The sequence below is a fragment of the Tamandua tetradactyla genome, chromosome X (genome assembly GCF_023851605.1).
Source record: "Tamandua tetradactyla isolate mTamTet1 chromosome X, mTamTet1.pri, whole genome shotgun sequence".
NCBI classification, from domain to species: domain Eukaryota; kingdom Metazoa; phylum Chordata; class Mammalia; order Pilosa; family Myrmecophagidae; genus Tamandua; species Tamandua tetradactyla.
In genome coordinates, this window is record NC_135353.1 from 9,286,533 (window position 1) to 9,358,621 (window position 72,089).

The 72,089-nt window shown below is 39.2% G+C and overlaps 1 protein-coding gene across 4 annotated transcripts; it reads right to left on the reverse strand.

The window, feature by feature from the left end:
* Positions 1-4,875: 4,875 nt before the first annotated feature.
* FMR1NB (FMR1 neighbor) lies at positions 4,876-60,347 on the reverse strand. Of its 4 annotated transcripts, none has more exons than XM_077145400.1 (6): positions 59,962-60,347; positions 36,929-37,048; positions 33,936-34,076; positions 32,534-32,630; positions 17,088-17,240; positions 4,876-5,023 (listed from the first exon to the last, which is right to left on the reverse strand). In XM_077145400.1, exons 1-6 carry the CDS (start codon positions 60,278-60,280, stop codon positions 5,002-5,004), a joined length of 852 nt encoding a protein of 283 aa, XP_077001515.1. In that variant the 5' UTR covers positions 60,281-60,347; the 3' UTR covers positions 4,876-5,001. The 4 variants fall into 4 exon arrangements, with proteins under 4 accessions (XP_077001515.1, XP_077001514.1, XP_077001516.1 ...); XM_077145399.1 differs by having other exon boundaries at positions 17,088-17,243; positions 59,962-60,345; XM_077145401.1 differs by having other exon boundaries at positions 17,116-17,243; positions 59,962-60,343.
* Between the last annotated feature and the right edge of the window lie 11,742 nt (positions 60,348-72,089).

Sequence of the window (72,089 nt, forward strand, 5' to 3'; positions counted from 1 at the left end):
CCCAAGAGAGGAGAAATGGAGAGTGTGAGGGAGTCTCACAGAACTGAGGGGAGAGAGAGAGACAGAGAAATGGGAGGGACTTGATTTGGCTCACATTGGAATCCTGCACAACATGGGGAGAAGCCACCAGTCAGGATCTCAAGGGAAGTATCGCCTACCACTATGAGTCTCCTTGGATCTACATAATGTGGAGATGAGCTCCTGCCACGTCTGAGAAGGGAGCCAGAGAACTCAGAGTAGACTGAGATTATGTACTAGGGTAGCCAGGTCATAGAGAGTCCACTGATTTCTAGAGACAGAGTTGCATGAGGACATAGGAGAGGATAACAGTGAGCCAAGTGAGAAGAAAGGCAAAAGCATGTGGTCAAGCCTCCTGGTCAACAGCCTTGACTCACCAGTCCAGACAGTTGGAGAGAACTGTCTCCTGGCTGGCTCATGAAAAGATGTTGCCAGCATTGAATTCCTAGGTTGTTGGTCATGCCATGAGAAAGAATTCAAGAACACTACAGATTGAGTAAGCAGGTAGAAAATTTATTAAGTACACATGCAAGAAGGCATGCAGGCACTCTTGCAAGGAAAGAGGTGAGAGGTGATAGGCCTTGTTTCTTAAACTGCTTTAGCTATCTGAAAGCTGCTTCTGCCTACGGAGAAATTTCTGGGACAGCAAGCCAGAAATGATTGTCTTGGTTCAGTCTTTCAGGCTACCACCTGATAGACTGGCACTGGCATACAGGTACCCCAATATACACATAGGTGTTACTCAGCTCCCCTCAGAACAGGGCTAGGGACCCACAATGGAAATGTAGACTTGCTCTACACCATGCTGAGGTGGGAGTTAGGGTAGGGACCAGCAAGAGTGTTGTGAGCTTCTCCTACCATTTTTAAAGCTTTTTCTTGATTCAGCATTTTCCCATCTACTGCAACCCTGTTTTCCAGAGTTTTGAGGAAGATGGCTCTCCAAGTTTTGCCTAATTGTTCAAAACTTCAGTGGATAAATGGCACCCTGGAGCATCTTATACCACCATTTTGGTTGACTGGCTCCACGGGTACTGTTTTAAATAAGGACTTCACCAACAGGACTTTCCTGAAGTTCAGATCTTTCATAAATTCTTTCCTAAACAACTGATTCCTGATTCTTCTTTTACTTTTTAGCCATTTGGGTTATTTTCATTAATTGCAAGCTTTGATTATTACTTTACCCTTGGATCCACACATGTACCATCATAGAAACTATGATTTTCCTAGCAAGTGTTGTTGAGAAGATGGGTTCACTTTAAGGCAAGATATGGGCCCATTTTGTTTGTTTCAGCTATTCAATCCTCCCATAGGACTTCCACTTTTCTTAGAGGCATTCATGCCTGCTTGATGTTATTATAGGCTTCATGTAGTCCTTCTGGTTTTGTACTATTAGTACTTTTGCCTACAGCAAATTCCTCAGGTCAAAACCCCGATTTCCTTCTTTCTTATGTCCCATATACTATGCTTCAGCAAATCCTGTCTGCTTTTTCTTCAAAATGTACTAAGAATCAGACCACTTCACCATCTTTGTTGCTACCACCTTGAACCCAGCCACCATCAATAACCCCATCTAGTCTCCCTGCTTCTGCACTTATCCCCTCATCTTTTCTAATACTGCAGCCCTCGTGACCATGTTAAAATTAAAGTAAGATCATATCACTCTTCTACTTAAACTCCTCCTCAGAGTCTTCCCAAATCACTCAGAGTGATCTTCCTTCCTCCCCTCCACCATTACCACTCTGACCTTTACTTCCACTTTATCCCCCTTGCTCACTCTGCTTCAGCAATACTGGCCTCCTTGATATTCCTTCTCAAAATTCTTCCTTGAACATGCCCAGGCAGGCTCTGCCTCAGTGCCTTTGCACTTATTCCTTTGACCTAGAATGCTCTTTCCCCAGATATCTGCATGGCTTGCTCCCTCATTTCCTGAGGTCTTTACCCAAATATCATCTTTTCAGCAAGGTCTTCTCTGGCCACTCTAAAATTATAGCCATCCCTCAATATCCCCAATCCTCATTTCTGCTTTATTTTTCCTGAGCACAATTCCTTATCTAACATACTGATTGATCTGGTTTATTTTTTACCTACCTCACTAGAATGTAGTCTCTATAAGGGCACAGATTTTTGTCTCTTTCATTCATTTGTCTCCCCAGTGCAAGAATACCTGGTCTGTTGTTGTTGAATTAATATACACAATGTTTCCATTTGTATCTGAGGGAGCCATGGGAAAATCTGGACTCAAATCAAAAGGGTTTTAGCAACAGGCTGTTGTCTGGTGGCTTTTTCGGGTCACTCTGCTGCCTTGGTAAATGTTTCAGTGCACCTGACTGTATCTTACCTTCACCCAGTCTCTGCAACTGAGGGCTTTGGGCTTCAGTGAATCAAATAGTGCTTACTCAGAGCACATACACACAATAAGTGCACATTTCCCATGCACATAGTCCTCATGGATTGTTTTACAAGAACTCTTTTTAAAGTCACTGTATCTGTAAGTTCTGGATCTACCTGGATCCATGTGAAGTTTTTGGAATTACGAAAGCATTTTTTTTTCCGATGACCAAAGATAGAAATGCAATCTATTCAGCTCATAACTCGACATCTGGGCACCTTGAGTGTCCTTCCTTTAGTCCTTTTCAATCTCCAAATGACTTCTTGGACTCATTTTCTAGGCAACCATTAAACTCTGTTTTACTTCCCTTTATCACTGCTCAAGATGTATCATCCCTTGCATATCTATTATCATATATACCCTCATTCTCATCATGCTCTGTCTTCTTGCCCTTGTCCCCAATCTTCCTCTTTCCATTCCCTTCCACCTTTATCGGTGATCTCCAGAATCTACTTCCATAATTAAGAAACTCCCCTACACCCTCACTCTCTATATTGTGTTCCCTCTATTCTATCTGAGAAAAAACCTATCCTGAATCATACTACCAATCAATTACTTCATTATTATTTTCTGCTTTCCTTCACAGCCAAATTTTTTCAACATTTTTCTACACTTTACCTTCACTCTTACCTCCCAGTCACTGTGCAATTCAAGGTAATCCAGTTTTTGCTCCTACCTCTTCAATGAAACTATTGCCAAAGTCACAAATGATATCCATGTTACCAGATCCAGAGGAAATAAATCTAGTTTAACTCCACAGAATTTTGATACTATTGATTATTTCCTTCTCCTTGGATTTTATTATACTGCCCTCTCCTGGTTATTCTCCTATTCCTCTGCTCTATTTCTTCATCTACAGTAACACCTGAACTACTTCTAACCATCCTTTAAATGCTGGTATTCCTCCAGATTCTATTCTAGTCCCTTATTGTTTTCGTATTCTTCCTGAGTGAAATCAACCACTCATTGCGACTTCACTTACCTTCTATACATTGATGACTCCTTTTAGCTCCAGTCAGACCTCTCCCCTTAACTGCAGACCAATATACCTAAGTACCTACTAGTCATATCCACCTGGATGGCCCACAGGCACTTCAAACTCAGCATGTCTAAAGGTGACCTATCTTCCCCTACCCACTCCAAACAGACCAGCCTTCTTCTCAGTTTCCCATCTTAGTGTATAGTACCACTAACTTTCCAGTTGGCCCATCATCTAGAAACCTAAAATTCATCTTTCCCTTCATTTCTCCCTAATCACCAAGTACTATTGGTGCTACATGCCAAACAGCTTTCAAATCTGTGTACATCTAATACCAACTATGCTATTCCAGGGCACCATCTTTTCCCACCCATAATAATGCAACAGCCTCATAACCAGTTCTCCAGACCCTAAGTGTTGCCTCCTTGTAATTTTACACATAATGGGCATCTTTAAAGTGCCATCACTTTAAAGTGATCTTTAAAAGTACAAATCTGATTAAAAAAAAAAAAAAACTGCTTTGTTTAAATCCCTTCAATGGCTCCCTTCTGTCTACTGGATAAAACCTGACCACCTAATACGGATTATAAAGTTTTTCTGATCTACCCTCTAAATCACTGCCATCCTAAACTATTTATAGTGTTCCTAATACACCACACACATGGGCCTTAATATTTGAAACACTACCTCTACCACACAGCAATTGCATGGCAAACACCTGTTGAGCCTTCATATCTTACATTACATGTCACTTCCCCAAGCCTGGCTAGGTGCCCCGGCTATGTGGTCCCACAGAACATCTTTACCTGTCTGCTTTGCTTGCTAGACAGTGAGTTTCATGAAGGCAGGGTCAAGTCTGTCTTGCTAATAACTATATTCTCAGCATATAAAATGTACACGGCACATAGCAGGGGCTGAATAAATATACACTGACTGAATGAGCCCAAGTAAACTTGAGCCTAACACATTTCAAAAGAGTAAATAACTGCGACAATGAGAACGTCACTCATGGATCATGTTCATAATCACAAAAAATATGTCCTTTTTAAAGAATCAGCATTATCAATTTTATATGTCACAAAATACAATTGTTTTCTTTAAAAAGTAAAGAAAACACAACGAGATTACAGCATTTAGCTGTGGATAGTGAGATTGTGATTGAGTTTTTTCTTTGTTCTACAATTTCTTATTTGCCAAATTTTCTATAACAAGTACTTTTATGCTGTGAAAAATCAATGGTATAAACTGTAAAATAAAAAGAACAAACCTACTACAAAATATTTTCACCTATTTTCATAAAATAGAGTGAAATACAATCACCGGACTATTTTTTCCATTTGCTGGAAGGTGAATAACATGAAATCTCTGCCTTATTTAGCACCAATAGAAGTATATATTTTGACCGAGATACCATCAGTGTTTTACAGATGGTTTAAAAGTTCTCTAAAAACTACTTTTAATAATACAAATGTGGATTCTGATTTGATGCACAAAACAGTACTATTAATTTTATTTCATATTTGGAAATAAGCATGACAAAAATGAGAAGTAATTTGTAATCTTTCAAAACGCTCCATCAGGTTTAGATGATTCCTCTGCTCTGGATGGTTCGCGTTCATCTCAGTGGAAATACAGGGCTAGTGGGGAAAAAGTAGAGTAGGGTTAAACAAGTTAAAAGGACTAGCATATATACCAGTTCTTTTTTATACTTTGCTTTAAAAAGAAACGACTGCAACAATGTTTTCAAACTCTGTACGTGAATATTGTGATTAATTTATATAACTTTCAGTTTGCAATGTATCATCTTATTTTAATGTGAGGCCCACAAACAAAATATACTATAGAAAATAGTATTATTATAAAGGTAATATCTGAATAAGAAAGTTCATTTTCATGCTCCAGTGAATGGTCCACAGAAATCAAGTTTTGTTAGTCCAGTTACAATGTCATATTGTGTGTATGTTGTTTATTACAATGTTAGTTTGCTAGCTGCCAGAATGCAACATACTGTAACTTTGGAGCGGTTTTTACAAAAGGGGAGTTTAATAAGTTACAAGTTTACAATTCTAAGCCTGTGGAAATGTCCAAACTAAGGCAGCCAGGGACAGACATCTTAATTCAAGGAAGGCTGATGTATCTGCAACGCCTCAGTCAGCTGGGCAGTCACGTAGCTGGCATCTGCTGGTCCCTTGCTCCTGGGCTTTGTTACTTTTAGCCTCTGTTCCTGTGGAGGTTCCTCACTTTACTTCTCCAGGGCTGGCTTGCTTAACATCTCACGGCAATGTCTGCTGGGCTCCAAGCATCTCCAAACATCGGTGTCTGTTCTCCACGTGTCCGCATCTGTGTCAGCTCTGCTGTGAAGTTTCTGTCAGCTCTGAGGCTTCTGTTGTTTCTCTAGGCTCTGTAGTTTCGGTCAGTGCTGACTCTCTCCAAAATATTTCTTCTTTTAAAGGATTCCAATGAGCTAATCAAAAGCTACCTGGAATGGGTGGAATTACATTTCCATCTAATCAAAAGTTAATACCCACAATTGGATGTGTCACATCTCCATGGAGACAACCCAATCAAAAGAGTTCAACCTACATTACTGAATCAGGATTAAAAGGAATGGCTGCCTCCACAAGCAGAATCAGGATTAAAACATGGCTTTTCTGGGGTACACAATATCTTCACACTGGCACAATTACATTACACTTATATAAGGTAATATATAAGTATGTAAAATAATTATGTATATACTTATACAAATAACATGTGCATACATATATAATACCTTGTACACGTATTTTATTTTGTTTAGCCTGAGATAAGTCATTTTTACTGTTTATCTAGTCCAAAACTCTCATTTTGCAGATTGGTAAACCAAGGCCTAGGAAAGTTAAGAGACTTGTCCAAGCTCACACTGTCATTTATTAATAGCAGAACTGGGACTAAAGCCAGAGTTTCCTGACATTAAGTTCAATATCGGCTTATTCCATTCTTTGGCCACTCTGTAACTGAGGATAAAAATCAATGCCTTAAATTTGAGTAGCACATTGCAATTTCAAAGCATTCTCACATACAATGTACTTTTTAAACCATAAAAAAAATCTCACATAATGGTTGTGATGGTTAGGTGCTAGTGTCAACTTGGCCAAGTGATTATGCCAAGTTGTCTGGTTAGGCAAGCACTGGCCTAACTGTTGCTGCAAGGGTATTTTGTGACTGGTTGATAAACCAGAAGGCTGAAAATCAGACTCAGAGTCTCACTGTTAGAGTAGCAACTTTACAATGTAAACTGCAGTCTCAACCTTGCATGGTGTCTGCCGTTAAAGTGAGGGCATTGATTGGAAAGGAGTGGGACCCTGAAAAATGGGATGGCAACATACGAACTGATAATGACGGCTATGGAGACACTGAAACCCTAGATCACGTTGAGTCTTTTCTAGATAACCCTGTAATAGGTTCTAGATAACCCTGTGCCCTGAGGACACAGCTGCCCCCATCTCCAGCCTGCCCTGAAGAGCTGGCCACCCAACCTCCACCTAAAGGGATCAATCCTTCAGTGTCTGTGAAGCATGAAATTACCCACCCTGGGGAAACAGCCCTTACTCCTCTGCCTGGAATGATTAATCCTGTTTCACCAGATCAAACTGCAAACAAATGCCCTGAAGCAACTGGTTTTAAAGATAATTTGAATTCTTTTCATGACCTACCCACATCACCCCTCTTTTTTTCCAGACCTAAAACTAGACTAAAGTCCCAACAGCCCCCAAAAGGTGAGGTACAAAGTGTCACCTGAGGAGGTATGCTATACTCCAAAAGAACTGCATGACTTTTCCCATTCATATAGACAGAAATCAGGGGAATATGTGTGGGGATGGTTTTTAAGTGTGTGGGATAATGGTAGGAGGAATATAAAGCTGGATCAGGCTGAATTTATTGATATGGGCCCACTATGCTAAGATTCTGCATTCAAAGTTATAGCTCAAAGGGTTAGAAAAGGCATTCACGTGGATGGTTGTCTGAAACATGGATCAAAAGGTGGCTGGCATTACATGAGGTTGAAATTTCACAATTGCCCTGTATAATGTAGATGAAGGGATCCACTGACTTAGAAAAACTGGAATGTTAGAGTGGATTTATCATGGAAAGCCTGCTCATACACCCCAGGAATGTTCAGAGGATGCACCTTTTACCAGAACAGTGAGAACTAAATTTGTGAGACTAGCTCCATCATCTCTGAAGAGCTCTATAGTCACCCTTCACTGTAGGTCAGATATTACTGTGGGAACTGCTGTCACTGAGCTGGAATCCTTAAATACAATGGGGATGATCAGATCCAGTGTTGGCAGAAGCCAAGCACGAGCACTTAATAGCCAAAAATAAGGTGGGCCTGGCTATCATAAGGGACAGGAGATTCAAAGCAGGAGTCAAAATAATCTGACTCACAGAGATTCATGGTGTTGGCTAGTAGATTATTGAGTATCTAGAAGTACAATAGATGGGCAGTCTACTAAATTCTTGTTTGAGCTGTATAAGCAGAAGAGTTCTAGGTAAAGTGAACAGAAGTCTGACTTGAACTACAAAAATAGAGATTCATGGCCCCTTAATCAATTTCCAGACTTCAGACAGTTTACAGACCCAGAGCCCCCTGAATGAAGGGGAGGCCAGGTCCCTTTGGGGGAGGATCCTGTTATACTGCCACAAATTTATACTTTCACTCTTTCTCCAAGCCTTCCACAAGGAGACATACGGTCTTCTATTAGGGTAACTGTGCATTGGGGAAAAGGAAATGATCATATATTTCGGGGATTACTAGACACTGTTTAAGAAGTGGCATTAATTCCAGGAGACCCAAAAAGTCACTCTGGTCCACCAAAGTGGGCGCTTATGGAGGTCAGGTGAAGAATGGAGTTTTAGCTCAGGTCTGTCTCATAGTGGGTCCAGTGGGTTCTGTAGTTACTTCCCAGTTCCAGAATGCATAATTGGAATAGACATACTAAGCAACTGGAAGAATCACCACATTGGTACTCTAACTCATGGAATGAGGGCTATTATGGTAAATGTGGTAGTTAGGTTCAGGTGTCAACTTGGCTAGATGAAGGCACCTAGTGCTGTTGAACTCATTGACATGAGTCAATGGCATGTGAAGCTCATCTGTCACTTATTACATCTACAGTAGACTAGGGGGAGTGCCTGCTGCAATGAATGATGTTTGATTTAATTGGCTGGGTGCTTAAATGAGAGAGCTCAATGCAGCACTGCCCAAGCAGCTCAGCATACCTCATCTCAGCACTTACAGCTCAGGCCAGGCCTTTGGAGATACAGAAAGGAATTATGTCGGGGAAGGCTGTTGGAACCCAGAAGCCTGGAGAGAAAGCCAGCAGAGATCACCCTGTGCCTTCCAGTGTTAAGAGAGAACCTCAGATGAAAGTTAGGTAACTTTCCATTGAAGAATTACATATTTTAAACTAAATAAATCCCCTTTTATTAAAAGCCAATCCATCTCTGGTGTGTTGCATTCTGGCAACCTTAGCAAACTATAACAGTAAGAAAGGCCAAGTGGAGGCCACTAGAACTGCCCCTACCTAGCAAAATATTAAATCAGATGCAATGCCATATATCTGGAGGGACTTCAGAGATTAGTACCACTCTTAAGGACTTGAAGGATGCAGGGGTGGTGATTCCCATCACATCCCCATTCAATTCTCCTATATGGCCAGTGCAGAAAACAGATGGGTCTTGGATGATGACAATGGGTTATCATAAACTTAACCAGGTGGTGACTCCAACTGCAACTGCTGTTCCAGATGTGGTATCATTTCTTGAGCAAACCAATACATCCCCTGGTATCTGGTATGCAGCTATTTTTCTGGAAAATGCTTTTTTCTCAATAGCTGTTAGTAAGGACCACCAGAAACAAGTTTGCATTCAGCTGGCAAGGTCAGCAATATACTTTCACTGTCCTACCTCAGGAGTACATCAGCTCTACAACTCTGTCATAATCTTGTCCGCAGGGACCTTGATTGTTTCTCCCACCCACAAGACATCACACCGGCCCAATACATTGATGATATCATGTTTATTGGACCTAGAGAGCAAGAAGTAGCAACTACTCTAGACTTACTGGTAAGGCATTCATGTGTCAGAGGATGGGAGATAAATCCAACAAAAATACAGGGGCCTTCCACTTCAGTGAAATTTCTAGTTGTCCAGTGATGTGGGGCATGTCGAGATATCCCTCCTAATGGAAAGGATGAGCTCCCTTCTAAGGTAAAGGATGAGTAGCTGCATCTGGCCCCTCCTATGACCAAAAAAGAGGCACAATGCCTAGTTGGTCTCTTTGGATTTTGGCAACAAGGTATTCCTCATTCAGGTGTGCTACTCTGGCCCATTTATTGAGTGACCAGAAATGCAGCTAATTTTGTGGGGGGCTTGAACAAGAGAAGCTCAGCGACAGTTCCATGCTGCTGTATAAGCTGCTCTGCCACTTGGACCATATGATCCAGCAGATCCAATGGTGCTGGAAGTGTCAGTGGGAAACAGAGATGCGGTCCCTACAGGGGAATCACAATGCACACCCTTATGATTTTGGAGCAAAGCCCTGCCATCTGCTGCAGATAACTACTCTTCTTTTGATAAACAGCTTTTGGTCTGCTACTGGGCCTTAATAGAGACTGAATGCTTGACCATGGGCCACCATGTTACCATGAGACCTGAGTTGCCAATCATGAGCTGATCATTGTCTGACCCATCAAGCCATAAAGTTGGGCATGCACAGCAGCACTCCATTATAAAATGGAAATGGTATATACAAGATAGGGCCAGATCAGGTCCTGCAGGAACAAATAAGTTACATGAGGAAGTGGCCCAAAGGCCCATGGTCTGCACTCCTGCCACATTACCTTCTCTATCCCAGACCATAGCTATGACTTCTTGGGGAGTTCCTTACAGTGAACTGACTGAGCAAGAAGAAACTCAGGCTTGGTTTACAAATGGTTCTGCACAATATGAAGGTACCACATGAAAGTGGACAGCTGAAGTACTAACAACCCCTTTCTGGGAAGTCGTTGAAGGAAAGTGGTGAGGGGAAATCCTCCCAGTGGGCAGAACATTGAGCATTTTGCTTGGAAGGAGAACTGTCAGAAGTGCGTTTGTATACTGACCCAATGGTTGTTAATTTTGCTTGGAAGGAGAACTGGTCAGAAGTGCATTTGTATACTGACCCAGTGGGCTGCCACTAATGGTTTGGCTGGATGGTCAGGGAACTGGAATGACCATGACTGGAAAACTGATGATAAAGAAGTCTGGGGAAGAGGTATATGGATAGACATTTCTGAGTGGGCTAAAAACATGAAGATATTTGCGTCCCATGTGAATGTGCACCAGAGAGTGACTTCAGCAGAGGAAGGTTTTAATAATCAAGTGGATAGGACAATGCATTCTGTGGATACCAGTCAGCCTCTTTCCCCAGCAACTCCTGTCATTGCCCAGTGGGCTCATGAAGAAAGGGGGCATGGTTGTAGGGGATGGAGGTTATGCATGGACTCAGCAACATGGACTTCCACTCACCAAGGCTGATCAGCTACAGCCACTGCTGCGTGCCCAATCTACCAGAAGCAGAGATCCATACTCAGCCCCCAATATGGCACTATTCCCTGAATTGATCAGCCTGCTACCTAGTGGCAGATTGATTACATTGGACCACTCCCTTCATGGAAGGGACAGTGATATTTTCTAACTGGAACAGACATATACTCTGGATATGGGTTTGCATTCCCTACATGCAATGCTTCCACCAAAACTACCAACCATGGATTTACAGAATGCCTTATCCATCATCATGGTATTCCACACAGCATTGCTTCTGATCAAGGAACCCACCTCACAGCGAATGAAGTGCGGGAATGGGCACATGCTCATGGAGTTCTCTGATTTTATCATGTTTCCCATCATCCAGAGACAGCTAGATTGATAGAACCACGGAATGGCCTTTTGAAAACTCAATTATGGTGCCAACTAGGTAGCACTACCTTGCAGGGCTGGGGTGATTTTCTCCGGGAGGCTTTGTATGCTCTGAATCAGCAGCCACTGTATGGTGCTGTTTTTACCATAACCAGGATCCATGGGCCCAAGAATCAAGGGGTGGAAATGGGAATGGCACCACTCACTATTACCTCTAGTGACTCACTAGGAAAATTTTTACTTCCTGTCCCTGTGACCTTGAGCTCTGCTGGTCCACAGGTTTTAATTCCAGAAGGCGGAGTGCTTCTACCAGTGGAAACAACAATGATCCCATTGAACTGGAATCTAAGACTGCCACCTGGTCACTTTGGGCTACTCATGCCCCTATTCAACAAGCCAAGAAGGGGTTACTTTACTGGCTGGGGTGATTGACCCGATCAGGGGAAATGGGACTGCAACTACACAATGGAGGTAAAGAAGAGTTTTCCTGGAATATAAGAAATCCCCTAGGGTGTCTTGTAGTACTACCATGCCCTACAATTAAAATTAATGGAAAATTGCAACAACCCAATCTGTGCTGTACTACCAATCACTCTGAAACTTTAGGAATGAAGGTTTGGGAACATGGAATGGGCAGTAGAAGAAGGCAGTGATAAATATGAACTACTACCACATGATCAGTTACAGAAAGTAGGACTGTAATGGTATGAATATTTCTTCCTTGCTTTGTAATTAGTACCTATATATTTATACATAAATCAAATATCGTTGTTTTCCTCTTTATTTTATTCCCTTTATGATACAACATAAGTTGTTTTGTTCATGTTATAGTATTTAAGTTGGAAATATCAAGTTTAAGAATGAATATTACCCAAGGATTTGCACCCTATTCTGAAGAAATTTAATGCATTTCTGGTTGTACACAAGACAGTTGAGTACTGTTAGGTGATAAAAAAAATATGTCTGTTACTGTTTTCTATTTAGAGATTAAGTATGGTTTAAGGTGCTGTGTATAGCTGCCAAGTTGACAAGGGGTGGACTGTCATGGTCGAGTTTATGTGTTCACTTGGCCAGGTAGTGGTGCCCGGCTGTCTGGTTGGGCAAGCACTGGACTCTCTGGTGCTATGAGGACATTTCATAGACTTAAATCATGATCACACTGGCTGCAATTGGGGAGTGTCCTCTACAATGGGTGATGCTTAAGCTAATGACTGGAAAGCTTTTAAGGAGGACTCAGAAGGGACAATCACTCTTCCTGCTTCAGCCAGCCAGCCTCTCCTGAGAGTTCATTGAGGACCTGCATTGGAGCTGCCGGCTCATAGCCTGTCCTACAGATCTTGGATTCTTACATCCCTATGGTTACCCAGCCAGCCTCTTCTGAGAGTTCACTGAGGACCTTCATTGGGGCTGCCAGCTTGTAGCCTGCTCTACAGTCCTTGGACTCGACATCCCCATGATTAAGTGAGACAATTTTATAAATTTATGCTTACAGATATCTCCTGCTGATTCTGCTTCTCTAGAGAATCAGTTAGTACAGTACCCTACAAAAACCATGTTTTAATCCCAATCCATATTGTAGAAGTAACTGTTTCTTTTAATCCCCTTTCAGGACTGTAGGTCAGACACTTGATTAGATTCTCTCCCCGAGGATATGGAGTGCTCAATTGTGTGTATTAACCTTTGATTAGAGGGAGACGTGATTCTGCCCATTCCAGGTGGGTCTTGATTAGTTTACTGGAATCCTTTAAAAGAGGAAACATTTTGGAAAAAGCTTGAGAGCAACAGAACCACATGAACCACAAGAGCCCACACAGCCAAAGACATTTGGTGATGAAGAAGGAATATGTCCCTGGGGGAGCTTCATGAAACAAGAAGCCTGGAGAGAAAGCTAGCGGACATCACCATGGTCGCCATGTGCCTTTCCAGTTGAGAGAGAAACCTTGAACTTCATTGGCCTTTCCTGAGTGAAGGTAGCCTCTTATTGGTGCCTTAATTTGGACATTTTTATAGACTTGCTTTAATTGGGACATTTTTATGGCCTTAGAACTGTAAACTTACAACTTAATAAACTCCCCCTTATAAAAACCATTATGTTTCCAGTATATTACATTCTGGCAGTTATCAAACCAGAGCACCCACCCAAGCCATAAAGTTGGGGGTGCACAGCAGCACTCCATCATAAAATGGAAATGGTATATTAGAGATAGGGCTTGAGCAGGTCCTGAAGGCACAAGTAACTTACATGAGGAAGTAGCCCAAATGCCCATGGTCCACACTCCTGCCACATTACCTTCTCTTTAACAAACCAGAACTATGGCCTCTTGGGGAGTTCCTTACAGTCAGTTGACTGACAAAAACCTTGGGTCTGGTTTACAGATGGTTCTGCACAATATGCAGGGACCACCTGAAAGTTGACAGCTACAGCACTACAACCCCATTCTGGGATGTCCTTAAAGGATAGTGGTGGGGGAAATTCTCCCAGTAGGCAGAACTTCACGCAGTGCACCTAGTTGTTCATTCTGCTTGGAAGGAGAACTGACCAGAGGTGCATTTGTATACTGACTCACAGGCTGTTGCTAAAGGTTTGGCTGGATGGTCAGGGACTTGGAAAGAATATGACTGGAAAACTGGTGACAAAGAGGTCTGGGAAGAGCTATGTGGATAGACCTTTCTGAGTGGGCAAAGAACATGAACATATTTGTGTCCCATGTGAATGCTCACCAGAGGGTGACTTCAGCAGAGGAAAGTTTTAATAATCAAGTAGATAAGATGACCCATCCTGTGGATACAAGTCATCCTATTTCCTTAGGCACTCCTGTCATTGACCAATGGGTTCATGAACAAAGTAGGCATGGTAGTAGGGATGGAGGTTATGCATGAGCTCAGCAACATGGACTTCCACTCACCAAGGCCGTCCTGGCTACAGCCACTGCTGAGTGTCCAATCTGCCAACAGCAGAGACCCATACTCAGTCCCCAATATGGCACCATTCCCTGAGGTGATGAGCCTGCTACCTGGTGGCAGATTGATTAAACTGGACCACATCCATCATGGAAGGGGCAACAACTGTCCTAACTGGAATAGACACATTCTCCAGATATAGACTTGCATTTCCTGTACATAATGCTTCTGCAAAAAACACCATATGTGGGCTTACAGAATGCCTTATACACCATCATGGTATTCCACACAGCACTGCTCTGATCAAAGAACCCACTTCTCTGAAAATGAAGTGTGGAAATGGGCACATGCTCATGGAATTCTCTGGTCTTACCACGTTCCCCATCTCCCAGAGGAAGCTGGGTTGACAGAATGGTGGATGGCTTTTTGAAGACCCAATTATGCTGCCAACTAGGTGGCAATACTTTGCAGGGCTGGGGCAATGTTCTCTAGGAAGCTGTGTATGCCTTGAATCAGCATCCACTCTATGGTGCTGTTTTTCCCATAGCCAGGATTCACGGGTCCAGGAATACAGGGGTGGAATTGGGAGTGGCGTCAGTCACTCTCACCCCTAGTGATCCACTAGGAAAACCTTTGCTTCCTATCCCTGAAACCTTAAGCTCTGCTGGTCTACAACTCTTAGCTCCAAAAGGAGGGGTGCTACTACCAGGAGATAAAACAATGATTCCATTGAACTGGAAGTTAAAAATGCCACTGGGGGCGGGCCGCGGTGGCTCAGCGGGCAAAGTGCTTGCCTGCTATGCCGGAGGACCTCGGTTCGATTCCCGGCCCCAGCCCATGTAACAAAAACGGAGAAACAGAATACAATAAAACCAGAAAATGTTTAAAGATGTTTCCCTTTCTTCCTTCCTTCCTTCCTTCTATCCTTCCTTCCTTCTCTCTGTCTTTCCTTTAAAAAAAAAAAAAAAAAAAAAAAAAAAAAAAATGCCACTGGCCACTTTGGGTTTCTCATGCCACTGAATCAACAGCATGAAAGGGGATTACTGTTCTGTCTAGGGTGATTGATGCTGACTATAAAGGGGAAATAGGACTGCAGCTACACAATAGAGGTAAAGAAGAGTTTTCCTGGAATACAGGAGATACCCTAGGCATCTCTTAGTACTACCATGCCCTATTATTAATGTCAATGGGAAACTGCAACAACCCAATCCAGGCAGGACTACCAACGGCCCAGAAACTTCAGGAATAAGGGTCTAGTTACCCCATCTATAAAAGAACCATGTCTAGCTGAAGTGCTTGCTGAGGGTAAAAGGAATATAGAATGGGTAGTAGAAGACGTAGTGATAAATATGAACTACAACTATGTGACTAGTTATAGAAACAAGGACTGTGATTGTATGAATATTTCTTCTCAGTTTTGTTATGAGTATGTTTACATTTGTATGCAAGCAGATATCTTGTTTTCCTTCTATATGACATAAGTTGTATTGCTCATCTTATAGTATTTAAGTCATAGTATATGAAATTTAAGAATGAATGTGATCTAAGGACTTGCACCCTATTCTGGAGAGATGTACTGCACAGGGCAGTTGAGTATTGTTAGACAAAAAATATGTCTGTTATTGTGTTCTACTTGGAAATTAAACATGTTTCAAGGTGATGTGTATAGCTACCAAGCGGACAGGGTGGACTGTGATGGTTAGGTTCTGATGTCAATTTGGTCAAGTGATTGTGCCAAGCTGTCTGGTCAGGCAAGCACTGGCCTGACCGTTGCTACAAGGATATTTTGTGGCTGGTTGATAAATCAGAAGGCTGGTGTACTAAATCATCAGTCAGTTGATTGCATCTGTGGCTGATTACATCTGCCATCAACTAAGGCATGCCTCTCACAATGAGATAATCCAATCAGGTGGAGGCATTTAAGGAAGGAGAGAGACGTTTTACTGTTTTTTCTGCCAGAAAGCCTCTCCTGTGAAGTTCGTCTAGACCCTTCATCAGAGTCACCAGCTTCACAGCCTGCCCTAAAGGTCATAGACTCTTGCATTCCCACGATTCTGAGAGACACCTTTATAAATCTCTTATTTACAGATCTCTCCTATTGGTTCTGTTTCTCTAGAGTACCCTATCACAATGATATTAAGAAGTTGAAAGGTTTAAGTCACTTGCCCATGTAAACACCACTAGTGAGTGGCCTGGGTCTCCTGATGCCTGATCCAGTGCTCTATTTGCTTAAGGATACCACTTTGTTCCCCCATGAATTCTATTCTTATGTGGCCTTTTGCAGTTATTTTGGGAGGAAGAGATCCAGGCCATAGCTAGGGGATCTGCAAGCCTGTGCAAGTAAGGCACAGATAGTACCTGATGTATAATCCAGGGATCCCCTTTCTCAATCTCTTATAATACTGCATTATTTGCTTGTGGGTAACTGAGACTAACACCTAAGAGCCAGGATTTGATCACAGCTCTGTCAGACTCCTGAGGCCATGTGTCTTCCCTTGGAATGTAGCATGGTCAACACATATGATAAACTGGAACTACTATTATTTAACAAGGGTGTCTGTAGTGGAGACTCAAGAGTCAGAGCAGGCAGACTGCATATCTTTGCTGCCCCTAAAGGACTGAACTACACACAGCAAATAATGTAGCACCCAAACAGCTTGGCATACCTCTTGTGTACCTCTCTACCATCCAAACACCCCTGGTGAAAATATCATTTCAAAAGCTGATACTTCTGTACTCCAAGTATTTGTAGGGTTAAGAAAAATAAGCATCAATCAAACCACGATGGTAGAAATATAAAGGCACAAGAATCATACACTGAGGAATTTGATTTTATATCCTATCAGCAATTACCTTTGACCTCCTGCTCCTTTTTCCTCACCTTCTAAAGCTTCCTCGCCTTTCATTACTCGTTTTAACATTTCAGCATTCCTCTTTCGTTTCTTTCTTTGCTTCTTCAAGCCCTTTAACATTCTGGTGATTTTCCTTCGTAAAGGATTGGCCCATCTGCTGTAATATTAAAAGTTTAAATGAAACCTTATTTCTCAACAATGATAATACACTAACAATGGGGGTTATAAAGAAAAGGACACTTGCTCATGTAACTCTTTACATTTTCTTACCTGATTTTTAATAACTCACCAGATTTCATGGATCTGAAAGAAAGTATTACACTTGGGCCACTTATTTTTATCATTGTAACTATCACATTTACTTTTACAGAGTCATTTGGAGTATCTGATCTGCTACTCAGGAATGCTGTCTTAGCCCTCAGCTGATATCAATCCTATCCATCCTTCAATACCCATCTTAGATATTACCTTCTTTGGGAAGCATTCTCTTTCATTCCTAGCCTACAGGGATTTCTACCCTCTAGGAACTTCACAACTAAGTGGTAATAGTTCACATTAAATTGATATTTACAATTTTGAAGCACTTTTACTTTCTATCATTATCATCTGGTATTTTAATCCTGTTCCTCCATGGATTTGTGTGGACAGTGAGAGGAGTGGGACAGTTGAGTGGCTAGTCTATGCCAAGAACTTAGCTCAGTGCTTTCCATACTTATCTTATTCACACAACAACCCTGTGAGATGGATACCATTTCCTATTTTCAAATGATTATACAGGAATTTAGAGAGGTAAGATAATAAGGTCACATATAACTAGTAAATAGAGATATGCTAGGAAATTAATGCAAGTATGTCTGACTCTAAAGTACAGGCTGGTTCCATGACAGTACACTAATAATATATAGTGTGCTAATATCAATATTAATATAAAGCTAACAATGGCTAATGAGGGTAGATAGTCAGACTCTCCTTTGTGCAGAAGCACGTCATGTGGGCAATCTCATTTAAACATGACATGATGAGGGAGGTACTATTTCATTCCTATTTTTCAGATAGGGAAACAAAGGCACTGAGAAGGAAAGTAATTTGCCTAAGATCACAAAACCACTCAGTAGTAGAGCCAGTATTCAAACCCAGATGAAATTAAAGCACAATTTTTCACCCACTATGCTACCCTAACTCTTTCTTCTCTCTGAACTTGAAATTTCTTCAGGCTAGAATCTCACTTTATAACTCTGGACACTATTCAGAGAGTGGCACACAGTGGGTGCAAGGGAAATTTTAGTTGATTTTTTATATACAGAGCTTTCACTTTCTAAAGAACTAAATACAAGCCAAGGAGAAAAACAGAAATGTTGATGGCAGAAGTAAGGAGGGAAACCCAAAAGAAAAAGAAAGATTGATTTTCATTCCATATTACGAAGAGGTAATGATAGATAAATAAACCAGTCCTCAGCTCAATGCTAGGGAGAGCACAGAAGAGGACATCAACCCTCTGAGGGTGCTACTTAGCAGGCCAGGTTCAGAGCAGGTGGGGCCCAGAGATAGACAAGCATGCCTTGGAAATGATGACTATGAAGGTAATATTCACTTTTCTCCCTGAAAACTGCATTACTGGGTTGTCACTGAGCTCCACTAGGTAAGACAGATATACAGCAAAGAAACACTTTCTTCTCAATTAATCATAAAAAAGTCTCCAGGCATAAATGAAATAGTGAGTGAAGGCCAAAAATATATTAATATGATTTACCTCTGGCCTCTTTATATTGCAGTGTCATTAACTGCAGTCTCAAAAAAAAATTATTACTGAAATAACTACATGGTTCCCAGTCCCTTATCTGAAACCCTCGGGCCAGATGTGCTTTAAAATACAGAAGTTTTGGATTTTAGAAAGGTAATATGATGTAATATGCTGAATATTAAATGACACACCCATGGGGTCGGGGGCAATATCTCATAACCAAACGGCAATTTTTCTGCAAGAAAACAGATGAATATTCAATCTAAGTATGATAAAAAATGACCATACAGAGTCTCAGGTCAGGTCAGATAGGGTTTTGCTGCTAAATGAGTTAGGAATAATACCTAAAGTTTATAGAACATTTGAATTTCAGAATTTTTCATAAGAGACTGCTGGCTTATAATTTCCTTTTTTAATGCACTAGCTTCAATATACTTACATAATTAAAATAATTGGGTTTTCTTTATCTACAGATTTTTTTTTTGTATGCTATTTGGCAGAGTCACATTTCATTCTTTTTCCACATCAGTATTTTATTATTACAGTACCATTTTGTTGAATTTAGGGGGTTTTGTTTGTTTTTGTTTTGTTTTGGGTAAGTGTATTAGAGTTTATGTTAAATTAGGAGGTTCACATTTCACCTTAATTAACAAAGAAAATGCAATACAGTCTCATTACTTCAAAACCCACTGCACTAGTCTGGGTTTCAAAGGACTTGCATTTAAGCTCAGCCTCATTACTAAGTGACTAGTTGACTAACATTCATACTGAGATCCACAGTTAGATATTCTACCTAACATCTAATGAAAATGTCCCAGGTGACAAGTAGGGGTGATATGATTTTTCTGTATCCTAGAGGTGATTTTCTTTTCACATAAAATGCACTTGTCATACATTATAGTTGGCATACTCACATTTGAGAATTATAGGTCAACTTATCACACAATCATTCACTCATTGACACATTCACTTATTTATAAAATAAACACTATTCTAAATATTTTAGACATATAGATCTATAAGATATAAAACTTTCCCTCAAGGAGCCTAAAATTTAGAAAGGAAGACAGTTATACAGGCTTATAATTATGTCAAAGTGAGATAAGTCCCATTAGAGGGAATCAGAAATTTTTCTTCCAAACAGGAAGAAGTATCCTGATCCTGTCTGGAGAGTAATTTGGGAAGGTTTCCTGGATGAGGTGACATATAAGTTGAGGCCTAAAGGATGAGCCAGATAAAGAAGAGTAGATTGGGGAGATGTATAAGAATTTCTCAATCAATGGGTACACTGTGTGAAAGGCTCAAAGAGGCAGGGCAGCATGTTGTTTGCAAACACCAAGCAAGATGGTATAGCTGGAAACACTAAGTTGGCCCACAAAGAATTTGTAGTGATCCAGAGCCACACCACTAGGAGACTTTTATTTTCTCTAGAAATTCTCACAAGCAGAGAAGTGAAATGGATTAAGCCAGGTGAGGGTCTACCGGTCAGATGTAGAAGAAAGGTCAATGAAACAAGGCAGTTGAGGAGGCTAGAAAGAATAGCTCAAAGTACCAGGCATTAGGATCTAGCCTGGATAAAGAAAGCAGATGATGTCAGGAGGATAGCAGAGAAAGGAAAAATAGACAGTTAAAGCACCCAGAGGCCTCAAAGAGTCAGGTATAGTAAAGGAAGGAAAAAGCTAGAAGACAAGGCACTCATGATCAAAGACTAGGATTTTAGAGTTTAAGATTTCAGAAATGGTTCAATTTTGGGTTCAGGATGTAGGCATGAAAGTAGATGGCTAAGGCAAACTGCAGGAGAGCTTCATCAGAATTAAGTGCACTGGGAAACTCTGAGGCTAGGGGCTTAGATGGTTCATAAGGTAGACAGTGAGGCTGTCCATGAAGTTGACAAGATGGAGAACACCACCACTAAGCAAGTGCCAGAAACAAAGAAGGAACTCAAATAATTATTTTCACAATGAATGAATGAAAAAAGGGTGAATTGGAGAATCTAGTGAAGTTCTAAGTGGGCTGCAAACAAAAAGTCATCTGGGGCCTTTTAAAAAATACAGATTTCAGGGCCAAAAACAAGACTTCCTAACTCATAATATCTAGGGCACAGCATGAGAACCTATATTAAATAGTGCCTAGGTTACAGCCATAAAACCCATCAAGAGACCAGAGTTTGAGAAACAGTGGTCTAGCGGAATGATTTTTCCATGTAACTTAACAAGCTATAATTCATTAATATAAATGTCAATCTTTTAATACAGTTAAAGAACATCATAGGAAAATTTACAAGTGTAACTTACCATTTGCAAAGCCAAAAAGATAGTCATGCAATATGCAGAAATGAATAACTATATTAATCCAACCAATACTTACTGAGTTGCCTACTACATGCTCTAGAGACCACTGTTTCTCAAACCTCAGCATGCACCAGAAACCTCTTGTTGTGCTTCGCTAAAACACAAATTTCTAGGCTCCAACCCAGAGTTTCTGATTCAGTAACTCCGAGGTGGTGTCTGAGAAAACATATTTCTAACAAGTTCCCAGGGAAATGCTACTGCTGCTGGCAAGGGTACCCACTTTGGGAACTGCAGCTCAAAAGAATTATGAGGAGTGGTCCCTGTTCTCCAGGAAGTTAGAATTTAGTCAGAGAAGGAAAACTATTAACAGGAAACAAACGAAAATAATGTGTTAATTTACATGGATCAGAATAAGAGTGCAGAAAAAGGTTCAGAGCAGAAACAGGCAGCAGTTGAACAGTGGTTCATGGAAGAGTTGGGGACAAATACAATTTGAAGAACAGAAAAAATTCAAATAAGTGAAGAGGGTGAAGAAAGGCAACCTCAAGATCTTGGGCGGGGGGGAACATGGGCAAAAGAACAGAGGCAAGAACAAAGCATGGAGTATGCCAAAGAAAGTAGTTTCCTCCCTGTCTGGAGCAAAAGAGAGTGTTAGAAAAACTAATACTGGATATATAGAATGAGTCTAATATAGATTGCTTTGAAAGACACAGTCCTTTGAGTAAACAGGATGCCACTGCGTCTTTATCTACACTTTTTTTCCTTCCTATTTCCTGGAGTACAGAAGCAAGGAACTAGAAGAGCAGGGTGGAAATCCTAGCTATAACACTATGTTTCTTGAACAAGAAGCCAAACCTCCCTGTGCCTCTTTATTTTGAAGATCAAATGAAGGAATGTATGTGAAAATCCTACATAAACTAGAAAAGGCCAAACAAGCACTAATAATTTTTATCTGTACCTCTTTTATAGAGTACGACTTTCTACCTTGGATACTTGCTTATATCTCTTATTAGATTGTGTTCCATGAAAGCACAAAGCACCATCTGATCATTACTGTCTTTCAGAGAAAATAACAACAAGCCCTGGTACACAGATGTTCTTGAAGCATTAGAATTCCTTGAATGATATAATTAAATATATTATTTTAGGAACGCGATCTGGCAGGACACTGCAGGATGAATTAGCAGAAGAATAGATTAGGAGTCAACTGCAGAATCCATGTATCTGTCCAAACTGGCTTGGGAGGCATACTTACTACCTCTTTGCCTAAGGGAAAAGCCATGCATTCCTTACAGAAGGAAACTTCTCCAGGACCCACCTCCTAGCCATCTTCCAAATCCCACTGGCAGTTACATTCCAGTTACTTCCTCTTCTTGTATGGACCTTTTGGACTGGACATCTCATTACAATGATCTCCTCAGTTTCCAACTCAGTCTTTGCTCTTGAAAGTTAGCTTTGGGTCCCCTTTGCTCCTCTCCTGCAATCACTTGTCCAGGGTAGGAATTTAGAACATACAAGGCCTGGACTAAATTAGGACAGTAAAACGGGAGCAGGGTAAGATCCCAGACTCATTTCAATTGAAAAGTAAATGACAGGGAGACTAAGCAATCAGATTACTTATTACAGAAAAAGGAAAAGAAATAGTCAAAGATGATGACAAGGTTTCTAGCCTGGGAGACTTAAAGAAGTCAATGACAGAAATGGAGAGGGGCCACGGGAGACGATTTGGAAGGAAAAGAAGGTAAGTTCAGTTTTCTACATGTTACATTTAAGGGGTGACAGAGCATCTAATTCATGAGGGCAGTTGGAAACATGGAACAGGTGGAGGTTAGGATTTCAGGATTCAGATCTAACAGTCATTTACCCAGAGAATCTCAGAATGTTATGACCATAAAGGACCTTAGAGATTAACTCAATTCTCTCTTCTAATTTTATGAGAAAACTAAGACCTAAAGAAGTTAATCACATGGGGTGAGGGACAAGAGTTAAGAGGAGGTTTAGATTTCCTATTGGCTGAGGGTGTGTTTATTGGTTTTCTGCCTCTTGGGAACAATGAAATTATCTAAAATTGAGAATGTTGATGGACTGTGGACTTTGAGCCTTCAACATGATGCCCAATGAATGCACGTGGCTGAAGGATGCACTGATGGAGACGTAGAATGGCGAACGATGGTGCATACTTATGAACAAAGGCTGTGTTGTTACAAAAAGGAACAATGTTGTGAGGCATGCAACAATGTAAATGGACATGTGGGACATTTGGTGAGACAAAATAAGTCAGAAACAAAAAAACAACAATAGTATGGTCACCTTTAGAAAATGCTGATACAAGAACAGGGGCCTAGATTGCAAGCTTTTAGAGCAGACACATTAAGTCCAGAGTGGTGATTATTATTTCTGGATTTTGAGAGGATGATTTATATATATAACCTGGTATTTAGAGATAAGAACGAAGCCAAACAGGTTGGGGTTTAAAGTAATTCAGAACATGGGGTAAGGAAAACAGAGTCTACATTTTAGACCCACACATACTCTTTGAGACCAATGGAAGAAAGGTTTATTTAATCTGGAACTGAAATTTTCTGTAGTGCATAATCTAATTCAACCTATCTGTATAGCTCATTTGAACAACTGAAACCAGGGAGCACAGAATGAGAAAGAGGTCCTTTAATCCTGTATAGATTATTGTAATGCCTGGAAACATCCTACAGTATATTAACCAGATAATCAAATAATATTGACAAAGTCCCCTGAGGGAAGGGAGAAAGACTATAGAACTATTAAACCTTAACATCAGGAAATCCCCTGATACTGTGTCAAACTTTAGGGACACCCAAATCAATAGGCCATGCCCTCGATCATGAGGCTGACTCTTGTGAAGTTTATGTAGGTAGCAGAGAAGCTTAGACTACTTACAGGCATGCCTAAGAGTTACTTCTGGAGGACCTCTGTTGTTGCTCACATGTGGCCTCAGTTTCTCTAAGTCCAAATCTGCAAGTGAAATCCTTGCTCTCCCCCCAACATGGGACATGACATCCAGGGATGAAAGTCTCCCTGGTACTGTGGGAGAGGACTCCCAATGATGAATCCAGACATGGTACCATGGGATCAACAATTACATCCTGACCAAATGGGGGAAAAGAAGTGCAATTTTTTAAAGTATCAGAGGCAGAGAGAGTTCAAATAGAGTCAAGAGGCTACTCTGGAGGTTGCTCTTATGTAAGCTTCAGGTAGACCTTGCTACCTATCATAACCTGCCAACCCCCATCCAGGACCATTCCAGCCAATCCTAAAGAACACCTAGGGCAATTTATAAGATTCCACAAGGGTTGCAGGCACTAGAGTAACTTGCCAGAAACTTAAAACCTCCATATGGGTCCCTGTTCCAGATAAGTCCTGAAACCTAGCCCAGCTTCTCCAGAACATCAGATTGTTCCATCTCCCTAACCCATATTAGTGACAGATCCTTCCAATATCAAAATTTTAGAACTGCCATAGCCCAAACTACCCCAATGAGAGGTATGGAAAGATCAAAGGTAATGGTGGAATTATACATGAAGATAGGACTTAACAAATGAATACAAACACTGAATCATTTAATTGATATCTCTTTTAGTCTCTAGCATCTTAGAGCAGCTAGAAGTAAAAACCTAAAATTGTGAAATTGTAACCCATGTCAAACTCTGAAATATGTTCTACAACTAATTGTGGTGCTGTACTTGGGAATTTATAGCTTTTTTGTATATATGTTATTTTTCACAAAAAAAAGAAGGAAAGAAGTCGATTGTGATGATAAAAAGTATTTAAGTCTTCTAGCCTACTATTTTCTAGAGTAGCTAGAAGGAAAAATATGAGAGGATCGTATGGTAGCCCATGACAAACTCTGGGATCTATCCTGTAACCACTTTTTGAAGAGTGCTTTGAAAACTACTGCTTTTTTATTTCTTTGCTTTGTATATATGTTATACTATACAATAAAAAAGCTTTTTTTAAAAAAAGAAGTTAATCACATTCATTAAATTGGTGGTAAAAGCAAAACTAGAACCCAGATCTTAAATGCTGCTTCTACTACATACCTCTAGGATTCTCAGAAATGTTAGAGGAAGGCTTTGAGGAAAAAAATTGCAGTTGAGAGTACAAAGAAAAACACACTAAGATGGATCAGGAGAACAGTAAAATCCAAGGGAGAAAAGTTTCAAGAAGGGGACAACTGACAGGGTACGACATGACAAAAAGTAGGATGGGAATTGAGAAAAGGCCTCTATATTTTGCAATAAAGTTATTAGTTACTCAATAATGGACTGTTCTCTTTAACAGTATCTGTATAAGTTTGTTAAGCTGCTGGAATGCAATACACCAGAAATGGAACGGCTTTTAACCAGGGAATTTAATGAGTTGCAAGTTTACAGGTCTAAGGCCATAAATATGTCCTAACTAAGGCATCCAAGAAAAGATACCTTGGCTCAAGGAAGGATGATCTGAGAAGGCACATGGCTGATGTCAGCTGGTCCTTGTTTCCAGGTTGCATTGCATCCAGCTTCTGATGCCAGCAGTTTCCTCTCTAAGTATCTGTGGGCACTAACTTAGCTCCTCCGGGAGCTGAGTTTCATCTCTTAGCTTAGCATCTGCCAGGGCCAGAGATTTCTTCTCTTCAGGTTCTGGCTATCTCTGTGAGTCCTTCCCTAGCACCCAGGAAATTTTTATCTTGATCTCCAAACATCCACATCAGCTCTACTATGAGCTCTCTCCAAAATGTTTCCTCTTTTAAAGGCCTCCAGTAAATCCAATCAAGACCCACCTGGAATATATGGAGTCACATCTCCAGCTAATGAAAAGGTCATAGCCACAACTGGATATGTCACATCTCCATGGAGACAACCTAATCAAAAGTTACACTGTATATATAATATTGAATCAGGATTAAAAGAAAATGACTGCTCCCACAAGATTTGATCAGGATTAAATCATGGCTTTTCCGGGGGTATATAATAGATTCAAGCCAGTGCATTCCACTCTATGGACCTCCAAAAAGACATTTTTTTTCATATTCAAAATATATTCACTCTATCACAATATCACAAAAGCCTTAAACCATTTAAGCAACATTACAAATCATACAGAAGTTCAAAAACAGTACAAAATCTCATCTAAGTCATTTACAGGTATGGTCTGTTCTAAGGTAAAAAATTCTCTGGCTGTGAACCTGAAAAACTCAGAACAAGTTATCCGCTGCCAATATACAAAGGAGGGACAGTCATAGGATACACATTTCCATTTTCATAGGCAGAAATCGAAAGGTAAACAGGAGTCACCAGAACAAAACAGTTTTGGGCAAACTCCGTTAGATGTCAAAGTCTGAGAGTTATTTATTTTGGGGGCTTTAGAAAGCTGCAGTCCCGCCCTTTCCAAGTGCCTATGCAGCAGCCTTGCTCTCTCTGCAAATTCTAGGGTGAGTTGCAATACTAGGGTTCATTAGGGGGACTACCTTTTTCTTGGCTTCACCCTCTTTATACATTGAGGCAGCACCCGGGATTTCCACCATCTCTGGGGCACACACTCAACCCCTCCAGAACAATGGTGTGGCAGCCAGGCTACCTCCAAACCCCCAAAAATGTGCTCCACCCTCTGCAAGACCTAAAGTGGCACAACTCTTTCTGAGTAATGAAGTGAAAAGCCTGCCCTTTGCTTCCAGGGTAAACTTAACTCTCTCCACACGTTTGGTAGGTCCGGTTTCCTGGCTGCAGACGGCAGCTTCTGTGTTTCTTCCTCTGAATCCATTTTTCCTTCAATTTGTCCCTTTTCTGTCCCTTTTAGTCCAGACTTGCAGTGGTTCCATTTACATAAATCCCACAATACTCTTGCTGGTTTTCCATGTAGTATAGTGGGATCATACCCATCAGACAACAGGACTTTTCACAAATCCTTTCTAGGTAACTCCATCTCCAATCTTCACTCGTCCTATAATGGCTGACTGCTTCTATGTTTGGTTAAATCCTCAAGTGGAGCCCTATTCACTAGGGTCTCACTTTCTGGAAACCCAGAGTTTTCCAGCCCATTAGTTTCTGTTTTCTTTGTGCCCAAGATTTCAGTTCTTAACATCTCTTTCTTCTCACATTTCACTATATGCTACAAGGAGCAGCCAGACTGCATTTTCCACATTTAGTTTGGAAATTGCTTCTGCTAAATATTCAAGTGCACCACTCTCAAATTCTGCCTTCCATTCACAAAGAATGCCTTCCTTCCAGTTTGCAATGGCACATTCCTCATTTCTGTATGAGGTCTCATCAGAGGTATCTCTAAAGTCCACATTTCTAGGTCTTGTCTATCAAGATTCATACAACTCAGCCAAACTCTTCCCCTTGTCCATTTAAAAAGATGTTCCAACATGTTTGGTATTTACAAACTGCAGCAGCATCCCACTCCTGATACCAAAATCTGTACTCATTTGCAAAGCTGCTGGAATGCAATATGCCAGAAATGGAATGGCTTTTAAAAAGGGAGTTTAACAAGTTGCAAGTTTACAGTTCTAAGGCCATAAATATGTCACAACTAAGGTATTCGAGGAAAGATACCTTGGCTCAAGGAAAGGAGATCTGGGAAGGCACACGGCTGGCATCTGCTGGTCCTTGTTCCCAGTTCCGCTGCTTCCAGCTTCTGATGCCAGTGGTTTCTTCTCTATGCATCTGTGGGCATTCACTTAGCTCCTCCAGGACACAACTCTGGGTTTCATCTCTCAGATTAGGATCTGCTGCAGCCAGAGATTTCTTCTCTTCAGATTCTGGCTATTTCTGTGAGTCCTTGCTTAGCAACCAGGCTATTTCTATCTCAATCTCCAAACGTCTTTATTGGCGCCTGCTGTGACCTCTCTCCAAAATGTTTCCTCTTTTAAAGGACTCCAGTAAACTAATCAAGACCCTCCTGGGATAGGTGGAATCACAGCTCCATCTAATCAAAAGGTCACACCTACAATTGGGTGCACCAAATCTCTATGAAGATAACCTAATCAAAAGTTTCCACCTTATAATATTGAATCAGGATTAAAAGAAATGCCTGCTCCCACAAGATTTTATCAGAATTAAAACATGGCTTTTCTGGGGTGCATAACAGATTCAAACAGGCACTTTATCTACTGTTCCAGAATTATCTGAACTGCTGCCCTTGGAGTCCTTGCTATGGGAACGCTTAAGACATATAATCCACATATAATGAGGTTCTCTTTATTATTTCAGAAGTTAAATTACCTTGAACAGAGTCCAAGAAGAACCAGCTTTATACAAATTTCAAATCTATAGTGACTCATATTAGAGCAAGGTTTCAGTCTGCTCACATTCTGATCTGATCATATTTTATAAAAGTTCTCAGAGCCTACCCATACTTTAAATATTTACAGATTTTATTTCTTTTCCCTGAACTCATATGTCTATAATCCTAGGAACTTCAAACCTTTCAGCAGTTGGCTAATTACTGGATAAAGCTTTTCAAAATAGCATTACTAATTATATTGTACAGTACAATGAAACACACAAACATGGGGATTTAAAAATGCACATGCATTTTTTGAATTTAATGGGTGATGATTTTTAGGCAATTTTTGACACATTTATTCACAATTCTTTACCTTCTATTCTAAGAAAAGAGGCGGCATTAAGAGTATCTTCATACTGAAAACCATATTATAATAGAGAGAATCAAGCAGCAGGATTTGTCTAAATGTAGAAATTTTCAGTAATTGCCATCTGGCAAGTAGCAACATTTAAAGTGTATGGGGGATGTGCTTTTTCCATCATCTGTTGATCAGATCACCTATAATCTTAAAAAAACAAAGCTTTTTTATTAGTGGAAAGAAAACTGTTAGATTGTTTTAGGCTGAGTTCTGAATATTTTTCTTAATTCAAAGGTAAAAATTCAACCTGAGAAAACAGAATATTAAAATTCATCTGAGTTTAACAGGGCATGGTATTATATTGTTTGAATTTTCCACCTTACACATTTAAGTGCCACATCACTATATAATATGCAGATGTTTGCTGGCCTATGAATTCAGATTTAAACTTTATCTAAAAATAGATAAAGATTAGAAACTGAATTTGGCCTGAGACCTACTGTTATTGGTAACTAGAGCAATTCAGCCACCCCCTTCTCCACTATCCCCCTAGGGCCCCCTTCCCCTGCTTCCTTTCGTCCCCATCTACCTGGTCTTTCCCTCCCTTCCTTCTCTTCTACACAAGTCTTAAGCCTACCAGTGACACTTAAACCTAATGAGGTTTCTTATCACTATTAATGAGGATAAAAATAGATCTTACATCACTTTGAGAATTCAAGAAATTTCAAAACTGTAAAAATGCTAGCTTAATAAGGCCATTAGTAGCAGATTCTTAGAAAGTTTTTCACTAATGCTCTCTGCTCCCTTTAGTATATGGACAAACCACTTCAAGACAGCTTGAATTCTTTGTGTATCTACTTCATATCATGCCTGAATTCAAATCAAGTAGAAGTAAAATAGAAATTCAATCACAGATTTCTCCAAGGACAAAGTCAGCCACCTTTGCTAAGAAATGACAAGCAGTTATGGGGTCTGTAGTGAGGAGACCCCATCTGGATATAATGAATTGTGTGGGAAGGCCTCCTCTCTGTTTTATCCAAATCTTGCCCTCTCTTAAAATTCCAGCTCAAATGCCCCTTCTCCACCGTGGAGTTGCCCTGTCCTCTCCCACTCATCCTGATCTCTACTGCCTCAGAACTTCTATAAGTTATCACCAACACTCATTTTAGTCCTTAATTATGTGTCTTATATTGTCATTCAAGGTTGACATGCTTAAGATTTGTCTTAAGAGTAGGATCTATGTGTTACACCTTTCTGTATCCTCCATACTACCTAGCATAGGCAGACACAATATTTATGGTCAGTTACAGAACACATGAATTAGGCAACAAAAGAATGAAGTACATCTGGCTTGGGAGAGTGACTATCCTCTTTACCTAAATGGCTGTCACTTCTCCCACTTGCTTAGATTACTTCTCAGTTTTCATTCCTCCATCTCTTGTCAGTTGTTAGTTCCTAAGGTGATCTGTAAATAAAAGGCTCTGTCCAAATGGTAGGAGCAGCAATGTCACAATATCATTTGTTCTGGCTTGCAACTGAAAGCCACATGAGCAGAGCTACGGCAGCTTTTTCCTGAGGGAGCGCCCAAGTATTTAATGTATTTGGACAGGACTCAGCAGGAGAGGCTTGCGGGTTCCTTCCAATCACTCATGAGTCCTTCCAACAAAGAGCTCGAGATCTTATGACTGCAGGTATGCATTTATCTTTTAGATCCTCTGATTTAGACAAACTGTTCAGCTTTTTCTCCCCCCTTTTTAAACCACTACATATTGAATTTACTGCTTGTGCTATTTCTCTTTTATGAGGTTATTTTACTTATTCTAATATTTTATCTATCACTTTATTCTTTGAAATAGAGAACAGGAAGTGGGTTAAGAATCTTTCTAAGGCGATATCTCAATCCCCAAAAGGGGAATTGGCTGTCTTTAGCCTCTATTGAGCTACCTGATTAATATCAAGGATAGAGATCTCCGTTCTAAGACAATGACCCTCCTTGCCTCTAAAATCACCTTATCAGGAAATGGAGACAGCATCCACACAACCACTGTTCCTGGAAACTGAGCTAAGTAGCAAGCTGAAACAGTCACTAAAAACAGGGTCACAACAGGCAGTTCAGTATGACTTACTGAACACTTGTACACAAAAATAGTAACACAAATAAATAATAGTGAACCAAAATGTATACTTTTCAATATACATACTTGTTGGCATTGTTCACATCTCTCAAGCAGTTTGTATTATGTAGAAAGAAGAAAATAAAGATTTATCAGAGAATAATTCTTTGGATTTCATTTTAGAGAATCCAGTGGACCCGAACATCTCCTTGAAACTCCTTGGCTGAAGTTGCAACAGAGGGGCCATAATGAAATTATTATACTAGCATTATTATACCAGACCCCTCTAAATTGCATGGTATGACACGAGACACCCATTTCTAGTTTCTAGCAGTCATTATTTCACTTTATTCATGGGTAATCTTTTATATGAAACAAAGTTTTGGAGGGAGGGAGGAAGGATCAAACATTACCTACTCAGAATAGGAAACTAGATGAAAACTTAGAAAAGAATTGACTGCCATATGTGAACTGCAATAGCTGAAGTGCTGTGACCCAACAGTGGCCTCAAAATGGTCTGTTAAAGTAATATAAGCAATGAGAAGATGGGCTGTATGATCAGGATTAAATGCCCTTCATAGAACAGCCACCATGCAAACCACCATTTACCAAGTCACTTGATAATTTCCAGAAACTCCAGGCCTTGGTTAACCTGATCCTTACCATTGCAAGTATAAATTACTATAGGAATACCTTCCAGGTCAGTCCAACTCTTCCCACTGTATTTTTTCAATCATTCATTCAACAAAAATGGATGAAACATCCACTATATGAGAGGCATCTTGCTATGAACTGAGAATACAGTGGTGAATATGATACATTCCTCATGCTCAAGAAGAGCTAGAGGAGAGTAAAGAATACAAGGCTTAATGATCTTTATAGAAAATAAGATACATGTATATAATCTTAATCTTCCTGTGAAACAAAAGCATTTTGATGGCAGTTCAAATACTACTTTCCCATAGCTCAAATAAAAACTTCAAAGATGCATAATCTTCAAAGGGCGCCTTCTCTTTACCAGATAATCCAAGGAGGTACTTACTCTCGGGGCAGGGGTGGGGGTGGGGCATGAACTGAATCTGTTCTTGAATAAACCTGAGAGTGAGTGCCTCCTTAAATTTTGTGCCCAGGCACCTCACTTTCCTCATTTTAGTCATGGCCCCATTCTGTGCCTTCACACCCATTCCGTCCCTGAAAAGGGGGAATTATAAAAAAGTCACTCGAAGCATAATGCTAGTGGTTCACTGAGATTTTACACAAGATGTTAGAAAGGAATCTTGTACAAATCAACTTGAAAACTGACCAAGGCATAGAGAACCAATGGTAGATGGCCATCTATTGGATGGAGACTAATGTTTCAGGGAATCCTTCTGATTGGCAGTTAACAACACACCCTTCCTCACCACATACCACACCCCAGCCCAGCGATTTATTTTTCTTTCCAACTGGGGTTTTGTTTGATGAGAGAATGCACAGTCTATAAAAAGGATGGCTTGAGTTTATGGAAAAAATTAACATGAATTAAAAAAAAAATACTATCAAATCTCTGCTTTTAGATTTTTTTCTAAGCTACCTTCTTTTAAACAAAAGGAACCCAAACATAATGCCTGTGTTTCTGGAGCATATGAATAAATGTGTCTATGAAGAAACATCCAAGCATACTCAGCAATCAGAAAATAAAAGTTTACATTTGCCTACCTCCTCTGGAAAAGAGAGCAGCAATACATGGGCAGACATCCCAGGATGATCATGCTGAACACACTAAGCCCAAACATCCGGAACATCTGCGTAGGCTCTGTTGGTTTAATTATATCCTGTTACTTTTATGACTTAAGCAAGAGAAGCAAATTTTAGCTCTCTCATAAAGTCTTTATATAAAATAAAATGAGAAGCCATTCATATATGACAGGTAAATATCCTTGCAGCTCTGCAAGTAGGAGGAGTTTATGACATGTTCTTGAAATACAACTAAAGGCTACTTCAAATATGTAATGCGCCACCACCCCCGCAATGGAGCCTTAAAAAAAAGATCCTACTGCTTTTGTTAATAGATTACTATGATGCATAGTATATATTTCTTCCTATGACCATAAGTGTGCTTTTCCTTGGTCATATGTTAAATATCGAATAGCATTTAACAAGTGAATTGAACTATGAATAGTTAGCTTGGTAAGGAGGGCCTTTTCAAATGTTTACCTCTGAATTATAAAACATCAAATTAGACAAGGAACAAAGAATTTGCAAGTGATTAAGTATTTTATTTGTATATTAATTTAGAAACACATTCTAATGTGATTGGGGAATTGTAAGTCACGGTTCAATTTTTTCCTCTATAAGAACCAAATGTCTCTGAACATAATATAAAGACCAAACTGATGAATGAATTACACGCACTATGTGACAGTGTTAAAACAGTAATACTATATTCATGATCAGGTTTCAGTTCCATTATTAATACTGGATGTCAAATAAGAACTTAAATTGAATAGGGACTATATTACCCTAAGACAGTGTATTGCATGTATCCTTTTGGTAATATTTGCTAGTCTTTTATCAAATTAAAAATGTTCATCATGGGACCAACTGGTAATATGTTCCTGCTATTCAAATGAAGGCTGCAAAAACAGATTGTATAGTTCTCAAAACTTTGTAAAGAAAAAAGAGAAGAAACTATTTCAAAGAGAACAGAAAAAGAAAAACTAAAAAACAAACCTTAACAAGAAACATTCAGGTCTACTGTTATATACTTAGGTGTCTAGAAGAATTCTAAATACCAAGGGGAGGGAAGTTAGGAAGAGAAAAGTAAGCTGAGGCATGTCCAATTGGTATCTTCTTCCAGAAATTGAGGGCTCCATCTCAGAATGCCTGGAAATTTTAAAGTGAGACTAATTTTGAACTACCAGAGACAGGATCTAAGGGCCAAACAGAAATGGCTCCAAGAGTCTTGACCACCTCAGAACTTTAAAAGGACACTGGCGCTTAATGCTTAGGAGCCCCCTTTTTAGTATTAACCAGGAGACTGTTTAAACATATGCCACTGTGCCCTATTTACTCCAATTTTAAAGACAGAAACATAATAAATGTAAGAGGGTGAACTTACTATCTTCTAAAGGAACAAAACAGCTGAAGTTACTGGTTCCGGATGATGAATAACAGCATTTGAACTTCAAACATAGACTCACATTCATATTCCGCTGCATATTACATAGATTTACCACTTGATTTTCCTTTATAATGCATGCTTTTAGGACAGAAATACAAGAAAGAGAATTCAGCATGTTTAATAAGTGTTTTTTTCTAATTAAAAAATTACTGTAAGGCAAAAAAAGAGAAAAAAGTTAAGCTGGTACATTTAAAGAAAAGACTGAAGGATATACATGTATAGGGATGAATGCCGAAAAATAAGTTAAACTAAAAATTATTACAGTTATTTAACACCACATTTTCAATTCTGGATGAACTGTAGGAAAAAGTAGAAATTGCTAACATCATTTTTGTAAGGCAGTTTTAAAAGGACTATAAAATGAGTTGAGTGGTGGTAATTCAAATATTACACAGAAGGAACTAAGTAACACAAACAGGTCAAACTCTAACAACTAGCACCCTGTTAAGATGATACCATAGATATCTTCTCAGTTAATTTTACTAAGCTAGAGAAACTCACTAACTGCATCAATGAGAATGAATGTAGTAAAATTCACACAGTTTACTGTGACAACTGAAGGTAAGTGATACTCTTAGTATTGACCTAATTTCTGTGAACACTTATAGTGGTACTAAAACAGCTGTTTTAAGGTTCTTCCTTTTGGCCTTATTATGACTACAATTTTGAATAGGCAATGATTTGTGGCAGGAACACCAAGATTAATGCAACTGTAATGAATTTGTACATATCTGAATCTAAAAGGCTTGCAAGTTAAAACAGTTCATTTAAAAAAAATCTTGCTTTATAAGGGAAACAAATGACAACTAAAAAGTTGGTATTAGATTTTATTCAGAAAGAAAAACCTCTACGGCATGTTTTAAGACCTGAACAGACTCAGTTCAATCTCCTGTGTTGCCAGCAAATACAGATCAAGAAAATAATTAACTGATGTTTTACGATCACTCCAAAGCGCTTCATCAACAAAGAGCAATATAACTGTTCAAAGCATACCTTTACCTCTTTAGTATATTTTATTATATTCCTCTTCTTTAAAAATTGACAATTCCTGAAGCTGAGGTAAAAATAATAAGGGGTCCTTTTCATTAAGCACCTATGTGGACCAGGCACCTTGCTTTACATACACTGTGACAACAATTAGGGCCTTCTCAGAGATGGGATGAACTTTCCATATAATGAGTTCTTCACCACTGGCATTACTCAAACACCAATTTCCAGAATGTAAAACAGAAGGTTTAAAATCACAGAAGGAATTGGACTAGATGTTTCCTCAAGTTCCTTTTCATACAGAGCTTCTGTTATTTTATACTTAATAGCATCTGATGGACTTTAGATTATATATTTAAATTATCTTTCAGATTTAAATCACTGAGAGAGACTAGTGATTTTGAAGAAAAAAAGAATAGAACATTTTTTATTAGATTTAAGTATATAATCTGCCCAGAGGGAGAAGGGATCAAGTGATCTCTCAAGCTTCCCTGCAGTCTGTCTCAGGGTTATTGCTTTAATCTTCGAGAGATGATTCTTTAACAAACAACAGTCAACTGACAAAACAGAGATTTTTTGTAATGCTTGAGTGGGAAGAGTGTTCATTTTCAGTTAACTGGGGAGGAAATAAATACACTGGTTAAAAATACTTCACATTTTATGAACCTGAAGTGATTCTTTGCAAAGATGACAAATTATGTAGTACATTTTATAAATATGTAATCATTGTTTTCAAAGATGTGAATCAATCTAAGTCAGACGATTCTTTTTAAATGGAATGGTTTGATTGCGTTGGGCAAAAACGTTATTCCATACAACTGATGTTGACTCACCTTACTCCTACAGGTTGGAGGCATATTTTGGAAATGTAGATGTCTTATTTAGACCACTTTTAAAGGTGGCTTCAGTGCTTTTATAAAGTAGTTATTATAGGTAACTATTGCATCTGCTACTTTCATAAGTTGTAAAGTTTAAATCAACATTTGTAATTTTTTATGACCAATTCTAACACTCACTAAACATTGTGTGAGCCTACACATATAACCACCATGTCAGCTTTCTTTTTTCCACTCAATTTGATGATGAATTTATTTAGGGAGTCATTTATTTTGCTTTTCACGCTGGCAGTAGATTTGATAATGCCTATTTTGAATTTGGTGAAACCAGTATAGAGAAACATGAAGAGATTTATGCCAGGTCACAGAATAATTCAGTGATAGAATGTGGAATAGAAATTAAACAACGGATATAAATGCGTGCTTACAAATGTATACCTAATTTTGTTAGAATACATTCTGCACGATTTTTAATGAAAGCTTTATCTTTATAATTCACATAAACTAATTTATGTAGAGCTTCTCTTTGAAAGGCCACTGCATGCTGTGTAAAATGAAACATGTTTATTTGTAGTTAATAATTCTCAGTGTGATCATATGTCTAATAAACATATTATATACAGGATCACAAAACAACTATGTGACTTGAAACCTGAACTTTTTATCATTCAAACAGATAGGAAAACATCTGGTATGTTCCATAGCATCAGAGTCACATAGTACCCAACTTAATGCCATAGAAAACATCTATTTCAGAACGCTGGGTCAGTGACTAAATTCCAGGCAATGCTATTAAGGTTAACTGTGGAAGGTTCAGATACTTGTGAAGGAAAGGTATTTTACAAAGAGGAACAAACATTTAATGACTGCCTTACAAATGTTGCCTCAGTTCATTTTAACAATTCTTTGCGGTAAATATCTTCGTTTTAAAAATGAGGACACTGAGGTTCACAGAGGTTATCATGCCTAAAGCAAAAGGCACAGTCAGAATTCAAATTCAGGTCTTTCTGTCTCCAATACCATTGCACTGCTTCTTAAACATTGAACTACTGTTTTCAAAATGAGGACAACATGGTGGGGGGGGGTAGATATCAAACAAGAACTCACTTGTTGGTGAAAAAAATCTTAACAAAGTTCCAAATACAGTTACTTTTTCCGGAGATTGACCATCAGCATGTTCATCAATCCACTGGATATAGTCGTTGGCAGACAGAGAATCTGAGAATCCTTAAGAAGAAGTAAAATTATTAATCCCAATATATAAAGCATTTATCACCTCCAATGGTCCTTTAATAGTAATTACCTTTACTTATTAAGGATTTAAAATAACTATGGAAAGTCTAATAGCTAACAGATACTGTACTTTCAACTCAAAACAGCTTAGGTATTATTATTAGTCAGAATTTTATTCTGTTGTGAAACTGAAAAACTGAGCACGAAGTTCACAAGTGCTTAAGCTATAGGCTGAAACTCCCCATTGTTACCCTACATACTGATTTATAATAGTGAACTTGCCTCTGACAAACAGCATTAACATTTAGAGGCCTAATCAATTGACAATGTTGAAAGAGTATGCATTAAAACTAAATCAGACATTAATATTAGCACAGTCCTAGCACAGAAACTCTTGGCAAATATATTGGCTTCCTTATTTACTTATAAAAATCAAGCCCACATATACAGTAAAACCTGCCTAATCCTTCCTCAATACTTCAAAACCTGCCTAATCCTTCCTCACTACTTCAAAGAGCTTGGATCTAGTCTTACTTGCATGGTTCCCCCTATATAAGAGGAAAGGATATCCCTCTTCATTCCCTTAACGTGGATATGTCCATATCATTAAACATTTTCCAACACTAACTTTAATAATTTCACAGTATTCCATTATACCGCTCTACTGTCTATTTCCCCTTGGGAAGAAATTTAGGTTGTTTCCAATTTATTGATGTTGTAAAGAACACTGCAGTGATTATCACTGGACCTATACATTTGCAGATATTCATGAAAACCTGTTTAGGATAAATGGCTCTTGACCATGATCTGATTACACTCCAAAAAGGATGCACCAATGTATACTTCTACCAACAGTGCATGCTAAGAACCAGTTTCCTTGTATTCTCACTTTTTGTTTGTTTGCCAATCTGACTGCCAAAATAATAATGGTATCTCTTTGTTAAATGAGCACCTTGATCGTCAATGATGTTAAAGCATTCATACATCATTTGTTTTAGAGAAATTAACCCCTAATCTGCCACATAGATTGCATATATTATTTTCAAGGTAGGTAACTCTACATTGTTTATAGTATTTGAGCAGGTTCAGAACTTTACATTTTTTATGTAATCAAATCTATCTATCTCTTTATTATTTCTTTCTGACTTTCAAGTCATATTTAAAAAGCTATTCTACACTATATTTCCTTCTAACACTTTTATGGTTTCACTTTTTAAATGTAAATCCTTAATCCATTTGGAATGTATTCTGGAACATGTTATGAAATATGGGTACTTTTCTTCTAGTTGTCCCAATACCATTTATTAAATAATCCCTTCTTTCCTATTTATGCCACCATCATCATATTCTAAGTACTTAGTAGAGATAGGTCAACATCTTTACTTTCTATTCTGTTCCACTAATCTATCTGGTCATGCACCAACATCACTGTTATAATTTATCTGATGTTGTTATATGTTTGAATAGCTGATTGGAAATCCTTTTATTAGTCTTCATAATCAAAATTTTATTTATAATTCTAGTGGTTTTTTTAGGTGAAAGTTAGTCATGTTGTCAAATGAAAATAATTCCAATGAGATTTTTATTGTAATTGTGGTCATTTATTCAACATTCATTAAAAAAAAACATTTCTTTTGGGTTTCACATGTTAGACATGAATTCAGTTAAATGCAGACTCATTTGGCAAGAACTGTTATCTTACAAAATTTCAGCCCCAAATTGGTTTGTTTTCTCCATTCAAGTTATTTTGTGCCCCTGAGTAAGGTTTATAGTTGTATTCATACAGGTCCTGCACATTTCTTATAACACTTATTCCCAGTATCACATACATATTGTTGTTATGTGAATGTGATCTTCTATTTCACCACTTCTTCTAGCTGACTATTGGTGATATACAAAAAACATTGACTTTTACTCACGTATTTTGTAACCTCCTGCCTTAGTTGACCCTCATTAGTTCTCACTGATACTCAGTTTTGTTCCAGATAGACAATCATGTTATCACTAAATATAGATGGCTTTATCTCCTTTCTTTCCAATATTAACATATCATATCTTTTTGTTCTCTTACTGTATTGCCCAGAACTTCTAAAACGATGTTAAATAATAGCTATGATAATGGATGTACATGAGTTAAATCCTTACTTTAACGGGAATGCACTAGTGTTTCAACATTAATTAAATGTTGGCTGTTGGCTTAAGACATTCCTTATTAAACTACAGACATATTCCTCTAGTCCTAGTTTACTACAAGTTTTATGTTGTTGTTTTCTGTAATCATGAATGGAAGTGAGATTTTATCAAATGCTTTTAACATTTACTGCCATAATCATATTCCCCCATTAAGTGTTGGATATTAATATTTTCCAATATTAAGATATTCTTGCATTCCTGAAATAAATCTCCCAAGTGTTAAAGTTTTATTTAAGATTCCTAGATTAATATTCATAAGTGAAGTGTATCTCAAGTTTTCTTTTGTGTGCTATCTCTGTAGGTTTTGGCCTGAGGAATATAGTTGTTTCATAAAATAAATTGGAAATCTTCCTATCTTTTATTCTATACTAAAACAGTTTAAACAGCATAGGGATTATCTGATCCATTAAAGGTTTGGAAAAACTCATCCATAAGTAGTCTGAGTCTGTATTTTTAGGAGGAAGGTTGTTGCTTAACAACTTTTTCATTTCTTCATGGTCATAAATCAATTACATTATTTTTATTTTCCTAAGAAATCATCCATTTTCAAAATAGTTATTAGGATGGAATCATAAGATTATTCACTTATAATTTATACATAAATTTCCTTTATATCAGTGATTATATCACCTTTCTCATTTTTAATGAGACTATCTTCCATGGTCACTTGAATGTTTAATCTCAGCCTATGGAGTACAATGAACTGAACTGCCTTACAGACATTAAATAAGGCTAAATTATATTATTCAAATGCTCTGTATCTTTACTTTTTGTTAGGACTAAAAAATGTATTGTGGTTTTGTACATTTCTACTTAAATTTCTAAAACTATTTGTTTTCTATATTTCAATACTATACATAAATCTCATACTTGATGTTTTTACCCTCACCACATATTACACATGTTGACAATATAAAAATAATCCATTCCATTTTGCTTACTTTTTTCCCACCTGACTCCTATTCATTCAATAAATATCTATTGAATACCTACAATATTCTAATATTCTACGTGCTAGGGATAGATACATCAGTGAACAAATCAGACAAGATCCCTGCCATCATGGAGGTTACAATCTAGTCTAGAAGATGGACAAAGTATTAAACTAAAAAATTAAATAACTATAAATGGTAATGAAGGCTATGAAGTAAACTGGATACTGACATACATTAGAGCATTTTAAATAGGGGCTGCTGCTCTGAAAAGATATTTAAGCTAAAAAATGCTTTGGATTAGAAGAAGCCAGCTACACAAAGGACCTGGAAGAGTGCTTCCAGCATAGGAGAAAAGATATCAGATTAATATCATGTGCACACTTTGCCAGATTTGAGGTCCCGGTGCTTATACACCACAGGAAGGGAGCTACAGTTTACAGTTGGAAGCAGCCTTGACAGGACCTGTGCACTGTACTACCATTTGTTCACTCAGGGTCCCTCTTCTCCAGCTGGCACAATTGTCCCTGTTTGGAGATGACTGAGGCAGTGCCCAACTTCATTCCACACCATCTGAGGGAAGTGGTGGCCAGACAACCATGGCCTGAGTTTCCACTCTAGGTTCTCTTTTCCAAGTGGCATATTCCCTGAAGTCCTTCTAGGATAGAAATTTATCCATAATACAGAGTCTCACCATGTATACCTTAGACTCCAGCCCCTGTTAGAGAGGCTTAACCGCAGCCCGAGATGAAACACAGTTGGCCACAACTTCTCAATTGTGTCTGGACTTCTTTCTATCTTTCAAAAATTCCCTTAAGTTTCTGGTAAATCAATGACATGCCTCTCAGATGTCCAGGATTTCACCTATTATAGATCTTTTGGTCATTTCAATGGGTATTTGAAATGGGGGAGATGATTAATTAAACATCTTTTCTCAGATAAAAACCATTCTAGGTAGCCTACACCAAAAGTCTTGAGCATATTTAACCTGTCCCCAGCCACTGGTTTATTCCCTACCCCGAAAGGCAATCATTTAAACTTAACTTGAGCACAGTGGCATCATCTACATGGTGACGTAAAACAACCTCTGGAAAAGCCTCAGTATCAACTAATAAAAGGAAAAATCCCACTTGCTTGGATCTCTGGACTATGCAAGAGACTGGAGAAAAACTCTACAAATACCGAACCGAAGGAGAAAAAACACCAAAATCAGATAGATTTGCCAGTCCAGACCCATCCCGCAAGAGGTGCACAAAGGCTGCATGGTCTGGGTCCCTCCTGTCATGGATGCAGACTAAAGAGCCACTAACAGCAACAAATTAGAACCCAATGCATATTCAGGCACTGGGACCAAGGCTGCAGTGACCCAGGGTAAAACACAAGCAGCTGAGGAGTGCCACATACCAAAACGCTCCCAGGGGAAAAAAAAAACCGGAGCAGAACTTTTGGCAGGAAGTGTACACACTCAATCCAGTCTCTGTTGCTAGATCTCCTAAATGCAAAATGGACCTTTCTGGATTGACCTCATTTGGCTCCCTGAGGTGGGATACCCTAATGGGAAAGAAACCTAAAGCAGAAAAGCCTCACGGAAAACAAAAGTTGTGGGGGTGGGGGTGTGGGAAGACTCCACTTTTGTAAGACAGGACTGGTCTTCAAACTGAAACATGTAATGGAAAGAAGTCACCAAATGAGGGAGATAATTCAAACAACTCACAGGCACTGGGGAGATAATTCTGCACAAAAACAAGCAGAACAGATCAAGATTCCTGGAGAGGGACACAAGAAAGGAAGCTTTATCCTGGAGGTGAAATACTGCATGCAAAAAGGGCAATCTTCAAAACTGTACTGCACATCCAGGGCAGGAATCAGGTGAAGCAGAGTTGAGAAAATCTGAATAGTGAAACACAGGCTACTCGAAGTCCTGAATATGTTTAATCAAATGTCAGAGAAAAACCTTAACACAAAGCCAATTAACAATAAATCCCTAAGCAAGAGGAAGAAATTGACCTTCAGAGTTAGCACAATAAAATAATCAGATGCAAAAAATAATAATAATAATCAGATGCCCAGACAGCAACAAAAAATTACAAGCCATACTAAGAAAACAGTAAAATATGGTCCAGTCAAGGGAACAAATTAAAATGCCAGATAAGACAAAGAATTTGGAAAACCTAATCAAACAAATCTAAATCAAAACAAGGAGACGAAGGAAAATATGGGTAAATATTAAACTAATGGTAGATATAGAGCTAAAGGACATTAAAAATGTATGAGCATAAAAAATCTGTAAATATAAAAAGAAATATAACAAATTATGAGGACAATAGTAGAGATTAAAACTACACTAGATGAAAAAATATTCACTAGATGCAAACAATACCAGATTTGAACAGGCAGGAGGAAAGAATTAGCAAAGTAGAAGACAGAACAATCAAAATCAAAGAAAACATAGAAAAAATTAAGTAGTATCTCAGAGATTTGAGTGACAGCATGAAACAGAAATGAATACATATGGGCACCCCAGAAGGAGAAAAGAAGGAAAAGGGGGCAGAAAGTATATTTGATGAAATAATTGTCCCAAATTCCCAATTCTTTTGAATGGCATAAATATACATATACTCCAAACAGAATAAACCCTAATAGAACACTCAAACACACATACTGATCAAATGTCAAATTCCAAAGATAAAGAGAATTCTGAAAGCAGCAAAAGTGATTCTTCACATATACAGGATTCTCAATAAGACTAAGTCCTGATTTCTCATCAGAAACCATGGAAGAGAGAAGGCAGTGGTAAGATATAAAGTACTAAAAAAGAAAAACTGCCAGCAAAAAATTATTTAAACAGACAATAGTCCAAAGACAAAATTACAAGAGAGATCAGTAAATATCTTGAGATGAATGAAAATAAAAACACAACATGTCAGAATTTATGGGATGCAACAATGGCACTGGTTAGAGGGAAATTTATAACCCTAAATACTTAAATTAAAAAAGAAGGAAGAGGGGGATGGGCAATTATGGCTCAGTGGCAGAGTTCTCGCCTGCCATGCCAGAGACGGGTTCAATTCCCGGAGCCTGCCCATGCAAAAAGAAAAAAAAAAAAAAGGTAGCGCTAACATTAAAGACTTAGCTTCACATCTGGAGGAACAAGGAAAAAGAAGAGCAAACTAAACCCAAAACAAAAAGTAACAAAGATTTCAGCAGAAGTAAATGAAATAGAGAATAAAAAACAACAGAGATGGGTGCAAGGGTAGTTCAGTGGTAGAATTCTCGTCTGCCATGCGGAAAACACGGGTTTGGTTCCCGGTCCATGCACTTCCTCCAAAAAACAAGCAAAACAAAACATTCAACAAATGATGCTGCAATTAATGGGATACTCACATGGAAAAATACTGAAATGTCGCCATATAGCATAAAAAAAATAGAGACCATTAACAAAATCAAAAGTTGTTTTTCTGAAAAAGTCAATAAAATTGACAAACCTTTAGCTAGACTAACAAAGAAAAAAAAAGAGAAGATGCAAATAAATAAAATCATAAATGAGGAGGCATATCACTACTGAGCCTACAGAAATAAAAAGGATTAGAAGAGTGCAAGGGTGGTTCAGTGGTAGAATTCTTGCCTGCCATGTGGGACACCACGTTCGATTCCCAGTCCACGCACTTCCCTCCAAACAAACAGATAAAAAATATTCAACAAATGGTGCTGCAATAAAGGGATATTCACATGTAAAAATAATGAAATGTGACCCTGCCATAAAGTAAACAAAAAAAAGGATCATAAGAGGGTACTATGAACAACTGTTTGCCAACAAGTTAGACGATTTAGATGAACAAATTCCTAGAAACATACAAACAACCTACCCCAACTTTAGAAGAAATAAAAGAACTCAATGGGCCTGTTTTAGTTTGCTAAAGCTGCCAGAATGCAGCACACCAGAGATGGACTGGCTTTTAATATGGGTATTTATTTAGTTAAAAATTTATAGTTCATGAGAGGAAAAGCAACTAGGTTTCATTTGAGGTTCTCTGTTACATGGGAAGGCACACAATGACATCCGTTAGCCTTCTCTCCTGGCTTCTGGGTTCCAACAGCCTCCCCTGGGGCAATTCCCTGCTGTATCTCCAAACATCTGGGCTGAACTGTGATTGCTGAGATGAGGTACATTGAGCTCCCTTCTAATCTCTCTTTTTTAAGCCACCAGCTAGTTAAATTAAACATCACCCATTGTGGAAGGCACTCTCCTTCCATCTGCATTCAGCCACAGATGAATTTCACATGCTGATGATTCGAGTCCACAGAAATAGAATGACCATCACCTGGTCAAGTTGACCCTGAACCTAACTACCACAGGGCCAATTACAAGTAAAGAGATTGAATCAGTCATCAAAAACCTCACAATAAAAAAAAAATGCTCAAGACCAGATAGCTTCACAGGTGAATTCTAGCAACCATCCCAAGAAGAATTAATACCAATCCTGTTCAAATACCGAAAACTGAAGAGGAAGGGACACTACTGAACTCTTTCTATGAAACCAACACCACCCTAATACCAAAGCCAGATAAAGCTACTACAAGAAAAGAAAATTAAAGAATGATTTATCTTACGAATACAGATGCAAAAATTCTCCACAAATACTTGCAAACCCAATCCAACCGCACATCAAAAGAATTATACACCATGATCAAGTGGGATTTATTCCAGGTATGCAAGAGTGCTTCAACATAAGTAAATTAATGAATGTAATAAACAACAGTAACAATACAAAAGAGGAAAAAATGATTATTTCAGTTGACTCTGAAAAGGCATGTGACAAAATCAAGCATCCTTTCTTGATAAAAACACTAAAAAAATAGGAATAGAAGGAAATTTCCTCAACATGAGAAAAGGCATACATGAAAAACCCATTGCTAACATTATACTCAATGTTTAAAGGTTGAAAGTTTTCCCTTTAAGATCTGGAACAAGACATAGATGCCCACTGTCACTACTGTTATTCAACATTGTACTGGAAGTCCTAGTAAGAGCACTTAGGCAAGAAAAAAAAAAGCATCCAAACTGGGAAGAAAGAAGTAAAACTCACTGTTTGCAGATGACATGATCTTATACATATAAAGTCTTGAAAAATCTACAACAAAACTACTAGAGCTAATAAACGAATTCAGCAAAGTGGTGGAGTACAAGATAAAGATGAAAAAGTCAGTAGTTTGTATACAGTACTGATGAGCAATCTGAGGTGGAAATAAAGAAAAAAACTTCAATTTACAATAGCAATTAAAAGAAGCAAATAGCCAGAGATAAATGTATTCAAGGATGTAAAGGACTTATAGATGCAAAACTAAAAAAAACTTGGCTAAAAGAAATTAAACAGGGATCTGTGCCAAGACTGGTGGCTTAGTGTGGTATGGGATTTAGCTCATCCTCCAGAGCAGCTAGTAAATAGCCAGGAACAGTAAAGAACAACTGCTGGGGGCACATCAGTAACCAGACACACAGTGTACACCAGTCTGGACAAGCTGGACTGGCTGTGAGCCCACCCAGAACCATGAGTTCCCCAAGCCATGGAGCCGGCGCCCCTCCCCCACAGACTGCTTTCCAGAGGGGATAGGAAAGAGATTTTACCAGCAGCAGGGGCTGAGCACAACCAAGCTCCAATTGTAGAATTAATTAACAAATTCTGACTACTAAAAATAGGCCCCCAGCTCAGATGAACTTTAAGTAAAAGCTGAGAGGTTGCTGTTTTTTTTCCCCCAGTGCAGAGGGGGCAGTGCTGATGGAAATAGAAAAAAGAAAAAAAAACAGAGGTTGTTTAGATAGGATAGCACATAATACTTGAAAGAGTCTGGGCTCTGAAGGAAAGGAGGGGGCACACAGGACCTGGAGACACACAAAGCAACATACCAACTTAAGCACTTGATGGGCAAACCTGAGGAATGGGGGGTCCTGCTCTGAAAAAGATTTTTTTCCTTTTTTGTGACTGTGTTTCTACAGCTTGACTACTCTTTGGATACAGCTGCAGGGCTTCTCAGGCTCCAACTGCCCCAGGCACAGGCAGAATTAAGCTTGTTTGACTGTCTGGAAACTGTCTTCCCCAGGAGAGGGGTGGGGTCCAGCTCAGAGGGAAATCCCTCCCTCAAGGAATTCAGACCCCAGGGTCTGGAAAAGTGAAGCAATTAAAGCCAGTCTACAACCTCTCCTCTGTCTGAACCACATCACCTTATGCTGGTGGGACACACAGGCAAAAAAGTGCCACATGCTAGGCAGGATAAGAAAAACAGAGTCCAGAGGCTTCACAGGAAAACTTTTCAACTTGTTAGGTCTCACACTGAGGGAAAACTGACACAGGAGACTCTCTCCTCCTGAGAGGAGGCTACTTTGGCCTGGGATAATCTGGCTGGGGTCTATAACACCGAAGCAGACCCTCCTAAGGGGGAGGGGGGAAGGCACCATACAGGCAGGGCAAGAAACAAGAAAACAAGAACTGAAACATTCTGATCTGTTAAACAAAACCCAAGCTAGCGGTCCAGAATAAGCTGAACTGAATGTCAAAGAACAGACAGACAACAAAGTCATCCAGAAGAAAATCCTAAATTAAAAAAAAAAAGTGAAAACAATCTCCAGAATAAACTAATTAAGGTAATCAAATGCCTAGATGCCAGCAAAAAAAATAACGAATCATACTAGGAAAATTGAAGATATAGCCCAGTCAAGGGAACAAACCAACAATTCAAATGAGATGCAGGAACTGAAACAATTAATTCAGAACATTCGAACAGACATGGAAAACCTCATCAAAAATCAAATCAATGAATTGAGGGAGGATATAAAGAAGGCAAGAAATGAACAAAGATAAATCAAAAGTCTGAAAAACCAAATCACAGAACTTATGGGAATGAAACGCACAGTATAAGAGATGAAAAAAAACAATGGAAACCTACAATGTTAGATTTCAAGAGGCAGAAAATAGGATTAGTGACTGGAGGATGGGACATGTGAAATCCGAAAGCAAAAGAAAATATAGGGAAAAGAATGGAAAAATATGAGCAGGGATGCAGGGAACTGAATGACAACATGAAGCGCATGAATATACGTGTTGTGGGTGTCCCAGGAGAAGAGAAGGGAAAAGGAGGAGGAAAATTAATGGAGGAAATTATCACTGAAAATTTCCCAACTCTTATGATAGACTTAAAACTACAGATCCAAGAAGTGCAGCATACCCCAAAGAGAATAGATCCAAACAGACGTACTCCAAAACACTTACTAATCAGAATGTCAGATGTCAAAAAGAAAGAGAGAATCTTGAAAGCAGCAAGAGAAAAGCAATCCATCACATACAAGGGAAGCCCAATAAGACTATGCAGAGATTTCTCAGCAGAAACCATGGAGGAGAGAAGACAGTGGGATGATATATTTAAGTTACTAAAGGAGAACAACTGCCAACCAAGAATTCTATATCCAGCAAAATTGTCCTTCAAAAATGAGGGGGAAATTATAATATTTTCAGACAAAAAAATCACTGTGAGAATTATGACCAAGAGACTGGCTCTGCAAGAATTACTAAACTAGAGACAGATAGGACTAGACACACTAGAGCACTAGAGACAGGAAAAGACAGGAGACAGAAGCGTAAAGAAGAGTGTAGAAATCAAGTAAAGGTAAAAAGAAAAATTAGATATGACATATAAAATCCAAAAGGCAAACTGACAGAAGAAAGTACTGCCCTTTCAGTAATAACACTAAATTTTAATGGATTAAACTCCCCAATCAAAAGACACAGAATGGAAGAATGGACTAAAAAACAGGACCCATCTATATGCTGTCTACAGGAAACACATCTTAGACCCAAGGATAAACATAGGCTGAAAGTGAAAGGTTGGGAAAAGATATTTCATGCAAATAACAATCAGAAAAGAGCAATATCCAACAAATGAGACTTCAAATGTAAAACAGTTTAAAAGAGACAAAGAAGGACACTATGTATTAATAAAAGAAGACATAACAATCATAAATATTTATGCAGTGAACCAGAATGCTCCAAAATACATGAGGCAAATACTGAAAACACTAAAAACAGAAATAGACACATCTACCATAATAGTGGGAGACTTCAATTCCCCACTCTCATCAATGGACAGAACATCTAGACAGAGCATCAATAAAGAAACAGAGAATTTGAATAATACAATAAATGAGCTAGACTTAAAAGACATTTATAGAACATTACACTCCACAACAGCAGGACACACCTTTTTCTCAAGTGCTTAAGGATTGACCATATGCTGGGTCACAAAGCAAGTCTCAATAAATTTAAAAAGATTGAAATCATACAAAACACTTTCTCAGATCATAAAAGAATGAAACTGGAAATCAATAACAGGTAGAGTGCCAGAAAATTCACAAATATACAGAGGCTCAACAACACACTCTTAAACAATTTTCAAGGAAGAAATTACAAGAGAAATCAGCAAATATCTTGAGGCAAATGAAAATGAAAACACAACCTATCAAAATTTATGGGTTGCAGTACTAAGAGGGAAATTTATTGCCCTAAATGCCTATATCAAAAAAGAAGAAAGAACAAAAATTGAGGAATTAACAGTTCACTTGGAAGAACTAGAGAAACAACAGCAAACTAACTCCAAAGCAAGCAAAAGGAATGAAACAACAAAGAACAGAAATAAATGAAATTGAGAACATGAAAACAATTGAGAAAAATCAACAAAACCAGACGTTGGTTCTATGAAAAAATCAGTAGGATTGATGGACCCTTAGCAAGGTTGACAAAAATAAGAAGAGAGAGGATGCAAATAAACAAAATCAGAAATGGAAGAGGAGACATAACCACTGACTCCACAGAAATAAAGGAGGTAATGAGAGGATACTATGAAGAACTTTATGCTAATAAACTAGACAATGTAGATGAAATGGACAACTTCCTAGAAAGGCATGAACAACCAACATTGACTTGAGAAGAAATAGACGACCTCAACAAACCAATCACAAGTAAAGAAAATGCATTAGTCATTAAGAAACTCCCCAAAAAGAAAAGTGCAGGACCAGATGGCTTCACATGTAAATTCTACCAAACATTCAAGAAAGAAGTAGTACCAATCCTGCTCAAACTCTTCAAAATTTGAGTAGGAGGGAAGGCTACCCAACTCATTATATGATGCCAACATCACCCTCATACCAAATCCAGATAAAGATAACTACAAGAAAAGAAAACTACAGACCAATATTTCTAATGAATATAGATGCAAAACTCAACAAAATTCTTGCAAATCAAATCCAGCAGCACATTAAAAGAATTATACACCATGACGAAGTAGGATTCATTCCAGGTATGCAAGGATGGTTTAACATAAGAAAATCAATTAATGTAATACACAATATTAACAAATCAAAGCAAAAAAACCACATGATTTTATCTCGATTGATGCATAAAAGGCATTTGACAAAATTCAACATTCTTTCTTGTTGAAAACACTTCAAAGGATAGGAATAGAAGGGAACTACTCAACATGATAAAGGGAATATATGAAAAACCCACAGCTAACATCATCCTCAATGGGGAAAAACTGAAAACTTTCCCCCTAAGATCAGGAACAAGACAAGGATGTCCACTGTCACCATTGTTATTCAACATTGTGTAGGAAGTTCTAACCAGAGCAATTTAACAAGAAAAAGAAACACAAGGAATCAAAATTAGAAAGGAGGAAGATCATATCATCTCACTGTTTGCAGATGATATGATACTCTATGTCAAAAATCCCAAAAAATCCACAGCAAAACTACTAGAGTTAATAAATAAGTACAGCAAAGTGGCAGGTTACAAGATAAACACTCAAAAATCTGTAGTGTTTCTATACACTAGTAATGAACAATCTGAGTGGGAAATCAAGAAAAAAATTTCATTTACAATTGCAACCAAAAGAATAAAATATTTAGGAATAAATTTAACTAAAGATACAAAAGACCTATACAAAGAAAACTACAAGACATTGCTAAAAGAAATCACAGAAGACCTAAATAAATGGAAGGGCATACTGTTTTCATGGATTGGAAGACTAAATATAGTTAAGATGTCAATTTTACCGAAATTGATTTACAGATTCAATGCAATCCAATTGATATCCCAAAAACTTACTTTTGAGAAACAGAAAAACCAATAATCAAATTTACCTGGAAGGGCAGAGTACCCCGAATAGCTAAAAATATCCTGAGAAAGAAAAATGAAGTTGGCAGTTTCACAGTACCTGACTTTAAGGTGTTTTGCGAAGCTACAGTGGTGAAAACAGCATGGTACTGGCATAAACATAGATATACTGACCAATGGCGTCAAATAGAGTGTTCAGATATAGACCGTCTCATCTATTGGACAATTGATCTTTGATAAGGCAGTCAAGCCAATTCACCTGGGACAGGACAGCCTCTTCAATAAATGGTGTCTAGAGAACTGAATATCCACATGCAAAAGAATCAAAGAGGATCCATATCTCACACCCTATACAAAAATTAACTCAAAATGGATAAAAGACTTAAACATTAGATCTAAGACCATAAAAGTGTTAGAAGAAAATGTAGGGAAATATCTTATAAATTTTGTAATAGGAGGCAGTTTCCCAGACTTTACAGCTAAAACACAAGCATTGAAAAAAGAAAGACAGAAATGGGAACTCCTCAAAACTGAACACTTTTGTGCATCACAGAACTTCGTCAAGAAAGTAAAAAGACAGCCTCCACAATAGGAGGCAATATTTGGAAACGATATATCAGATAAAGGTCTAGTATCCTAAATATATAAAGAGCTTGCTCAACTCAACAACAAAAAGACAGACAACCCAATTACAAAATGGGCAAAAGACCTGAACAGAAACTTCTCAGAAGAGGAAATACAAATAGCCAAAAGGCACATGTAAAGATGCTCAACTTCCCTGGCTATTAGGGAAATGCAAACCAAAACCACAATGAGATATCATCTCACACCCACCAGAATGGCCATTATCAATAAAACAGAAAATGACAAGTGCTGGAGAGGATGTGGAGAAAGAGGCACACTTATTCATTGTTGGTGGGAATGTCAAATGGTACAACTGCTGTGGAAGGCAGTTTGGCGGTTCCTCAGGAAGCTAAGTATAGAATTGCCATATGACCCAGCAATACCATTTCTAGGTATCTACTCAGAGGACATGACAGTAAGGACACAGACATTTGCACGCTAATGTTTATAGTAGCATTATTTACAATTGTAAAGAGATGGAAACACCCAAAATGCCCATCAGCAGACAAGTGACTAAACAAGCTGTGGTATATACATATAAAGGAATATTATGCAGCTGTAAGACAGAATAAAGTTATGAAGTATGTAACAACATAGATGGGCCTTCAGGATATTATACTGAATGAGATTAGCCAGAAACAAAAGGACAAATACTGTATGGTCTCACTGATATGAACTGACATTAATGAATGTACTTGGAGACTTTCAGTTAAGAACAGAGACCATCAAGAGATAGAAATAGGATAGATATTGGGTAATTGGAGCTGAAAGAATACAGATTGTGCAACAGAACTGATTGTAAAAATTCAGAAATGGACAGCACAATACTACCTAACTGTAATACAATAATATTAGTACACTGGATGAAGCTGAATATGAGAATGACAGAGGGAGAAGGCCTGGAGGCACAAATGAAATCAGAAGGAAAGACAGATGATAAAAGGCTGAGATGGTATAACCTAGGAATGCCTAGAGTGTATAACGATAGTGACTAAATATACAAATTTAAAATGTTTTTGCATAAGGAAGAAGAAAGGAGTGTCAATACTGTAGGGTGCTGAAAATAGATGGTCATTCATATTTTAAAACTTTATGTGTGAGACTAAAGCAAAAAACGTTTATTTGGTACAAAATTTATATTTTGACTAGTGCACTTCCTAATATAACTTATATGGTCAGTTTAATTGAACACCATTAAGTACATGGAACCTTGAGTAGGGCATGAGCTTTTGTAGGTTTTCCCAGAGTGATGCCCCAATAAATTCCAAGAGTGATTTGAACAGTGAATAAAAAAGTATTTGCAAAGTCCCCTTGGGGGAATGGTGAGAAAGGGGGAAAATTCAACTTCCCCAAGTGGAGAATTCCTGATATTCTCACAAGCAGTGGGGACAATCAAAGCAATAGGCTGAGCCCTCAATCTTGGGGTTGGTTTATTCATATGAAACTTAACCCCGCAAAGGATAGGCTAAGCCTAGTTAAAATTAGGCCTAAGTGTCACCCCCAGAGAACCTCTTTTGTTGCTCAGACGTGGCCTCTCTCTCTCAGCCAACATGACAAGCAAACTCACTACCCTCCCCTCTCTATGTGGAACGTGACTCCCAGAGGTATGGACCTTCCTGGCAACGTGGGACAGAAATCTGAGAATGAGCTGGGACTCAGCCTCAAGGGTTTGAGAAAACCTTCTCGATCAAAAGGGGGGAGAGGGAACAAGACAAAATAAAGTGTCAGTGGCTGAGAGATTCCAAACAGAGTCAAGAGGTTATCCTGGAGATTATTCTTACATGTTATATAGATATCACCTTTTTAGTTGAGGTGTAATGGAGAGGCTGAAGGGAACTGCCTGAAAATGTAGAACTATGTTCCAGTAGCCATGTTTCTTGAAGATGATTATATAATGACATAGCTTTCACAATGTGAAAACCTTGCATATGATGATAAAAGGGGCTCCTTTTATCTACCTTATCGACAGATGAGTAAAACACATGGATTAAAAATATATAAATAATAGAGGGAACAAATGTTAAAATAAATTTAGTAGACTGAAATGCTGGTGATCGGTGAGGGGGAGGGGTGGGGTATGGTATGTATGAATTTTTTTTTCTTTTTCTAGATTGATATAAATGGTCTGAGAGATGATCATGTTGATGGATATACAACTATGTGATGATATTATAAGTTATTGTTCATATACCAAGAATGGAATGATCACATGGTAAAAATGTTCGTATTTGTACGTTGTTATGTTTTAAAAAAGAATTTAAATTTAAAAAATAAATAAACAAATAAAAGAAATTAAACAGGGTCTAAACAAATGGAAGGACACTCCATGCTCATGGATTGTAAGACTAAATATTAAGATGTCAATTTTACCCAAAATGATTTACAGATTCAATACAATCCAAATCAAAATTCCAAGAGCTTATTTTGCAGAACTGGAAAAGCCAGTCATCAAATTTATTTGGAAGGGAAAGGAACCTCAGACAGCCAAGAATATCTAGATAAAGAACGAAGATGGAAAATTCACACTTTCTGACTTTAAAACTTATTAGAAAACTATGTGATCAAAATAGCATTTTACTGGCACAAGGATGGACATATAGATAAATGGAATAAAGTTCTGAGTCCAGAAATAGACCCTTACATACATGTCCCATTGATTTTTGACAAGGTTGCCAAGTCCACTCAATTGGGAAAGAATAGTTTCTTCAACAAATGGTGCTGGGAGAACTGGATATCCGTATGTGGAAGAATGAAGGAGTACCCTATCTCACACAATATACAATAATTAATTCAAAATGAATCAAACACCTAAATATAATAGCTATTATCAGGTCTTCCTCTCTTTCCATGCAGCTTCCAGATTTTTTCAATTCTCCCAACCCTTTTCATACACAGAATAATTTGATCCTCTCAGCCCCTAATTTGCATCCTTTCACCAAGTAACCTACTCAGCAAACAAAAGATGAGGAGCCATGCTTCCTTAAATGGCAGCAGAAAATGGTAAAAACCAAATATGTTTCCCTTTCACAAAGAAATTATGTTTCATAACTTCCCAATTATAACAAAAGAATAAAAATCTAACTAGATTTGAAAGGGAAGGAAAAACAACAACTAGACTCAGAGTCAGGTATACTCTAGGGCAAGCTGGCTTCATAGACTTGTGACCTCTACAGCTGCACAGGGCCTCACTCTTAGAAAGGCCTTCTTTGTGCTTGGTTTAATACTCTGCTGTCACCACCTTGAAGTTCTTAATAAATTTTGAACAAGGTGACTCACATTATTAAAAATATTTTTACTGAGAAATACCCACACACATACAGTCCAACCATATTATACAATCAATGGCTCACAATATCATCTCATAGTTGTGTATTCTTCACCACAATCATTTTTAGAATATTTGCATCACTCCAGAAAAAAAAAAGAACTAATACATCCCATACCCCTTACCCTCCCTTTTCATTGACCCACAGTATTTCACACGACTTAATTTTTACCTTTTATCTCCCCCTATTATTTGTTCATTTTTTATCCTTTTTTTTTACTCATCTGTCCCTACCCTGGATAAAAGGAGCATCAGACACAAGGTTTTCACAATCACACAGTCACATTCTAAAATCTATATAGTTACAAAGTTTTCTTTAAGAATCAAGGCTACTGGAACATAGTTCAGCAGTTTCAGGTACTTCCCTCTAGCCACTCCAGTACACCATAAACTAAAAAGGGATAGCTATATAACACATAAGAATAACCTCCAGGATAACCTCTGAACTCTTCCTGAAATCTCTCAGCCACTGAAACTTTGTTTTGTCTCATTTCTCTCTTCCCCCTTTTGGTCAAGAAGGCTTTCTCATTCAGATGATGCCAGACCCCGGCTCATCCCTGGGAGTCTGGTCCCACGTTGCCAGTGAGATTTACACACCTGGGAGTCACATCCTAGTGAGTTCTCCTGCCAAGTTCACTAAGAGAGAGAGGTCACACCTGAGCAACAAAAGAGGTTCTCTGGGGACACTCTTAGGCATAATTATCAGTAGTCTTAGCCTCTCCTTTGCAGGAATGAGCTTCACAGGGGTGAGCCCAAGACTGAGGGCTCAGCCTATTGAACTGGTTGTCCCCATTGCTTGGGAGAATGTCAGTAATTCCCCAGATGGGGAAGCTTAATATTTCTTCCCTTCTCCCTAGTCCCCCAGGAGGACTTTGCAAATACTTTTTTATTCTCTGCCCAAATAACTCCAGGATATATCGGGGCATTACACTAACCTGTATAAACCAATTAGATCTCATGCCCTATTCAAGATACCATTAAATTAGGTAATATGCTATGAAAAATATAAATTTTGCACCAAATAAACCTCTCTCCCTTTGATCTCACACAGAGGATGATGTTTGAAAATACGGGGGCTCCACATTTTCATTTTGAAAAAAATGCAGGCAGCCCTGCTCTTGGGGAAGGCCTCTCAGATGAGAACCTGGATGAAAGGGTGAGGAAAGAGAATGGAAGCTTTGGGAACTGATGTCAGTGTGGAAATGAAGAGGACCAAGATTCTGCTGGGGCATTACTACCTATGCTGCAGTCTTTCTGGCCCTTGGCCTCAAACAGACCTGAATTTGCATCCTCTAAGTCAGGGAACTTGGGCAAGTCAGTAAATTTATCTAAGGCTCAGTTTGCTCATCTGCAAAATGGGGATAATATTTATTTTGAAAGGTTTTAAGGATTAAATGAAAGGTCATATATGAAGTGCTTAGCACAACATAAAATGATTAAATAATTTGGTATCTGTGTTAAGTAAAAAATGGCTGCCTACATTGGGCATTGCAGGGAAGGGCCCCTTCCCAAGAAAGAATTTTCCAGAAGCCAAAATCAAGTAAGTTATGAGGGATTTCCAAGAAAATGGAACAATGCAGTGCACCCTACCGAGTTACAGATAAGCAACAACTGGTGATAAAACAGTTTCCATACAGTAGAGACAGTTTATCAGAATGGACAACCATACCATACTCATCAATGTGTAACTGTTCCCCTGCATTGTAAGACCACCGCCTCATGTAAAATGAAGACTTAACATCAGCAAATTGGAACATTTCTTCACTTGCTTTCACATTTGTCATATATCAGCTCCCCCTTTCCACCTCTTCAGTGGGGCTCCTTTCCACATGTGGTTTGGCTTCTGCCCAATACATGAATCATAAACTGCTCAAATAAACTCCCATAATTGATATTTTGTCTAATATGCTAAATATACCTTTCATTATTTTTATTTTTTATTTTAATTTAGTAAGATTACTTTGTTTCTGTTTAGGCTCAAAGTGGGTCCTCACACACAAAATCAATCAGTAGTCACTGGGATTTTGAGAAGAGAAAAAGTTTATTTAGCAAATGTTAGCCTTGCAGTGACAGGAGGATAAATAGTTCCTCAAATCTTTCTCCCCAAGCTAGTAAAGTGAGGGATACTTATTGGATTAAATAAAGGGAGGCAGGGCTAGGGGTGTTAGGGTTACTGGTACATTGGGATTGGCTAGTAAACATAGCAAATTGGCTATTATCATTGGCTGTGTCTACATCAAAATTAGGGATTGCAATTTGCTAATTATAATTGACTGATGAGTTGTTATCTTAAGGAGTGATATCCAGAATATCCAAGTCTGGTATTCCTCTTTCCTATTGTTTCTGGTCATTTTGGTTTCCCTAGCAGGATATTATAAAATCCTGGAGTCATTCTAAGTTCAGGTCTCAGTTAAAGCTAATTAAGGTTGGTTTGGCTAGAGCTGTTAAAACAAGAACTTATCTATGGGGTGTGTAGGTGGGAATTTCAGAGAAAATAGAAATGGAAACTTTCGCAACCTAGTTATGGAGGGAGCTGCTTTGGCAGTGGTGGGGTATGAAAAATGGGTAAGGGTCTCCTACATTTCTAGGATTTTTGGGGGGGAGGGTGCATGGTCCGAGAATCGAACCCAGGTCTCCTGTATAGAAGGCAAGCATTCTATCACAAATCACCCGTGCACCCTAGGATATTTATATTTATAAGTAATTATCTTAAAAGAAAAAAATCTTAAGTTTCCCATTTGTAGCTGTGCTACAATTTCCTTTTTAAGTAAATAAAAACTTTTGTAAGAAAGTGAGTCAGTTTAAAGAAAAATATGAGAACACTGGTAATACTAAGATAATCAAGAGCCATGAAGGTGTTATGCAAAACATTGAGGCTGGAAAAACACTCATCTAGTGAAATCTTACTTTGCAGATAAGGTAATCGAAGGCTAAAGAAGTGAAGTGACTTGTCAAAGGTCACAAAAGTGAATCAGTGGCCGAATCAAAATAACACAGGTCTACTAACTCCCAGTTTAAGGCTCCTCCAATTACACCACATACACACAGGGTTAAAGCAAGAGAAAGCTTGTTGCTTAACAAGGTACATGTTAGAATGTGTAATGTTGCATTAACTCCCTAAGGACAACAGATAAATTAATTATTCTAATACAATCATAGAGAAGCTAACTACTTGGTTTTGTCCATGGGGCTAAAGGATTCTGAAAATATTATCTACCAGTCAATCTTTATTTCTCTTTTTTTAAAATCTCTGCTAAAAAGGATAAAAAATAAGGACTGACATCATAAGTAATAGATGATCAGTGGAGGAGTTAGGATAAAACACCTGATCGCCCACCAGCTTGTTTTCCAATCCTTTACACAATTAGTCTACATGTCTTCTGCATAAGTATAACCTCAAAAGCAATGGGGCTCAGGAGTCCAAAGACAATACAAACTGGAGGTATCCCAGTGCTACCCCAGGTCCCTCAACCTCAATTCCTCTTGGTGGCCTTAAACCCCACAGAATTCAGAAGGGTCTGTCTAGGAAGAAGAAAGTAAACAGAGAGGCTAGGCTCTAAGACCCTGTGCTCTGCTTTCACCATAATGCCCCAGGGCCAGGGCCAAATTATTTCACCTCTCAGCAAACTTAGTTACACTAATTAAATGAAATCATTTTAAATTCAAAATTATATTTAATCTGTACAACAAATATTACCTCCTGGGAATCTGGGAAATCTGACAATAGAAAGAATGAATCACAGATTATTTTAAGTGAAAACATGTTAAACCTATAATGAAAAAAGCCTTCACGGAAATAAAAAAAAATCATTGAATAGACAGTATTTTTTTGAGACTTCTACTCAAACTAGAAATAGAAAATAAAGAACTCATGGACTAAGAAAAAATAAAGAAGAGTTTATAGGTTTTTTTTTTTAACTTGCTTCTTCACAGGATGAAAAAGTTCTGAGTTTTGCACTAACTTTTACAAATAGGATAAAGGTTCTTCAGAAGACTCTGGAGTTTTATATGTAGAGTAGAAAAAGTAGACATAAATAATTTGGGGGTAAGATAATTTATGATGATCGTAAAGAAGTATCAAAATATCTTGGAGCTTGGGGGAAGGAGAGAAGGCTGCAGGAAAAGGGAAAGTTGTTGATTGGGGCAAGAAAGATGTAGACGACAAGGAAGGATTTTGAATACAAGAAGTGAAGCAAGAACACTGAGCAGGGGAGGAAAAAAGAGTGCCTTTGGGGAGTAAAGGGGGGACATTTGAGTGGGGAGGGGGAGGGCCTTTGGAGGGCTGAAAGAAGGCTTCTGAGTGGGGGTGAATGAAGGCTTGGAGGAGGGTAAATAAAGACCTTAGAGTCGGGGGAGGTGGGAACCTTTGGGAGGTTGGGGAAGGATTCTGGCTGAGGGGAAGGAAGGCTTTTGTGAGATGAGAGAGGGAAGGCCAATGAGAGAACAGTAAGGGAATGTTTTTTAGTGACAAGAAGGGTTTGATGAGCTAAGCTGAGGGAGGGAACGAATTTGCTAGCAGAGATGAAGGATGGAAGGCATTTATGAGGGGAATGAAGGTCTGCTGTGGGAAAGAGTTTGGGGGTTCCTCAAAATGTTAAACACAGAATTACCATATGATCCATTAATTCCATACTTATGCATATATTCAAAAAGAAATGAAAACAGGTACTCAACCCAATACTTGTACACAGATGTTCATAGCAGCATTACTCACGATAGCCAAAAGGTTTCAAAATGACCAAAATGAACATCAACTGATATCAGAGAAACAAAATGTGGTATATTCATACAATGGAATACTACTAAGCTATAAAAAAGGAATGAAGTACCCATACGTGCTATAAAGTGGATGAACCTTGAAAATATTATGCTATGTGAAAGAACCAAACACAAAAGGTCAAATATCATTTAATCCCATTTATATGAAATATCCAGAATATATAAATCCACATATAAAGAAAGCAGACTAGTGGTTACCAGGGACTGGGGATGCGAGCATGGGGAGGAGCTGCTTAATTGCTATGAGGTTTTATTTCGGGGTGATGAAAACATTTTGGAACAAGACAGAGGTGGTGGCTGCCCAACCCACTGCAGATGTACTGCTGTTCGCTACAAAATGGCTAATTTCATGTTACATGACTTCCACCTCAATTAATTAAAAAACAAAGAGGCAAGGCGAGGGAGGCTAGCACTTTGTGAGGGGAGACGAGGACGGGAAGACTTTTTTTTTTTTCTTTTGGAGAAATCTGCAAGTGAAGGTTTTTGTGAAGGGACTTGAGAAGGGAAGGATTTTCTGAGGTGAACTGAGAGCAAAGGCATTTGTGAATGGAAGTGGGGGAGGGACGGTCTTTCGACCAAGGATAAGGAATGGAAGACCATTCTGAGGAAAAAAGTTTTGGGGGGAGGTGGGGACGTCGTTAGGAAAGGTGCGGCAGGTTGTTATTTGGGGAGGGATGGGACGGAGGGAAGTCCTTCTGAGATGGGAAGACCTTTGTGAGGGAGTCTCAGGAGGTGAGGGAAAGATGAAGGGTAACTGGGAAGGGAGGGAAGGCGCACCTTGAGTTCCCGGGCGCTCGAGGTGACGCTGCAGACTTGGGCGTCCTGTCGCCCCCCACTCCCTTCCCCTCAAACCGCCCCCACCCCATCCCTTCAGAGACTGGTGCCGGCACTTACCACCATTGAGGTAAAAGCACAAGAGCAGGAAAACCCAGGTGGTGATCACCAACAGCCCGAAGGGCCCGTGGGCCCACCTGGTGAACTGCGAATGGCGCCTCTCAGGCCCCAAGTTGCCCAGAGACGCCTGCCCGTCAGGCTGAGGCATGGTAGCCACGAAGACCTCTCGCCCAAAACGGTTGACTCCGGGGTGCGACCCCATCGCCGGGATCTCCTCAGGGAACCCCGTATCCACAATTATCAGCCTCGAGCGCCTCCCCCACATCGTCTCAGTTGAGACCCGATACCTCCCCCGGGCCGGCCTCCCTTGGGAAGGCATGGCGACCGTATCCCGCCTAACGCAACCGTTGCCTCACTGCGCCTGCGCCGCGTGCTGTGCCCCAGAAGGCCACGAGCCGGGACGGGTCGTGTGCAACCCTCAGCGACACGTGTCCTCTGACGCATCCCATAGGCTCCACCCCTTTCTACCGGCTAAGGTGGTGTTGTGTGCACCCTCCACCCCGCCCCGGCCCCCCACACACACTCCAGGCCTGGGAGCACACGTTTGTTGAATAAGTTGGACTTGAGGGCAGCACCAGTAGTGTGACTACTTTTCAAGGACCCAGAAAAAGGCGGGAATTCAGACTCTTGGCTGTTGATTGCCTCAGATTTGTAGCCGCTAGCCAAATGTGGCTCTATACATTTTAATTAATTAAAATTGAATTTAGTCATAGTCACTGAATACCAAGTGTTCATGGCTATTGTATTGGATGGTGCATATATGGAACATTTGCACCACAGCTGAAAGATGCAAAGAATTACAGTTGTGAATATGGTAGTCAATAGATTGTAACACTGTTTAGGTAAGACCTTAAGATTGAGATAAAATAATAGCCAAAAGGTGAAAGCAACCCAAATATCCACCAGCAGATGAATGGATAAACAAAACGTAATGCGTACAATAGCAAATTACCCAACGCTGAAGCTGATTGAAGTTCTGATATGTGCTACTGCATGGATGAACTTTGAAGACATCATGCTGAATGTAATAAGTCAGACATAAAGGAACAGTTATTGTATGCTTCCACTTCTATGAAATAACTAGAATATGCAAATTCATAGACAGAAAATAGAGTACAAGTTAGGGGAGTGTGGAATGGGGATTGGCTCCATAATGAGTGTAGAGTTTCCCTTGGGGGTGATGGGAAAGTTCTGGTAATGGAGGGTGGTAAATTGTGAATGTGATTGACTCCACTCAGTGGCATGCTTGGGAGTTCTTGAGATGGTGAAGCTTATGTTGTATATGCATTTCCACAATTAGACAAAGGAGAGTGACAATAACAAATGAAGGCAATACCATAATTCTGGACTGGATCTAATAATAGGGGAGAAAAAGCCCAAAAGGGTATTACCGGAACAATATGAAAAAGCTGACGCATAGATGATAAGTGTTATATCAATGTTAAATTTCTTGAACTTGATAACTGTATGTAGTATGGTTACATAAGTGAATATCCTTGTTCTTAAGAAATGTACATGAAAGTATTATGTGTTCAGGGAAAACAAAATACACAGCCTATCTGGAAAATAGAAAGATAGCAGGAAAACAACAAATGTAGCAAAAAATTAAAAGTTGGTGGATTTGTGTATCTGAGTGGGGGTTATGTTGGTGTTTGCTGTATAGTTTTCTAATTATTATTTTTGCAAACTACACTGTAAGTTTGAAATTATTTCAAAATAAGTCAAATAAAAGATTGAGTTAATCTAAATGAAACAATAGAACATGAGAACAAACATTGTGTGAAGAATACTGAAGAGTGACTCAGAACACTTGGATTGTATCCCCATCCTTGCCCTGATCAAGTGCCTTTGTCCTGCTGGGCCTCAGTGCCCACGTGTGAAATAAGACAGGTTGCACGTTGTCTCTAAACATACTTTTGGCTCTAAAATATGACCCTTGGGTAAAATCCTATTAAATTACTTGATATGGATACCCCTGCAAAAGGATGTGCAGGTGATACTTGCATAGCTGACAGCCTGCCACATTCTGCTTTACAAAAGAGAGGAAAACTACCCTCCTCAACTACATTTCCATCTTTATTTGTACTGTGTTTTACTATGGCTTTCCAAACAGTTTTCTCTTAATTTTATTCTATTGTCTTTTCCCTTTTAATAGACATTCCATGGATGGGGGGGGGGTTTACTATATAAATTCTTCTAGAAACTCTGCACACTCTACCAACTCCCCATCACTCCCAAGAGCAACTCACAATGCTCTTTAGTATATTAAAGGATCTGATGGAGAAAGAATTTGCTCTCCTTCCTGTCTTCTTTAGTCTTTCTTTTTCCTCAGCTTTTCTAAAACTAATTTGGCCCGATAACCCTTGCCGCACAGAACACTTCTTAACAGCCCCTAAATCTAGTGATGACTAGTTATGACTGTTAGGAACCTGATGTGTCTGAGATTTTACCCTAGTTGGGAGTAACAAGGTAGCCTGCCACAATTTCATAGATGCTGGCATAAGAATCCAAGACTACTGGGTCAAAGACAAAGGACCAAAGCTCTCCCAAGACATGCAGAAATGCAAGAGACCCGTGGAGAATTGCCTCCCAACAGCATTCTTGTTCGTGTAGTATTATATGTAGAAAATGACCATAAGATCAGGCATTACGCAGACATCCTGAGAGCTCGGAGGATCAAACTGGAGCACACAGGTTGGGGATCTACCTCTTTTTGCTCTCTCTGTGCTTCAGTTTTCCCCCTTTCAAATTGCAGGCTGTGGACAGCTGATAATGAAGGTTTCTTCTAGCTCTGTTGTGAAGAAACCTTTACGACCTGACTGCAGCATTTGAGGGTGCTGTAAACAGGCAAGGCATGGCAGTTCTACCACGATGCAGTCCTCTCAGGGCAATCCACATTCTACATTCAGAAACTACTAACAGGAACTCAGGGGGACCAAATCCCTAAGATTGCGCCTGAGCACTTCCTAGTTTACACAGCCCTAATTTCAGATTGGGGCCAGGAAAACCCACATGAAGTAACCATTTTGTAGATTATCAAACGTATGTTTAAAAGCATGCACTAGTTTTACCCTTTCAGCCTATACCTTCAAAGGAGCTAAATTTGATACTAGCCAATGCAGACACAATTGGGTAAGAAAATCTGTTAATGGTGTGAATACAAGAACTGCTTCATGAGATGGACTCGTGCTCAGAATGTAATTATTGTTCCTGTGGAGAATAGAGAATTGACTAATTTTGTATTGTTTTCTCTTTACTTTTTCCAAGTAACAACCCCACCTCACCATGCCTCACCCCCACCTTTTTCTGCTGGAAGCTTTGTGTCCCTCCTAGATAGTAAACTCTGTGAGAGCAGGTATCTGGTCTTTCTTGTTTACTGCTATATTTTCAGCACCTAAACAGTGAGGGAAACATAGTAGGCACACAAGACACGTATTTTTTATGAATAGTTGCCGGGACAGAGCACTATTCTCATATCCTTCTAATCCTAATTCTGTTGACTAAATGTAGGCACTCCCCAAGATTTGCCCCGAAGGACCTCTTCTTTCTGGTCATTAGTTTTTTGCTGAATGATGTATTTACTTCCATGTCCCCAGGGATCACCTCTCTGTCCATGAACCTTTAATCATTATATGTCTAGCTTTGCCCCTTTCCTGAACTCCAGGCTGGACATCACCAAGCAAGTTCAAGGTTCTCAATTTCGGGAGAACCAGTTGGAATAAGTCATTGTTTCTGAGCTCTGAGAGTGTCCATTTAGTGTAAAATACAATTAGAATGCAATGTGATGAGTACTCCCAAAAATATGGTTTCAACACAGTGCCAGAGGAACACAGGGAGGGGAGTAATTAATTTGGCCTGGAAATGCCACCAAAAAACATTGAGAAATGTACTTCATTGGGACTTTGAACATTGAGTAGTAAATGTCCAGGCATATGGGTCGGGAAAAGTGTTTTTCGTGGAGGAGAGAGTGTGAACAGAGACTTGGAGGAAAGAGTGTGAACAGAGACCTATAGGAATGAAGGAGGATGATAGTTATGGTATATTTGGGAAACAAGGATAAATATTCTGCTAGAAGTATGTACCAACCTGACTTTTAAATCTTTTGCCCCAAACCAACACTTCCTCCTAACTTCCCTTTCCCTGGGAATGTCCTCACCACATTCCTAATCCCTTCTACTCAAATCTCAGGGTCATCGTGGACTCTCCCTCACACCTAATTAGATGCCTATTGATTTTGCTGCAAAAATGCTCAAGTTCATTCCTTCTTTTTATTTCTACTGCAAAATTTCTAGTTCAGACCCTTATCACTCCTCCTGTAGGACAGAAAAATTTCCTACATGGTCTCCCTACTAATAAGGTCTCACAGTTCTAATCTAACCTACTCACTACAGTCAAAGGATTCTTCCTACTTAAATGCCTCTGTTGGTTTTCTGAGGTCCACAGGATAAATGATAATAATAATTTACTCTCTAACTCTCTCCTTCTTGGAGGAGTCTCTTTCTTTGGCATCTTTCAATCTCCACCTCTTGGTTTTCCCATGTGTCTGGCTGCTGCTTTTCATTACTCTCCAAACCAGATGCTGAGTTGAACTGTTGAAGTTCCTCAGGGCCCTCTTCTAAGGTCTCTTTTCTTTCCTTCTTCACTCTACACTATGTCCCCAAAGGATCACATGCACTCCTGTGTTACTTGCCATTCTATCTGCTGCTGATGGGGAAAATTACATCTGCAGTTTTGACCTCTCTTCTGAACTTGATGAAAGTATCTCCACTTGGATGACTCACAATCACTGAAAACTCTTTAAATAAATTAATGATTGTCCACCATAAATCTGGACTTTCTCCAGTGTTCCCTATCTCAATCAGTGAGATTTATCCAGATGCTCAAGTGAGAAATCTGGGAGTCTCCCTTGATTACTCCACATCCCTCAATCCCCATCCAGTCAATTAACAAACCCTCCCTATTCTACCCCCCTAAACTGTGGAATGATTAGTTTTATGTGTTAACTTGGCTAGGCTATAGTTTCCAGTTGTTCAATTTAACATTAATCTAGACCTGGGGACAAGATGGCGGCTTAGTGAGGTGTGGAATTTAGTTCAACCTCCAGTTCTCTTCCAGAGCAGCTAGTAAATAGCCAGGAACAGTACAGAACAACCATAGGGGCCACATCCATCACTGGAAACACAGCATCCACAAATCTGGACAAGCTGGACCAACTGAGAACATGCACAGGACTGTAATTTCCTCAAGCCGTGGAAGCCGGTGTCCCTCCCCCATGGGCATGACAGCCTGGTTCCCCAAAGGGAAAGGAAACAGACTTTACTAGCAATAATGGCTTAGCTCAAACAAGCTCCATTTGCAGAATTAACAAATTCTGAATACTGGTAAAAGGACCCTAGCTCAGATGAACCTGGATTAAGCGTTAAAAGTACTAGAAATTTTTGCCCTGGCAGAGAGGGGCAGGGCTGATAGAAAAAATCAAAACAACAACAACAACAAAGTGAAGCTTTTTGAGTTGGACAGCATGAAATATTTCAAAAGGGCCGAACCCAGGGTTCTGGAAAGATGGTGGGATAGAGGGTTCCTGGAAGACAGCAGAATAGGATGGGTTGAGTTCACCCCTGCTTCAAGGAACAGCTGGAGAAGGGACAGGAAGGCAACTGAGACCATGATTCTAGGCTGTAATTTACACAAGAGGGTCTTCTACACCACCTACGGAGGCCCTGATTACAGAAGCTAAAGAATTGAGATGCAGAGAACTGGAGACCATTCAGCTGATGCAGACATCCTAGTACGCCCCTTTCCAAACTGAAGCCCAGAGCCCTCAGGAGTGCACGGACGAGGAGACCACGACTAGGAATGCTCTACTTCTGTGTCCCATGCCACACCCTGCTCCTGTGCTCCTGCTCCGGAGCTGCACCACATACCCACACCACTTACACACCTCTACAACCCTGTGAAATGCACCCCAGGCTCAAAAGCACCACATAGTGTCCCAAACCTGTGCTTATACCTGCATTGCAATGCATCACCACACTGTTGTGCCCTGCTTTGTGTCCCACATTCTGCTCCACATCCATGCTACAAACACAAAGCTTTAGAATACTTAAGGAAATCAACTTACAAGGTAAACCAATCAAAATATTTACATGCCACAAAGACAACAGAAAATCACTAAGTATATCAAGGTGCAGGCAGATAGAGCCCAGCCTAATGACCAAATTAAAACACCAGAGGAGACACAGGCATTGGAACAACTAATCAAACATGTTCATAAAACTCTACTAAATAAAATAAATGGGAATAAATAGAAAAGTAGCAGATGCTACAGAGATTAAAGATGCTGTAAAACAAATAAAAAATATATTTGGGACACACAACAGCAGATTTGAAGAGGCAGAAGAAAGAATAAGTGAACTAGAGGACAGAACAACTGATTTTAAACACTCAAAACAGCAAATGGTAAAAAATATGGAAAAATTTGAATTGGACCTCAGGGAAATGGTGGACAAAGCAAAGCACACAAATATAAGAACCACTGGTGTCCCAGAAAGAGAAAAGTAAAGGGCTAGGAAAATTCATTGCATATATAATGGGGGAAAACTTCCCAACCCTTATAAAGGAAATGAATACATAAATCAAAGAAGCCCAACAAACTCCAAATAGAATAAATCCAAACAGGCTTTTCCCAAGACACATGTTAATCAGTGTGTCAAATGTTGAAGAGAAGCAGAAAATCCTGAAAGTGGCAAGACAAAAACATTCTACTACATACAAGGGAAACCACGTAAGACTCAGTTGAGACTACTCAACTGGCATTATGACGGTGAGAAGACAGCGGAATGATATATTCAAGATCTTGAAAGAGAAAGACTTCCAGCCAAGAATTCTGTACCCCGCCAAATTATCCTTCAAAGCAGGTACAGACAACTTCCAGGAAGATGGCTGAATAGAGTAGCTCGAGATTAGCCCTATTCCACGGAAAAGTTAGAGAAGGGACAGGAGGTTGACTGAGGTGGTGATTCGGCAGTGTGGCTGACCTGGGAGAGCCTTCTGCACCACATGGGGCAGCCCTGCTTGCAGAGGCCGAGGAACTAAGAGGCAGAAAGCTGGGGCCTGGCAAAGAGGCCTGCAGCAGCAGAGCCTGCAGGAGTGCACAGACGGGAGTGCAGGACTAGGAAGTAAGCCAGACTGTGTTCCTTGGGCATGCTACCCACATCAGCACAGCCCCATGACCGGTGACTCACCCCACACCCCATGCACCTGACCCCCTTCACTAACTCCCATTCCCTGCACTCCAGGCACCTGCACCCCACCAGCCCCCATGGCACGTACCTGTCCCACACCCCCATACCAAGTGCAGCCTGACCCACCTCTCCTGCACGCCTCCTGAGCACCATCTCCCTTTCCCTGTTCCCTGCAGGCTGTTGCCAGCACAAAAAGACCAGAGGCACTAACCTCCTTGGCTGGTTTGAAAGGATCTATGTCCCCTAGAAAAGCCATGTTTTAATCTAAATCCCATTTCATAAAGGCAGAATAATCACTATTCAATACTGTATGTTTGAAACTGTAATCAATTCATCTCCTTGGAGATGTGATTTAATCAACAGTGGTTGTTAAGCCGGATTAGGTGATGACATGGCTCCACCCATTTGGGTGGGTCTTGATAAGTTTTTGGAATCCTATAAAAGAGGAAACATTTTCGAGAATGAAGGAGATTCAGAGAGAGCAGAGCAGAACAACATAGCCACGAAAGCAGAGTCCACCAGCCAGCAACCTTTGGAGATGAAGAAGGAAAAGCCTCCCAGGGAGCTTGATGAAACAGGAAGCCGGGAGAGAAAGCTAACAGATGATGCCATGCTAACCACATGCACTTCCTGCTGAGAGAGAAGCCCTGACTGTGTTCACCATGTGCCTTCTCACTTAAGAGAGAAACCCTGAACTTCATCAGCCTTCTTGAACCAAGGTATCTTTCCCTGGTTGCCTTTGATTGGACATTTCTATAGACTTGTTTTAATTGGGATATTTTCTCTGCCTTAGAACTGTAAACTAGAAATTTATTAAATTTCCCCTTTTAAAAGCCATTCCATTTCTGGTATATTGCATTCCAGCAGCTAGCAACCTAGAACACCTCCATACTGAGGCTACCCTTGTCACACACACCCCCAATAGTGTCACACAGTCTCACGCTGCCGTGCCTGAGCTCTGCACATCCATTTATGGCACTCTCAGGCCCACACATCTGCACAGGCCCCCAATCACATCATTCAGCTCTAGGAACTGCACTTTAAAGCAGTCTTAGAACCACACATACACACAGCTCTCGGCTGCACTTCCCAGCTCTGAGAAAGTGCTGACCTGTGCAGCCAGGTCACATCTGTCCCCAGTCCACAAAAGCATAACATTGACCTGCTACCACAGCTCTACACATGCGCACAAAAGGCCTCATGCTTTAGACCAGTGTGCACCAGGGTTATGCACCCCAGACCAGTGCACCCACTCAGCTACATCCTCCCTGGCCACTGGGTGCCCACATTGACAAGCATCAGTGTAATATCCCCAAATTGCACATATACCTGCCCTGAAACAAATGACCACACTGAGTGCCCTACCCCATGCCTGGCTCCCTACTGTACAACCATCCCGCAAATACAAGGCCTTAAACTACTGAAAGAAATCAACTCCCAAAGTAAATCAATCAAGATATTTACAAGCCAAAAAGACAGCAGAAGATCACTAAGAATATCACAATGCAGACAGATGTAGCCCTGCCTAATGACCAAATTAAAACACCAGAGGAGGCACAGACATTGGAACAACTAAACAAATTTGTTCGTACAACTCTACTTAATAAAATAAGTGGGATAGCAAATGATATAAAGGAGATCAAGAAGAAAGTAGAAGAGCATAAAGAGAAATTTGAAAGAATAAATAGAAAAATAGAGATTATCACAGAGATTAAAGATTCTGTTGACCCAATAAAAAACATACTAAAAGCACACAACACCAGATTTGAAGAGATAGAAGAAAGAATAAGTGATATAGAGGACAGGATATTTGACTTTGAAGATGCAAAACAGCAAATGGCAAAAAAGATGGAAAAAATTGAATGGAAACTCAAGGAAATGATAGATAAAACAAACCACACAAATATAAAATTCACTGGTATCCCAGGAGGAGAAAAGAGGAGTAAAGGGTTAGGAAGAGTAGTTGAAGATATAATGAGGGAAAACTTCCCAATCCTCAAAAAGGACATGAGTATACAAGTCAAAGAAGCCCAATGAACTCCAAACAGAATAAATCAAAATAGGCCTTCCCCAAGGCACATACTAATCATCTGTCAAATGTTGAAGAGAAGTAGAAAATCCTGAAAGCTGCAAGAGAAAAACAATCTCCTACATACAAGGGAAATCAAATAAGACTGAGTTCGACTACTCAACCAGCAGCCTGGAGGCAAGAAGGCAGTGGTATGATATATTTAAGTTCCTGAAAGTGAGACTTCCAGCCAAGAATTCTGTAACCAGCAAAATTGTACTTCAAAATTGAGGGAGAGATTAAAGTTTTCACAGACAAAGAAGTCCTGAAAGAATTTGTCAACAAGAGACTGGCCCTACAAGAAATACTAAAAGGAGTTTTGCCAGCTGAAAAAAAAGACAGGAGAGGGAGGTGTGGAGGACAGCACAGAATTGAAGAGTACCAGTAAGGGTAATTTAAAGAATACAAAGAGAAAGAGGGAAAAGAATCTATAGACCTGACAAATGAAATTTAAAAATAAGATGGTGGAATCAAGAAATGCATTTTCAGCAATAACTTTGAATGTTAATGGACTAAATTTACCAATTAAAAGATACAGATGGGCAGAATGGGTTAAGAAACATAATCCAGCTATATGATGCTTACAAAAGACTCATCTTAGACACAAGGATGCAAATAGATTGAAAGTGAAAGGATGGAAAAAGATGGTCCACAAAAACTGTAACCAAAAGAAAGCAGGAGTAGCTGTACTAATATTGGATAAAATAGACTTTAAATGTAAAGACATCATAAGACACAAAGAAGGGCACTATATACTAGTTAAAGGGTCAATTCACCAAGAAGATATAACAATCATAAATGTTTATGGTCCCAATTAAGGAGCTCCAAAGTGCATGAGACAGACATTGGCAAAACTGAAGGGAGCAATAAATGTTTCAAGAATAATAGGAGGAGATTTCAATACACCACTCTCTTCTATAGATAGAACAAACAGAGGATTGACAAGGAAATAGAGAAGTTAACTTGATAAATGAATTACACTTAACAGACATATATAGGTCATTGCACCCCAAAGCACAAAATTATACATTCTTTTCTAGTGCTCATGGAACATTCTCCAGGATAGACCATATGCTGGGGCACAAAGAGGTCTTTATAAATTTTAAAACATTGAAATTATTCAAAGCACTTTCTCTGATCACAATGGGATGAAGCTAGATCTTAATAACCACCAAAGAATGAGAACATTCACAAATAAATGGATATTAAATAACACACTTGTCAACAACCAGTGGGTCAAGGAAGAAATTACTAGAGAGATCAGTCGCTATCTGGAAATGAATGAAAATGAGACTACAACTTATCAGAACTCATGGGATGTGGCAAAGGCTGTGCTGAGAGGGAAATTTATTGCCCTAAATGCCTATATTAAAAAACAAGAAAGCAAAAATTGAGGACTTAACAGCACACCCAGGGAACTTGAGAAAGTATAGCAAACTAACTCCAAAGCAAATAAGAGAAGAGAAATAACAAAGATTAAAGCAGATAAATGAATCAGAGAACAAACCAACAATAGAAAGAGTCAATAAAACCAAAAGTTGGTTCTTTGAGAAAATCAGTAAAATTGATGAGCCACTATAAAGACTGACAAAGAAAAAATAGAGAGGACACAAATAAACAAAGTCAGAAATGAGAAGGGGCGTGTTACCACAGACCTGAAGAAATAAAAGAAATCATAAGAGGATACTATGAACAACTATATGCCAACAAACTAGACAACTTAGATGAAATGGACAAATTCCTGGAGACATGCAAACAAGCAACACTTACTCAAGAAGAAATAGAAGATCTCAACAAACCAATCACAAGTAAAGAGATTCAATCAGTCATCAAAAATCTTCTACAAAGAAAAACCCAGGGCCAGATGGCTTCACAGGAAACTTTTATCAAACATTCCATAAAGAACTAACACCAATCCTGCTCTAGCTTTTCTAAAAAATTAAGGAAAGAGGAACTCTACTTAACTCATTTTATGAACCTAATATCATTTTAATACCAAAACCGGGTAAAGATGGTATAAGAAAGGAAAACTACAGGCCAATCTCCCTAATGAACATAGATGCAAATATTCTCAATAAAATATTACCAAATCGAATCCAACAGCACATTAAAAGAATTATACACCATGACCAAGTGGGGTTTATACCAGGAATGCAAGGGTGGTTCAATGCAAGAAAATCAATTAATGTAATAAAGTACATTAACAAATTGAAAGGGAAAAATCACATGATCATCTTGATTGATGCTGAAAAAGCATTTGACAAAATTCAGCATCCTTTTTTGATAAAAACACTCCAAATGATAGGAGTCAAAGGTAACTACCTCAATATGATAAAGGGAATATATGAAAAACCGATAGCCAGCATCGTACTCAGTGGAGAGAGACTGAAAGATCAGGTCTAAGACAAGGATGCTGACGGTCACCACCATTATTCAACACTGAGATAGAAGTTCTAGCTAGAGCAATCAGGCAGGATAAAGGAATAAAAGGCATTCAAATTGGAAAGGAAGACATAAAACTCTCATTATTTGCAGATGATATGATACTTTACTTGGAAGATCCTGAGAAATCTACAGCAAAGTTACTTGAGCTAATAACTCATTAGCCACCACCTAATTCAGCAAGGTGGCAGGATATAAAATTAATGTGCAAAAATCAATAATGGGGAGATGCAGTGGTGGCTCAGTGGCAGAATTTTTGCCTGCTATGCCAGAGACCCGGGTTCAATTCCCAGTGCCTGCCCATACCAAAAAAAAAAAAAAAAATCAATAATGTTTCTATACACAAGGAATGACCTAACTGAGGAATCGGTTAA

Excerpts from the sequence above, each read along its gene's own strand:
- FMR1NB (XM_077145399.1), bottom strand. The coding sequence starts at position 60,280 with ATGCCTTCCCAAGGGAGGCCGGCCCGGGGGAGGTATCGGGTCTCAACT. Across the intron at positions 34,077-36,928 it reads AAGATTTTTTTCACCAACAA|CATGCATTATAAAGGAAAAT; the intron begins GTGAGTTCTTGT and ends CTGTCCTAAAAG. Across the intron at positions 5,024-17,087 it reads AAAGGAGCAGGAGGTCAAAG|CCCTGTATTTCCACTGAGAT; the intron begins GTAATTGCTGAT and ends TTTCCCCACTAG.